The sequence below is a fragment of the Wolffia australiana genome, chromosome 13, assembly GCF_029677425.1.
Source record: "Wolffia australiana isolate 7733 chromosome 13, ASM2967742v1".
Taxonomy (NCBI): Eukaryota; Viridiplantae; Streptophyta; class Magnoliopsida; order Alismatales; family Araceae; genus Wolffia; species Wolffia australiana.
The window spans coordinates 14,592,563-14,664,230 of NC_135847.1; the positions used below are offsets into that span (position 1 = coordinate 14,592,563).

The 71,668-nt window shown below is 40.6% G+C and overlaps 5 protein-coding genes across 6 annotated transcripts; 1 reads left to right on the forward strand and 4 right to left on the reverse strand.

Annotated features, from left to right (window-relative positions):
* Window positions 1-23,651: 23,651 nt before the first annotated feature.
* LOC144711498 (V-type proton ATPase subunit c1-like) lies at window positions 23,652-25,732 on the reverse strand. Its single transcript, XM_078585513.1, has 3 exons — window positions 25,574-25,732; window positions 25,198-25,483; window positions 23,652-23,960 (listed from the first exon to the last, which is right to left on the reverse strand). The coding sequence occupies exons 1-3, from the start codon at window positions 25,647-25,649 to the stop codon at window positions 23,828-23,830; spliced, it is 495 nt and encodes a 164-aa protein (XP_078441639.1). The 5' UTR covers window positions 25,650-25,732; the 3' UTR covers window positions 23,652-23,827.
* Window positions 25,733-26,961: 1,229 nt separating this feature from the next.
* Window positions 26,962-35,100, reverse strand: LOC144711497 (chlorophyllide a oxygenase, chloroplastic-like). Of its 2 annotated transcripts, XM_078585512.1 has the most exons (11): window positions 34,885-35,100; window positions 34,508-34,759; window positions 34,243-34,347; window positions 33,925-34,161; window positions 33,010-33,157; window positions 32,738-32,922; window positions 32,546-32,658; window positions 31,902-32,196; window positions 30,201-31,224; window positions 29,432-30,123; window positions 26,962-29,359 (listed from the first exon to the last, which is right to left on the reverse strand). In XM_078585512.1, exons 1-9 carry the CDS (start codon window positions 34,957-34,959, stop codon window positions 31,060-31,062), a joined length of 1,575 nt encoding a protein of 524 aa, XP_078441638.1. In that variant the 5' UTR covers window positions 34,960-35,100; the 3' UTR covers window positions 26,962-29,359; window positions 29,432-30,123; window positions 30,201-31,059. The 2 variants fall into 2 exon arrangements, with proteins under 2 accessions (XP_078441638.1, XP_078441637.1); XM_078585511.1 differs by having other exon boundaries at window positions 26,962-30,123.
* On the forward strand, window positions 28,810-29,394 carry LOC144711499 (zinc-ribbon domain protein). Its single transcript, XM_078585515.1, has one exon. The coding sequence runs from the start codon at window positions 28,810-28,812 to the stop codon at window positions 29,155-29,157; it is 348 nt and encodes a 115-aa protein (XP_078441641.1). The 3' UTR covers window positions 29,158-29,394.
* A 132-nt stretch (window positions 35,101-35,232) lies between the features above and the next one.
* On the reverse strand, window positions 35,233-39,181 carry LOC144711495 (CBS domain-containing protein CBSCBSPB3-like). Its single transcript, XM_078585510.1, has 14 exons — window positions 38,999-39,181; window positions 38,749-38,917; window positions 38,504-38,636; window positions 37,722-37,892; window positions 37,478-37,556; window positions 37,288-37,401; window positions 37,120-37,186; window positions 36,735-36,840; window positions 36,333-36,391; window positions 36,132-36,238; window positions 35,913-36,043; window positions 35,735-35,817; window positions 35,547-35,636; window positions 35,233-35,471 (listed from the first exon to the last, which is right to left on the reverse strand). The coding sequence occupies exons 1-14, from the start codon at window positions 39,097-39,099 to the stop codon at window positions 35,301-35,303; spliced, it is 1,581 nt and encodes a 526-aa protein (XP_078441636.1). The 5' UTR covers window positions 39,100-39,181; the 3' UTR covers window positions 35,233-35,300.
* Window positions 39,182-68,872: 29,691 nt separating this feature from the next.
* On the reverse strand, window positions 68,873-70,276 carry LOC144710910 (auxin response factor 10-like). The gene is made up of 2 exons (XM_078584753.1): window positions 69,305-70,276; window positions 68,873-69,205 (listed from the first exon to the last, which is right to left on the reverse strand). The coding sequence occupies exons 1-2, from the start codon at window positions 70,274-70,276 to the stop codon at window positions 68,873-68,875; spliced, it is 1,305 nt and encodes a 434-aa protein (XP_078440879.1).
* Window positions 70,277-71,668: the final 1,392 nt, after the last annotated feature.

The following is a 71,668-nucleotide window of genomic DNA, read 5'->3' on the forward strand; positions in this document are numbered from 1 at the left end:
TTTTTAAGTCCTTTTCAAAGACAACAGACGCATTGTGAGTAGCATAATTATTTTTTGATGAGATCGTCTACCTGTACAAAGTATGGCCATTGATTGTGTCGGATCATGATGTACGCCTCACTAGTTATTTTTGGAAGACCTTATGGGTCTTAGCCAGAACGAAGCTCAAGTTCTCAACGGCTTACCATCCGTAGACGGATGGACAGACGGACGTAGTGAATCGTAGTTTGGGGGAGCTTGCTCCGTTCCATCATGGGGGATAACCTACCATCTCAGATCGCGTGATTTCATGTGGCGAGTTTGCATTTAACTCCTCAATTAATCGTACCACCCCTCATGCCGTTTGAGATCGTATATAGGCCTTTATACCTCATTCCAGTAGATCTGCATTCTAGGACTTTCAAGGATGGCCTTGCATTTGCACAACATATTAGGGACATGCATCATGACATTCATACAACGCAAAATAGGAAGTACAAAGTCGCCGCTGATGTGGGTCATAGGTCAGTTAGCTACACTAAAGGAGATTTAGTCCTGGTAAGGTTGAGGCCCGAGAGATACTCTCGTGGGATCACTGATAACATGCAAATAAGAGCTGATAAACTGTTAATTTCATCATATTTTTGGCTTTTAATGCATCAAACATTAAATTTTAACGCATGTTATCATGATTTTAGGTTAAAATAATAAATTCCTTAAATAATACTTGTAATCAATATTTAGGTCAATTTTTACAATTTCAATATTTTTAAAATGAATTTTAAATGAAATTAAATGATTAATTGACATATTTCTATAAATAAAAAGAAAATAAATAAATAAAAAGAACTCTAGAAAATAATAAAATCATTTTTAGGTATTAATATATATTTTTTAGGATTTATTTTAGGTGTTTTCCATTCAAAAACATTTTTTATATGAAACTGGGTGTTCAGTGTGCAGCGAGATGCATCGAAGAGAGCGCGGACGAATCACAAGCCGTATCCAGCCTTCAGTGTGTGACACGCACGCACGCGCGTCATGCATGTCGCGCATCACGTGCGGCACGGGGCACACGGCATGCGCTATGTGGACGAATCGGGTGTCACTTAACCCGATCCCGTGTGGCATTATGTGGATGAATCAGAGACCAGATCGGATTATAACCGTCTTCAATATTTCATGTGTTTCACACGCACGCCTGACCGTGCGCACAACGCACATCCGTCCACCGCACCAGGTGGACCAACCGCATCCCTCCGCACAACCTGTGTACAAAACAAATAAAAGGACTTAATGCAAATTGGAAGAACAAATTCTTCTGATTTCCGGCTATAAAAGGGAGATTGGATCAATTCTTACAGGGTTTTTTCTTGATTTTGAAGCTCTAGGAAGGATGGCCTACCTTCCTAGACGACTCAAGACCCTTCCCGGAGCGATTTGGAGCTAATTGTGAAGAGGAGATCGACGATCAGAGGCTTGTTCCCCCCAAAATTCAAAGCGTTGAATTCTTGTTGTTTTCTTGCTTTTTTGTTGCGCGAATTCCTCTCAAGAAGCGTTCTAAACATCACTTGGAAATCCTAGACACGGTTAGAATCTTTTTTACATTATTTTTTGATTTAATTTTCATTAAATTTCATTTTCTTTTGAATATTCAACAATTTTTATTTAAATATGATTTTAATTCATTTAATTTTGATTTTATTTTGTTACTTTTGTTGTCAATAATCTTAAATGAACTCTAAAACTATCTAAAATCAAATTGGAACTTTAATTCTCTGAAAATTAATCCCTAATTACCTTAATTAGCAAATCTAATTAAAGATTTGCTAATTTAGGTTTAAAATTCTAAAAAAATGGATTAAATTCGAAACTAAAAATAAAAAAATAGTTTTCTGATTCTTTAGAATTAGTAAAACATTTTCTGATAAATAAAACGAATTTTGATTTGCTAATTTTGATTTATTTAATTTTGATTTTCTTTTGTTACTTTTGTCGTCAATAATCTTAAATGAACTCTAAAACTATCTTAAATCAAATTGGAACTTTAGTTCTCTGAAAATTATTCCCTAATTACCTTAATTAGCAAATCTAATTAAAGATTTGATAATTTAGGTTTAAAATTCTAAACAAATTGATTAAATTCGAAACTAAAAATAAAAAAATAGTTTTCTGATTCTTTAAAAATAGTAAAACATTTTCTGATAAATAAAACGAATTAAAGAAATACAAAAAAACTTATAATTAAATCTATTTTAGAAATAGATTTCAAATTCATTAAAAATAATGTTAAAAAATATAAATCAAAATAATTAAGGATTTTAAATCAAATAAAAAGATAAATTCAAGTGATTTTAGATCTCTGTTATTAAATAACAGAGAATTATTAAAATCATTTAAGTTCAAAAAGATAGAATTTTAGTTGCAATTTACAAGTATTAACATTTAAATAAGTAGTTAAACATCATTTCATTTAGGTTTCGAATTCTGAACCCTATTTAGAGAGAAATTGAATATTACCACCGCCTCCCTAGGGTTTGACCCCTTACTTAAACACTAAGGGATAGAATAAATATTATTGCTTAAGTTCGGAAACCCCTAATAACGACATATAAATACATACATTTTGAGCTTATGAGTCGCTATGAGGCTTCACGGTCGTAGCACCAGGCCTTTCTCAATAGTCCATATGGTCGACAAAAATGCTTAAGTTGTGGGTATCCCATCAGATTGGGGGATCTGTCCAACCTTTAAAGTTAGTGATCTGGTCAGATACCATCCTATGCCACCCAATATTGAGCCTCATAACCCCTCGAGCCTTAGTAGTGATGTGAGTGAGGGATACCATCTATCTCCACCCGTTCTATTCCCATTAAGGCACGAGCATGTCGAGTTGGTACTAGAGGAGGTAATTAACGCTACAGGGGAGGGGATGGACCATAAGTTCCTTGTTCTTTTTCAAGGCTGACCATCATCCGACGGCAGGTGGATTTCAGAGGACAATCTCCTCCGACTGCGCCCAGAGCTCGTCCAACCCCTTGAATATATCATTGACTATAACTCATCAGAACTGAGTTCTTCCCACCCCAGGAGAATGATGGAGGACCATCTGGAAGATCAAGGCCAGACTTGTCAGCAGCCGCGTTGCGGAGCTCAAGTAGACGTGAAGAGCCTGAATTTCCTATGTCAGGTTTACGTCGACTTCCTATGGTCTTTATTCTTGCATCGTCGTTTATTTTCTGCCAATATCATTTTCCTTTGACTATTGTGAGGTCCCCCTATGTGTGTGCACGCCTCCCGCATGAACATCATTTTTGTTGGTTTTTTGTTGTTTGTTTGGTTTTGATCCTTAGGGGAGAGTCCCTTTGTGGACCCCTCCCCCTAAGGTGCCCCATTAGGGCACCCCACACCCCCCCTTACAGTATAAAGGGAGGGTGCTGATACGATGGTTTTGGAGATCCTGTTGAGAAATTTGATCTTGTTATTGAACTCCTTTGACCCCCCCTCCTCCTGTTACGAGGGGTCTTCGGCTCCTCCTTGGTCGACGGATGACCACTCGGACTGGTTGTTTCTCTCGACATCAGCATGATACCACGACCTGATTTGATTGCCAAATGCTGACACCCACACTCAGTTAGTTGGCGTTGAATAACGATGATCTCCATCAAGACCTTGTCCTCGTTTGCTCTTCCGCACTCGACCATCCCCAGCTTATCAATGGTCATCAACTCGTGCTAGACTCCACAACTCTCCGATAGACGGAGTGTGTGCATCACAAACACTAGGGCCCTAGCCCGTAGGTCATATCCACTTCCCCTTTTAGTTACAGCATTATTACGCCATTTAGTGTCGATTTCCGTCGGCTCCTCTACTGATAGTTTTGGTGTCATAGGTTTAGCCACCGAATCATGAGTTAGGGACTTTTATTTGACGGTGTCAGATCTGTGTCGTTCTCAGCTCCAAACGTGGACACTCAGGGATTGTGCTCGTCCCCCACTTAGTTGGCCTTCGAGCTGATCATTCGGGTCATTGGGAGCTTGCATGTTGCCAAGACCCCTCGTGTTACTAGCGGGTCTTCTGTCCCCGGTTAGTCGGTTATTCATCATTCTTCACGTTGTTTTTTCAAATGAACACATCACTTTCCCCCATTACATCACATATTCATGCTTGCTTCTGTGGTGTAACATGAGTCGCTCAATCCCGACACGTCGCGTAACATCACTGCATCTATTTTTGTATTCATTATCAAAACGGTAGCACCCTAATCTCCATCTCCTCCTTACAATGGGAGAAGACATCATCGAGACATTAGTATTCCCAGAAAATCCTTTGCTTCCATAGCCTAATAGGATCTTGCTTTCAATACCACTAGCTATCGAAGAATGAACACTCATGGGAGGTTATTCTTACGTTAGAAAATCCATAAGCTAATAAGGATATTTAATGAACCAACATCATTATCAGCCTCGTCATATCTTGTGTCATCACTATCAAGATGGCATCATTTGCACCACGAGAAAGAGAGAAATTTGACATAAAGGTGAGGATTTGACAAATTCCAACAAGTACCCCCACCAACAATGATTGAAAATGAGCAAAAGACACTTTACATTGGAGGAGAGGGAGATCATGCTCATGGCTAATAGCAGCAACAACAGAGAGACAAAAGAACATGTTGGTAGAGGGTACTAGCAGTGGCAGAAAAAGTTCTTCCCTAGGGTCAGTCCTTTCATCATGATGCTCATACTAGGGTGCAACCTTAGTGCCTACAAGTCTGCCTTTGGTGGGAGCTGCTTTGAGGGTCCACCGCATAGAAGAAGCATGGCCATTGCCATAGTGCAGCAAACATGAGCTATTCCTTGCCTCACAGCTTGTGATCTCGTGTGGCTTGACTTAAGGGCCCTTGTAGACTATGACATCTACATTTTGCCCACTAGAAATCCAGCTTTCCTTTGTGCCTTCTAGTACACAGAGTTCACGATCAAGATTCCTTCCACAAGAAGTTCCTTCTCTTCTTTCCACATCCAAGTTGGTGAGCTTGCACTTGTCTACATTGTTGGCATCACAGCTCTATGAACCCTCACCTGCTCCACATCCTTCTGTGAGTTGATGAACCTCGTGTTGTGCTCTAGAGGCCTTAATTTGGATGAACAACTCAAAATGATCCGTATCAAAAGACTTCAATAAATCGTAATGGTAGAGACAAAACTATGAAAGGATACAATTTGTGCATGGATTGCATCCGTGATTTCTCAGATCCATGAGCGAAGCGAGTCAAGCTACTCATGTGTTTAGCCTTTAACTCCATTCACCCTCTGTCGTCATTGTTACGCCATCCCAATCGCATTGGAGTGGACAAGATGTGTGGGGAGAAGGGAGAAGAAGGGGGAGGCCACAAAACAATTCTGGTTTGGGTAAATTTAGTTGGTATTTTTTATAAAATCTCCCAAAACTTGAGTATATCTTTTGACGTCCAAAAGACCATTTGTGTGTGACCCTCTAGGCCCATGTTCAGTCTAGTTAATGACTCGAGCGGCCCAATAACCCTTATTTTCCCTCCAGATTAAATAAAATATCATCATAAAGATTAATTAATGTTGGATCGATTTAACCCAATCAATAGGTTGAGTCTCCAACATGTGGGGTGCCAATATACACCTCGCACTCTATAAGATACAAAAGCATGTATCGACTCACTCATCAAACCTGTTCATCATTGTTTACCGTGTATGTATAGTCCCTCATCCACTTGACACTCCTAATATGACGTATGGTATGTTCAACTGTCAAACCCTAATTGGTCATCCAATGGTAGTACGTATGCGTTTGAAAATAATTAGAGGATTCTTTTATAATATTTCATTGCCTTGGCCAAAGATAAAATAACTCCATCTTCCTTGAGTTGTCACCTCTTTTATCAATGGTGGACGTTCCCATCTTAACCACTCAATCATCTTCATGAACTTCTTTATGCACCCGAACTAAGACTATTTATAATTTCATGATTAGAAACTCATTCGTCATAGTCAAAGTACAATTATTTTTCCACAAGATGTCTTTGGTGTCTCAGGTCTAATTACCACTTACACAACTATGAGGTGAATCACTCTGATTGATAATTTATTATAATACCATTCAGGGATTCATATAGTGCAATTCAGTGAACTCTTTTCATTGAAGAGCACCCACTATCGATTCTTTAATGTCTATGGATCATATGAGTGAGGTAAGATAGTGCTATTCTGTATAGATACTTTGATGTTCTTCTCAAATATGTTCGAATTAGAATGCTTAAGACACATGCTTAAAGAATAGTGATATATGTATTACGACCTCATCATAATTCATTAAGTCAAATCATGTATTCATGGACTTCATTATATGCATCACACGTGCATTATAATCAATATGTTCTATTAATTAACATAGAATGAGATATGAAATGTGTGATTGGCTTGTCGGCCGCATATATTGCCATCACCTCACATAGGGCTACAACCTCCTCAACACCATTGCACTTGAAGCACTCATCATTTGATCTGCCAGCGCCACCATTGGGCTTAACAAAATCCACATCTGACATCAATCTTATCTAGGAATGACAAGGTCAAACCAAAATTTAGTTAGACCGGGACCAAACCGAATCATCCTTCAACCTCTTTAGGGTTGACAAAAACTTCCAATTGGGGTCTGGTTCACACATCGAACAGGACCGAAGACTGGCTCTCTCTCTCACCCTCATTCCCGCTCTCAGTCTCTTTGTCTCACCCATGCTCACTCTCTTCTTCTTTACTTCTCATTCTCTCTCTCGTCGTCTCTCCTTCACTCCCGCTCAAGCTCTCTCCCCCTCTTTTGCTCATTCTCTGTCCCTCTCTCTCCCCCCCTCTCCCCCTCTCTCTCTTTCTCGTTTTCTCTCTCTCACCCCCTCCCTCGATTCTTCACTCTTGCCCTCTCCTCTGTTCTCACTCTCTCCCTCCCATTTTATTTTCCTCTATCTCTCGCTCCCTCTCTCTCTTTCATCCTCTCTCCCTCTCTCCCTCTAGTTCTCTTGCTCTCACTCTCTTCCTCTTGTTTTCTTTCTCTCTATATCTCACTCCTTTGTCCTTCTCACACTCTCTCACTAGTTCTCTCACCCTCTCTTCCTCTCTCTCTCTCCCACTCTATCCATGTCTCTCTCCCTCTTGTTTTCTCTCCCTATCTCCTCCTCTATTCCCTCCTCTCCCAATCTCACTCTCCCTCTTGTTTTCTTGTGGCGACAACGTCAACGCATCGACACTGGACGCGTAACCACCGTCATCTGAAGTCAACACGACCGCTGAAGACATGCTGCCATCGTCACCGGATCACGTCAACACGCCAGCATCAGGCACGTCTCCACCCACGCACGCCCTCTCACACATCCTGACACGTCGCCAAAGGCAGATCCAGAACTGCCCCCTGACGTGACGCAAAACCACGTCGCTCGTCTTTATTTTATTTCTTTTAACTGTATTTTCTCTCTCCTCCAAGGCTATATGTATAGGCCAATGTTTCAAGAAACAGTTCAGCAAGTTTATTTCAAGAATTGAGTTATCTTTTTCTTCTTTGAGTACTTGCCCCAACCCTAGCCTCCCTATCTCTACCTCCGTTCGCCGTCAGCGCCACTGGGCTCCTTCTCGCCGTCACAGCCCATGTAAATAGCCTAGGGCCGCCTGCCCCAGGCCACCCAAGGCCACCCCTGGACAGTCTAGGGCTGCCCACCCCAGGCCTCCCAAGGCCACCCCAGGCCTCCCAAGGCCACCCCAGGCCTCCCAAGGCCACCCCAGGCCGTCCAAGGCCGCCCCTGGACAGCCCAAGGCTGCCCGCACTAGGCCGCCCAAGGCCGCCCCACGCTGCCCAAGGCCACCCGCCGCAGGCCGCCCTAGGGCAGCCTAGGGTCGCTCGCCCTAGGCCGCCCGCCCAGGGCCACCCAGGACAGCCCAAGGCTGCCCGCCCCAGGCCACCCAAGGCCGCCCCAGGGCAGCCCAAGGCCTGCCCGCACGCGCCAATTGCGCCGGCACTCACGCGCACCAGTCCCCACCCGCGTGTGCTTCGCTCCTTTGTCATGCTCCACACTAGGGTCATTCAACGCCCGAAACACCCAGATCCATAATCTTGTGGGCCATACAACACGCAAAATGCCAAGTCTCATCACGATCAGAATTACACGCAATCTCTTCACGCTCCCCGAAGCAGAGGTATTCTTGAACTCTTTGGCGTCGATGTGTTCTTCGTCCAGTGTTCCACGAAGATTCCTCCACCGGCCATCAGATTTGATTTGAATTTTCTCCGTCCTTCCACTAAAATTCTTCCTCTCGTGAGATCTCCCGCGACGTGAATTCGAGTATTGGATTTGGTGCTTTGGCATTGTCGCGGTGGTTGAAGACAGTACTCCCACCCTCGACGAGGAACGGGGCTGCACCACCAGTATTTCATCGGTTTTAAATTTCGAATTCGAACGTGTGGATTCTGTGGTCTGTTTTATCCACCCATCCAAACCCGTCCTGTATCCTCCACCCTTCGTTGTCCTATCCATCCCCACAGTCATCTTTTTCCCTAGTTGTCCTGCATCATTTTATTTCCCTCTATCTCTCTCTCTCTGTCTCATCCTTCCCCATCTCTCCCTACTGAGCTCTCTCCCTTTCGCCTGCTCTCTATCCCTCTAGCCTACTCCCTCGCCCTCTCGCACCCTCCCTACTGAACTCTCTCCTTCTCCCCTGCTCTCTCTCCCTCTCTCCCTCACTTCCGCTCTCCGACTCTCCCTCTCTCCCTCTCACTTCCCCTCTCCGTCTCTCCCACTCTCGCTCTCTCCCACTTGTACTCTCCTTCTTAACAACTCTCTCTCTCCCTCCATAACTCTCGCTTTCTCTATCTCTCAAGCTCACCCTCTCACTCTCTCACAGTCTCTCTTTTTGGTATTCTCTCTGTCCTGCACTATCTTAGTCTCACTCTCTCACTCTCTCCTCTCGCATTTTCAAACTCATTCATTCTGTAATTATATTCATCTCTTTCTATTTCTCTCTCTATCTCTCTCTCAGTACCAACACTGCTTTGGATCTGAAGGCAACATTAGATGCAGCGAGATGGCCAAGTCAACTTAACATGGACTTGTACATTGACTAGTCAACTTGACCAACCAAAGGCCGGACCGGACTGAGAACAGATCAAACTTCAGGTCTAAGTTTAGGTTATTAGTAAAACCAGACCAAGACCGAACCATGTCCTTCCCTAATCTTATTTACTATGTTATGACATGTGCTTGATACGACGCAACATTATGATAAAATTGATGCCAAAAATACCTTTTGCCACTACCTTCATCGTTGTGGACATGTACTAGACTTTCCACCTCACCACCCTATGTGTTCTCAAGGGAATGACCATTGGAAATAAATGTGGTCAGCAAGCTAATCACACATTCCATATTTCGTTCTATGTTCATTGATAGAACATATTCATTATAGTGCACATGTGATGATTATAATAAAGTCCATGAATATATGATCGGACTTATTGAATTATGATGAGATTATAATACAGAGATCGCTAGTCTTTAAGCATGTGTTCTAAATTTTCCTATTCAAAGGATACGTGAGAAGGACATCAAAGTATACGGATAGAATATCACTATCTAACCTCCTCATATGATGAGTCTGGCCGGACCTATAGCCATTAGTGTGATGACAGTAAGGATAGATAGTTGGTGCTCTTTAGTGGAAAGAGTTCACTGAATTGATCCATAGGAATCCCTGAATGGTATTATTATAAATTGTGAATCAGGTTGATTCACGTCATGGTTATGTAGATGGTCCTTAGACCTGAGACACCAACGAAGTCTTGTGGACGGACAATTATTCTTTGACTATGACAAATGAGTCTATAATCATGGGATTCTAAATAGTCTTAGTTCGGGCGCATCAAAAAGTTCATGAAGACGATTGAGTGGGTAAGAATTATCATTAGTACTAACTCGGCCAAGGAAATGAAATATCGGAGAAGAGTTCTCTAATGATTTCCAAAAGCATTAGTACTAACTCAGATGACTGCTTAGGGTTTGACTATTCACCATACCCTAAGCTGTCCTACGAGCATCAAGTGGATGAGGGATTATGCATACACGGTAACTGATGACAAACAATTTCCATGAGTGAGTTGATACATACTCCTATATATCTTCTAGAGCACGAGGTGTAGCTTGGTACCCCACATGTTGGAGACTCAACATATCAATTGGGTTAAATCGATCCAACGTTAGTTACTTTATATGATGATATAGTTAATAATTTGGAAGTCCAATAAAGGTTATTGGGCCACTCAAGTGTTAACTAGACTAATACATGCGCCTATAGGGTCACACACAAATGATCGTTTAATCATCAGAAAGTGAACTTAATTATGGAACGCGATGTCTGACATCACTTACGTTCTGGGGTTTTTTATGAAAAATACCCACTTAGTATAAATAAGGGGAGGCCCCAAACAAAATTCACCCAATCTAGAACTGTTCAAGGGCCTTCCCCTTCTCCTTTCTTCCCACACTTCCTCTCCACTCCTGATGCGATCATGACTTGTAATGACGACAATAGAGATTGAATGGGGCTCATCAATGAGAAAGAAGAGATCTGACATGTTGAGGACCACGTGGATACTTCTAGAGGCTGCACACATGAGCAGCTCACGCGACTCATTCGAGGATCAAAGGAATCATGGATGTTATCCATGCAGAGGTAATGCATTTCAAAATTTTAATGATGTCATTTGATTTCATTGAAGTCTTCCGCTGCGTAATGTTTTTATTTTTTCATCCATGTCAAGGCCTCTAGAATCCAACAATGACCATGTGCCTCCTCATCAAGGCACTAGATGAAGCTCGCATCATTCTCCAAATCTCATGAGTGTACATGATCTACACTTGCCCTCATGAGCAGCTCCACGCGTCTCGTTCGAGGATCAAAGGAATCACAGATGTGATTCGTGCAGAGGTACTTCATTTCAAAATTTTAATGATGTTGTTTGATGAGTCTTCAACTGCGTAATGTTTTGATTTGTTCATCCATGTCAAGACCTCTAGAACCCAACAATGACCATGTGCGTCCTCATCAAGGCACTAGACCAAGCCTGCAACATTCTCAAAATCTCATGGATGTACATGATCTACACTTACCCACATGTACAATAGCACATCAGTCCTTGACAACATCCTCATCACCACTAGTGTCCTTGTAATCATGATATTTTCTAACCTCAAAATCCTATACTTGATGTTCACTACCACCATGTAGTTCATCTTTATGCTCATCTCCATGGCCCTATTAGTGCACTGCTACCTTGACTCTAGGGGGGACAACGTAACTAACCTGTTGAAGCTCACCATCTTGTTGAGGTTTTTCTTGGACGACCCCCCTAGGGTCACTCCATGGTCAGGCTTAAAATTTGAATCTATACACTGATTGTGCATATCATGTGCTTGATGAATGGAATACATTAGTTAATTTATCCAATCCCTCTCACTCTCTTTCTCTCCCTTTTTCTTTGGGAATCAACAATTAAGTTACCTTAAAAGGAGACATGTCTAGAAGAGGAGAAAAATTATTAGAGAAAAAAATATATTGGGAGGAGGAATCATATCTGATGAGGGATACCAAAGAGCCTGGACTCATTTCCTGTCATTCTCCATCCTATCCAAGACTAACTATACATTGTGGGTCAAACAAAATTTACTTGAAGTTCGTAGGCTATTGAAGGCTATTGAAGTTGAATCTGTATCAAAAATAAAGGATAAATGAGCCCTCTCTATCATCCTTGGGGTTGTTTCCTTGGAGATTCAAGGGGAACTAAAATTCAAACTTTTTACAAAGTATGTTAGGAAGTTGACCCTAATCAGGAACCTTGGCATCAATAATATAATGAAAACATGGGATCGGTCCTTAGGGTGGAGATATGAGAACCGCAATATGGGAAGGAATAAATAATGCAGACTTTGTAGGGAAAATCTCTGATATTGGCTCTCAATTATAAAGTATGGGAGAAATGTTGTCTGATGAACCACAATTTAGGGTTAAATATGTCATTTAAGGATTCTGGTTTATGCAACGATATTATTACCTTCCTTCCACAAATAGGGTGAGCAAGGGTCGAATCCTCACAGAGAAAGTATGGAATAAGAAAATATTCATTTTCATTTCTATTTTTTGGATTTTTTATATTCATTCTAGATTAAAAATAATTTAATATAATCACAATTGTGAAAATTATGAACAATAATTAAAAATGGATAAAAATTATCCCAAATTACATAACTTATTCAAATCTGATAGAATATTTTTGGAAATTTTTACAGAAATTCATAACTGAAAATACTAGTGAATTGTAATTAAAATACCTTTGTTGGTGCTTTTGCAGGTGATGATTTTCAAAGATGAACATGATTGGAGTGGAACGGATGAAATAGATAAATGTCAATGATAGTGAATATATGTCAATGATTGTCCAAGCGAGGGCGAATGATGATGTTTTTGCCATCATCAATGTGACGGAGATGGATACAGATACAAGAAGATGAGTGGCGGAGTTGGAGGTGGTGTACGTGATAAGCAAAACCCAGGCTATCACTGATGATGACCAAGGAAAAAGGATGAAGGAATCAGTTGGAAAAATAATGATATCACACTAACCTCATCATCACATGCCAATGGGCCGAGTGGTGTTTCTTCTTCACATGTCATGATCTGAATGTCACTCTGATAATTTGAGCTTGGAATGCAAGAATGAACTGAGACGAGATTTTGAATGATTAAATCATTCCAATAATCATAATTTGTAACAAAATTCAAGGGTACATTTTTAGAAGGACGGGCTATTTATAGATCCAACACGTGTGTCGATAAATACCATCGTTTTGTATCACTAGATATCTTCGTCACAATTTGTAGCAAACTAACCCATCAAATTTTCTCTCTCCAATTTGTGTGGGCCATTGCCAGTGCAACACATAATTCAAGGGGTGAAAAATTCAATTTTTATTTGAAATGTTTAAATAATATTAAATTATATTTTTCTGACTTATAGAATAATTTTCTTGTTAAATTTAAAATATCCATTAAAATACCAAAACATAATAAAAATTAGAATATCATTCTAAAAATACCATAAATGCATAAAACATTTTAACAAATCTAAATAACTATTTTATGACACGTAAACTTATTTTATTCATGAAACTAATGTCATAAAATCATCTTAAGATCATAAAAATGAGAAATTATTTTTAAAAGTGCATTAAATCATTTTAAGTCTTAATAACATACACTTATGATCATTTTAATAAAAATATGTACATAAAATACATAATATTTTTATGAAAAATAGAATGATATTTATGATTATCACCCAATAACCTTTATTGGCCATCAAAATTAATTAAATTAATCACCATACAGATTAATTAATGACCGATTGACTAAACCCAATTGATTTGATGAGTCTCCAACTCGTTGGTGTCGATCTACAACTCATGCTATAGAAGATAAATGGATGGACTGAATCATGAAACATTTCCGTCATTCGTTATCATGTACATATATACCCACATCCACTTGACTATCCTAGGATGACTCGGAATATGGTTAATTATCAAACCCTAATCAGTCATCTGAGATAGTACTGATGCATTTGGAAATCATCAGAGAACTATTCTCCACTACCTTGGTTAAAGACTTCATTGCATCTTCTTCCTTGACCTTTTTCCCCTTATACCAATGTAGGATGATGTCAACTTGACAACTCAATCATCTTCATGAACTTCTTGATGCTCTCAACCTAAGATTGTTTATAATTCCATGATTAGAAACTCATAGGCCATAATCAAAGTACAACCATTTGTCCACAAATCATTTTTTTGTGTCTCAGGTCTAAGGACATTTACACAACTGTGACATGAATCAACCTCATTGACAGTTTGATATAATACCATTCTGGGATTCACAAGGATCAATCCAGTGACCTATTTCCGCTACAGAGCACTCACAATCTATCCTTATTGTCTCGACACTAATGGCTATTTAACCAATCACACTCATCATATGAGTGAGACTAGATAGTGTTATTATATTCATATAATTAGATGTCCTTCTCAAGCATCCTTAATCAATCTATATGATAATATAATTAATTAATTCGCATGGTATTTTGGACGTCAAAAGGTATACTTTGTTTAAATAAGGAAAGGCCATTGACCGTGTGGATACATCTAGATGATGCGCACATGAGAAGCTCGACAAGACTTAGTTGAAGATCCAAGTAATCATGGATGTGATCCGTGCCCAAGTGATTCTATTCAATGCTTTGTCGATGCGGTTATGATTTTGTTTTAAGTCTTCCGTTGTGAGGGATCTATTTGTTTCATCCAAATCAAGGCCTTGAGGACCCAATAGATCCTTGTCATATTCATCCTTAAAATTCCTTCCTACATTTCTGGGCTGTTTCAGAGATAGTGAGTTTTTTAGATCCATCAAGCTTGATCTTGTTGTCTCGGGTATGTGATCAAAGAAGAGAGGGAACTTGCACGCACTGGGATATTATTGTGATCCTACCAGAATGTAAGGATCTATGGTAAGTATAATTAACTTGGATTTAGATTGGTTCTTCTCAACATCATCACTACCTTACATTGACTAGCTTAGATCAGTTTCACTATAACATTACACAAGTGCATTACATTCGTATATCCTTCCATCATGTCTTACCATTTTCACGACACTGGTGCATCATCATCTCACTCATCATTTCCCATAATGACTCTCCAATTTACGTTGATCATGTGCATTCTTCTCGTCATTATCGTTCCATCCTTGTTCTCGCTCAATCTTCCAAAATTCAAATTATCCATCTCGCCTTGCATCTTCCCATCACTCGACTCTATATTTTATATGCATATCATCCCATCTGACTAATCACTACTTAAAAAATAGTAAATTATTAATCACTACCTAAGTAAAAATAGTAAATTATTGTTCCGTGTTGAGACGATCTATACTCATTACTAGCTAAATTTACTAAGGTAAGTACAGGTTTATATAGTTATATATTTAACCTTGAAATTTCAAAAGAAAAATTAAAACCCTATTTTTATCTTATCGATGAGGCCAATGTCGAATCCAAGGGTACATAGACGGGATAATGAATGGATGGCTCAGAAAATATGTTTGGTGGACGTAAGAAGACACATGTTCGTATAATACTGCATTTGATAGACTACTCCCAAGATTTAGAATGAAAGGCAGTGGGAAAATGAAGAGATAAAAGAAACTCCTGAACACCATTCTCATAAGAAAAAAGTGGTAGCACAAGTTTAACCATTATGTGAAAATACATGTATTAAAATTTAAAATAAGGAAGAATGATAAAAAAAACAGAAGAGACTACACAAAACCCCAAAAGATTATTCTCATATTTATTCTTTATTTATTTGTTATTTTTCATTTGTCCTTAGAGGGGGCATAACAAAAGGACCTAATCATTACGAAAAGGAGCATTTATAACATCGCCGATCGCAAAGCCATAATGTGCCAATAATCGTCTAACACACTGACACATTTTTTTTGCAAGAGGTGACATGGACTAAGGGAAAAAAAGCCATTTGAATCCCAATAAAGGTGATCAAGAATTGAAAAAATATATAATAAAAAATAAGAAAAAAGTCAAAAGTTGCAACGCTACGTATGGTACGCACGTGTACCATCACAGATCATTACAAAAGAAGAAGCGCTGATGCAGCATGTAGAAACATTTGCCATGCCAGATAACGATAAGGGAATATTCCTTTTTCTCTAATGTGAATGACACGAACAGCGGTGCGACCCTATGTCATGGAATAATCAATTAATCAAAAAGTGGCTTTTTCCTTTTTCCCTTCACGAACACGTGGTGGCTTCGAGGTGTGCGAACACAGAAGACAAGGTGACGTTGAGTATTTGGCGATTTGATAGCTCAACCAAAATGGAGAAAGAGGAAACGTTTGTGCCAATGATGAGGAGAGAGAAAAATAAGGGCTTGAATTACTCCAAATTCAAATCATGATATCTGACGATCCACATGTCCGATTGAGCTAAAAAAAATTTAGGGTTGCTTCATCTTCCCCCTCCTATTTCTAACCATGCCCTTCGATCTATAAATAGAATCATGGATCATTATCAAAAGCATCCTTAAATTTGGTTCCTACTCATGAGGGCAGATTAAAAGATGGTGAGTTTTTGAGATCGATCAATCGTGTTATTGGTGCCTTCGGTATGTGGGAAGAAGCATTAGAGAATAGGGGCGGCTTACCAGGACTCGCAAAATGACATGATCATGGCGGAACATAAGGGTCCATGGTAAACATCTTTACCTTACGTTGCTCTTTCTCGGCATCATCGATACCATAATTCGATTCCACGATCATATTCCACTAACACACCTCCATACCCCGAATAATCTTGTTTTAATATCATTGTACTGTTCACTTACTCGTTCAATATCATATCTGACTTATTCTCCACCCTACTCTTGTCACGCCTCTTGTCATTCTGATTTCATTCCTGCATTCACTTGTTCATTGCAAATTCAAATTATCATTATCTTGCCTAGAATTTTCTCATCATTTGACTTCATACTAAGAATTATCCCCTCTCATCTCGATGATCACCAAAGTAAGAATAATTAGTCTTTAATTTTTTTCCTATGGAGACGATCCTTACTCACGAGTAACTAAAAATTTCAGAGTATAGGTTTATATATTATTGAATAATCTCAATTATCAATGAGAAAGTAAATGGAAAATTTTGTGATTATCAGTCACTCACTCCTTTAATACTTGACTCTTGTAGTACAAGAGCTGACCCAAACAAGATTTTGAATGAGCAAATCACTCTGCTAATTGTAATTCAGAACAAAATCCAAGGTTATGTTTTTTTACAATGATGAGGGGTTATATTTATAGATCTAAGATGATGGATGGGTAGAGGGAAATTTGAAAATACCCTCAAAATTTCAGCCCAAAACTCCCAGATCATTAGATATCATCGTATTAATTTAGAGTACTCTGGGCCATCCAATTTTCTCTCTCCTCTGAATCGTATGGTAGATTTCCAAGGTGTCACAAACTTCAAGGAGTACAAAAGGTCAATTTATTCAGTAAAAATATTTAAATCAATTTCAAATTATATTTTTTGACTTATGAAATTATTTTTTTATGAATTTAACTTCAAAAAGTTCCATAAAATAATAGAAAATCAAGAAAATCAGAATAACATTTAAAAATATAATAAATCACTTAAAATATTTAGTAATCAAATACGTATTTTCTGACTTTTAAAATTATTTTTATTAATGTCAGAAAATTATGGCAAAATACCATAAAATCAAGATAAATTGGAAATTCATTCAAAAAGTGCAATAAATGATTTTAACTATTAAGAACATGGATTACTGATCATTTAAATGAAAATAAGCACATACAATGTAAGAAAATATTACTAAAAAAAATGTCGTTCATGATTACGGAATACACACCAAGACTGCTTACACAACAAAATCAGATGTGTCACACATTAGTTCAAAAGGTAGATTCCAATATGGAGCCTATAGAATGGGTGCCTGAAATAGTGCTTCTTTGGTTAGCTGAAAAAGCAATCTTGGCATTTTTGACAATGAAAAATTCAACATCCTCTGAAAAACAATTAGTAACAGGTTTATATATTTTTGGCAAAATCTTTAATGAAACTCTTATAGAAGACAGTGTGGTCGAGGAACCCTCTAAGATGTTTAAATAGGTGGAAAGAGGTAGGTTCATGATCATTTTGATCTTTACCTTATCTATCTCGAATCCATGACTGGGGACTCAATGTCCCGGAATACTCCTTCCTACACCATGAAAGGAAACTTTGCCCAACTTAGTACCAAATTATTTTAAATACAGAAAAATCTTTTAGGAGAAAGACAGAAAACAGAAATCTGGAAGGAGACTTTGCCCAACTTAGTACTTTATTTAGCAAGGCATATCTCAAAATATGCTCCAAAAATATAAAAATCATCGATAAATATATCAAGATAATCACTTACTAAATCACAAAACATGGCATTTAATACATCTTTGAAATGTGGCAGGAGCAAGAAATAATCAAAAAGGCATTCTTTTAAAAATAGGTTCCACTTAGACAGATAAAATTAGGTTTCTCTTGATCATTAGGATGAACACTAATCTAATTATAATCCAAAAAACCATCATGGAAACAAAAATAATTCTGGCCAGAAAGTTTGTTTAAAATCTGATCAATAAAAGGTAAGGGATAATGATCTTTCTGTGGTCTATGAGTACTCTACAACTTATGATCAACCTAGTTTGAACTTCTTCTCCCTTGTCATTTTCCTCTACGTTTATTCCAAGTTTCTGTTGTATCATATGAAATAGACTAACCCAGGAGCTATCTGATATGGAATAAATCACATCAGCTTTCAACCATTTAAGAATTTCTGAATTCAATACTTCTAACATATGAGGATTCAATCTCCTCTGATACTCTCTTAATGTTCTAGTTCCGTCCTTAACAAAAATTCTATGTCTGCATATGTTAGAAGGAGTTACTTTTAATATCATCAAAAGTCCATCCTAAAATCTGATCAATAAAAGGTAAGAGATAATGATCTTTCTGTAGTCTATGAGTACTCTCCAACTTATGATCAACCTAGTTTGAACTTCTTCTCCCTTGTCATTTTCCTCTATGTTTATTCCAAGTTTCTTTTGTATCATATGAAATAGGCTAACCCAGGAGCTATCTGATATGACATAAATCATATCAGCTTTCAACCATTTAAGAATTTCTGAATTTACTACATCTAACATATGAGGATTCAATCTCCTCTGACTCTCTCTTGATGATCTAGTTCCCTCAGATTCTATGTCTGCATATGTTAGAAGAAAATCATTTAATATCATCAAAAGTCCATCCTATAGCTTATTTATGAATTTTCAAAGATTTATTAGGTCATGTTCTTGTTTAGGAGTTAAATCAACATAAATAATAACAGGCAAAGTTTCTTTTGGATCAAGGAACACATATGCCATCTGATTAGGAAAAGATTCAGGGGGATCCTTTTACTACTCAGATTCTTGTGGAAACAATTTTCATAATTTTCTTCCACAAGAGTGCAGAAATGAAGGTATTCATGATCTACATGAGAATACTTCATGCATTTGGCTATATTTACCTCAACCTTTTCATCCCCTACTTTTAATTCCACTATTCCTCTATCTGTAGTGGCTTTAGCTGTGAAAAGAAATAATTTATCTTTAAAAAGAAAAGGTCGACCCAAAATTATTGGCAAATGGCTCAAACTTTTGATCTCCTTTGTATCTGCCAAAATAAAGTCTATTGGAAATTGGCAATTTTCTACTTTAACAATTATATCTTCTAATTTTCCATATGATTGTCTGATAGAGATGTTAGTTTGTCATGATTCTAATAGAGGAAGGTAAATATCCACCAAGATACAGTCTTCATTCAGAAAGTATTTTTTACCTATAAAATAGTTCTAGTTACCTTCAGTTAGGATCTAACGGTCCCAATTGGATCTCAGCTTTTAGCAAAGACCTAAGCCTTACCCAAAGTTTGGTCCAGTTCTGGTATGTTCTTATTTGTCCCTGTCTAGTCAAGTTTATTAGTTAATGTCAAAGTCAAAGTAGAAAATTTATGTTGGCGGTTTTGTGGACTATGAACAAATGCCTCTTTGCCTCCCTTCCCTTCTTCTCCCCTCTCTCTCTATCTCCCTCTCTGAGTCTTTCTACCTCCACACCTCCTTTTCTTCAAGGAGAACTGTTGGGATGAATAGAGAAGGAATAAACTTTCGATAGATCAAGAGGTTTTGATGGGTTCTCCCAGCTCGCCTTTGAAAAAAATCTCCTTTTCATCAAGTGGGTGCCCGCAAACAGTCAAACAGAAACCTCTCTAGTGAGTAGGATTTTTTTAGAATTTTACAAAAAAATATTAAATTAATACCTAATAATTTAATACCGGTTCTAGTCTAGTGTGACCATTGGACCTAAACATACCTGGCCAATCAGTCCTCCCTCAAATGGAAGACCTACAATCTCAGTTTGGCCCAGTTTGACTAGTCCTCTAGTCCTAAATGTTTAATTGATGGAGGGCACCAGCCGCTCCACCAGAGACATCTTCGGAGCCACCATCGTCGTCATCAACAGTCTTGCCGATTCGCGTCCAGCCCAACTAGCACGCCAAGGCGCAAGTAAAGGCACCCGGGTTCAAATACCTTGGGTGAAAGCATGGGCGTATCTTTCTCGCATTTTGATTTTGTATTGCCTTCATCGTTTTATCGTGTTCGCATTTTTGTGTTCATCATTGTGTCGTGTTCGTGTCCATCATGTGTCACATTGTGTTTTTGTGTTGTCGCATTTGTGTCGTCGAACACATGTCAAAATATTTTAATTTTGTATTAAGGGGGATCCTATGTATAAGAACCCCCCTCCTAGTACGGGCACTAGAGCCCTTACTAATGGCCCCCCTGCCCTTACTAAGGACCATCATGCCCCTATATAAGGGGGCACGATGGAGCCCTAGAATCTCAGACCAGATTATCGATTGAAGTTGATTTATTTAGTTTCTGGTCTCACGAGAGGAAGGAGAACAGAGAGGAGAAAGAAGAGGGAACGACAGGGGGGGGGGGGGGTACTGACATCTCCGTCGCCACCAGGCCCCGACGCCGCCATAGCACGTTGCCGCTGCCCTTCGAACGTACAACCAGGTGACTGCATTGCGCCCTGCGAGTGCCGCCCCCTAAGTCATGCGTTGCGCCATGCACGGTATCTCATGACTCTACGTAGGCACCAACGCGACACCCGCTATCGCCTTTGCGACGCGTTGATTGAGCGGTGCACCCCGCAGCGCCTTCACAGCCTCCGCATGGTGCAAGCCCTTGACCCCTCGACAATCATCCCCTGTGGCTCTACCTCGGCTCAATGGCTGCCCTGCGGTGTTGATCGTCGCGGCACTGTAAATGCCAAACAAAGTTCACGCGCGGGACCGTACCGGCCGCCCAGATTGCATGACCCTCTCGGTGCACCCTCCACTCAAGGTGCCTGAGCCCGTTGAGCCGCCTATACTCCACACTCCCATAGGGATCCGTCGAGCCACAAGTTGGTTCGCCAACTGTGTTCGCTGTTGGCGCCCGGAAGTGTCCAAAATCACCATTGACTGCACGTGCGCCTTGAGCATCACGTGGTTCGACACTAGTAATCCTCAACTTGACGTGTCGCCACATGTGCCGTTGCCTGAAGCTGCCACTGTCATATTGAGCCCACGCTCGCGCCGCGCCACGAGTTGTTGGTGCAATCCGCCCATTGAGTCGCCGTTGCTGATCCCCGTTGGATTGTGCTTGCCGGGCTCGACCGATCTCTTGAGCTGACTCGCCACCGCACGCCTCGCATAATTGTCGTCCTCACCTCAGCTCTGGCTACCGCTCCAGCGCTGCGCCACAGCCGTCTGTCGAGCTACCCCATGCTACCTCTCGACACGCCTCCAGTACGCATGCCCGTATCGGTCCTTGCATCGATGAAGACACCGACGATGAATGCCACCGTCGACGAGGTATGTCGTTCCCCTTGCTCGTTAGTGATATTTCATCTTTCAGTATATGTTGGTCACCGCGCTCGAGTTAGTTTAGGTGAGAGCTTGTATATCGAAAACAACAACTTGACCGAATTCCCAGGTACGGGTTGAGCCCGTCCGTTACGTGCGTGCGCTAACAGAGTTATTCCATTCGACGCAGTAGTCGCTGTCGTTGCTCCGACGAGGGTCAGAAGGTCACCGTCACCGTCAATAGTCACCACCCCAGAGCTCGAAGCTCCCACAAGTCGGGACCTACACATACATCCGCCTAGGGTTCATCACATCATATAGTTTCACATTCCCCGTAGGAAATTTACCCGTCGGGCGACATCATCGGCGACGTCCGACATCATCTTGGTATCAGAGCATCATCTCGGTATGGTTCGGACGATGTCTCCGACAACGTTCGACATCATTAACCCTGCCATTAATGTCAATAATAATAATATTTTCTTTATTCCCACCAAGCATTATAGGAATCTGTTATCCTTATCAATCCTGCATTTTTTTATTGCATGATGGGATTTAGATGATACCAATAAACGATACCCTTAGTCAATCCCAACTAATGACAAACTCACGTGGTTCTAACATATTATTTCCTTGCGCAAATGATCTGAAATCCGAAACTAATATGAAACCCAATTTATTGGAATTTTTGTAAGCTGACAATTAAAATACTTTGGCTGTGATGGAACCCAACGCACTGATTACTAAGAAACTGATTTTATTCTTATAATTATCTGATATGATACCAGGCTGGATGTACGAGCAACGCTGGCGCAATAAGGCGGCAAAAGGGTGTCGTGAGCTGTCTATTCCTTCTCGCCATTCTCTTCCTCACTGACCTGATCGTTATGGCTATTTCTCAAGACCTGCATGGACGTTCTTTTGAAGAACTTGAGGATCTTTCTTGGGGAGTACATAGTCATTGATAGAATTTGACAGGATTCTGTCATTACCTATCATGTTCCTCTAGAAGCGAATATATTAAAGGATAAATTCCTAGGGCTCGTCACTAGTGTCGATTCAAAACCGACAGTTCCCAATTTTGGTTTCCACAGTCAAAACCTTTATCCAATGATTTAATCCATAAACCCCTTCTTTCTTATTTCAGGGTGTGCTAAAAAAGGAGCACAAATGAAGGGAAAGATAAAACCTCACATCAAACAAAACCAAACAAAATCGTAAAATTTGGCATAGAAACAAAACCATGTTTGCATCAGTGTGCGTTGGGCTGTTTTTTTCTTCTACTTTGCATTGGGCAGACACGTGAAAGTGTACAAGCCAATAAGGATAAGAATTAATTTTGATACTAGCGAATTTGAGATCACAATATTTCCTTCTTATTTTCCGAGTGGACAACTTGAGAGATACGATCAATATAGAACATTCATGAGTTTTTTCTTCCATTGCTGAAGGATACAAGTCAAACATCCTTAGTATTGGTTTGCCAGAAGCATTCATGGTGATCTGCAATCAGTTTCGTTTCACACAATTAAGAATATTGACAGTTGCCGATGCCTTTTATCCTAATACTTTCTGTGGTTAAATCACAGATCATGTTTATTACTTCATTTTACACGCGTTAAAATGGGGTATTTGTCCCAGTCCTTTCGGGTATATCTTCATAAAAAATACCTCAAACTTAATTCAGTTTCGAAAGGTTTTATAACGAAATAAGAGCGAACCAAATTTACTAGATGGGTATTAGCCATGGTGGGATTATACCTCAAGAGATGCTAACGACCTTCTTCATGAGGTTCAAAGAATTTTGCACGAGATGAACATCTAAATACCAGAGTTAATGAAAAATGACGGCTAGAACGATACACATCCAAAAAGAGGGCAGATCACTAAAGCCCTCAAGAACTTACCCTGACGTTCCGTTTAATACTTAATGAGTTGGCTAAAGAAAGTGTCAATGATCTCCCTCCTAAATCTCTGTCTTTGCTTTTTCTTTTTTTTTTGAAGAAAGCTAGAGATAAGCAAAGGGAGTTCACAAAAAAATGTTCCCAATAACTTATTGCAGCGTTAATTTCGCAAGCAGTTTTGTAACACAATACATCATCAAGAAATATCATAGTTCTCGAAGATGGCAGATAAACAAATGATAACCCAGTAGCAAGGACAATGCATAGGACGAATAAAATACGCAGAGAACGAGATGTACTCTACTCAGCACGAGACTGCCCAGCGCGAGACGAGAGGATGATACCGACAATGAGTCCGTAAAGGGCAAGGGCTTCAGCGAAGATAAGAATGAGAATCATACCCACAAAGAGCTTTGGCTGCTGTGCATTCGCCCTGGAAAACCCCAAAAAAAGGCCAGTTCAGCGGGCATTGCATCACTTTAATGAAGTAAGTGCAGTATGTTGTGACATCAATAAAATATGAAATAAAAATGTATATTTTAGAAAGAAGTAAAAAGCACATTTTGCCACACACCAGCCGCAACAGTTTGACACAAATATGACAATGATGATGACGAGTTTTTCATCATCAAGCTAGTGGCACGAGTGGCGATGACAATGGCGACTTTGTCATTGTCATCAAGGAAGGTGAACCGTACTTTGAACCAGGAACATGGAACAAGGATAAGAGCAGCCAGACACAATGAGATTATGCTCGACTATGGGAGATAATATAGTGTTGGGGTGGGGTCATGAATGAATTAATAAAATATTAGAAAAAAATCACGGAGAACGTAAAATATGAGGCCTGATCAACCAAAATCGCCTAAACTCAGAAAGGTGGAATCAGCCGAATGAAAAGAAAAATTTCAAAGAAAACCAACATTGCGATCACTAAAATGTGTAGACAATCCGAAGAAAGGACAATCATTTAAGCGATCATCCTAGATTACGGGGCCACAGTAGACCATTCACATTTTCAGTAGTAACCGCACAAAATTTGTGCATTTACATTTTCTTGTAAGCTAACGGCGAAATCCGCTGAAGAAGCTCTTAACAAAATTTGTGCATTTACATTTTCTTATATCATTAGGTTTCTCGGCAATCTGATCGCTTTTCTCAGTTACGCACATTATTTTTCGAAAAATCTATCAATATTTCCTCAAAGATCCGGAACTGGTCCCGAAGAACCAAATTTCTATGAATCATGGACCAGAAAGAAAGATCGAGCAATAAACCAGGAAAAAGGCGTATAATTCAAGACTGTTATGCGGGAATCATCCCATAACTCGTGTTCAATATAAAATCATAACATAACAGAAAATATCTGAGAAAGACAACTATCGACAAAACGATTTCGAAATTTAAGCGAAGTTAGAACAGATTTACGGAAAAGAACAGTGGGCAGATGGAATTACTAAACAGGGCGCCCCTTACGAGGGGTCAACAGGTCAGCTGAAACACAAATAAGTATGACTGTAGATTAATTAAGTTCATTTACTTAGAAAGACAGTAACATATAATACAAATTCAAACGGACGATAAAATAGCAATGGTCGATCCATCGCGTCCATCTAAGCAAGATCTGAACGAGTAAACAAAAAATATGAAAAACCCAGAAAATTAATTACCTCACTCCAGCGTCTCCGACGATTCCAATTGCCATCCCGGCAGAGAGGCCGGCCAAACCGCAAGCCAGGCCGGACGAGAGATGAGCATACCCGTCGAACAAGAAGTAAGGCTTCGCCTTGGGGTTAATCCCCGTGCTAATGATCACGGCAATGATCAAGCCGTAGATCCCGAGAACTCCAGCCATAACGACCGGCACAATCGATTTCATCACGAGCTCGGGCCGCATCACACCCATCGATGCCACGCCGACTCCGCTCTTCGCCGTGCCGTAAGCTGCCCCCATGCCTGCAGAAAAACGCAAACCCTAGCTCAAAATTCCCATCGAAAAACGCCACCATCGATCAATTCAAGAACACAAGGAGAAAGGAATCTTACAGGAGAACACTAGAGCGGCCGCGGCACCGAGGAATCCGAAGAACGGAGCCGTCTCATCGCCACTGAAAGTCGACATCTTCTTCTTCCCGATCCCTCTCCGAGCTCGCCCTCTACTCTCCTGCCCGCGAGGAAGATTCAGCCCAAATTGGGTACGTGTCGGTCTTCATATATAGAGATTTAGACTTCGAGTTAGAGAGAGATAGAGAGATTGAGCAAAAACGCTCAACTTTAGAGAAATTAAGGATATATCCTTCAAACCGAGTGGAAAAATCAGCGGTCTTTGGCGGGGACACGTGGTCTTCGCTGTCAACCCTTGAAGATATTTTATTGCCAAATTATTCTTATTTAGGAAATTACTCTGGCGTCCTTTGTTCCGTGGGGGGATGACGTTATTTTATTCGTTCCGTCCGTCCTTCCTTCGGGACGGAAACGGGACGAAAGCCGTGGTGTTTCCGTTTTGTTCCTTACCGTTCTCTTAAAGCGTTGTCCGTCCACGTCGTCAGCCATGACGTCACCGATGACGATGACGGTCAACGCCATGTATGACAATGACGGTCAATGCCCTGTGTGACGTTGACACTTGACGATGGACTTCTTTGGTATGTTCCTCGATAACGGTCAATGCCCATGTATGATGTCGACAAACAATGTAGATGGCTTCCCCGATGACGGCAATGACAACATAGTGGTGCTGTTATCTTCATTGGATGACGGGTTCATAATGTGGATTATGTTTAAATAGGTCAATTATGTTTAAAACTCGACGCTTGTAATCACAAATTCACAATATTATATAAATTTGGAGAAAAATATGTTGTGGCGGGTGGAGACCGACCTCAAGTGGGGGGCAATGACCTCACTGGCGAGGAAGAGAGAAATAGAGACGACCAATACTGGTGTCAAGAGGCAGGCAACGGTCACTCAGTGAGTGCTCGTCTCTGGAGAGAGACTGCAGAGCTTGGACAAGATCAAAGTTCATCTACAGGATGAAGGACAGGACGATTTTTTGTCTCCGGATGGGAAAATCATCTTGCCCTCAAGCACTGGATGGGACGTGGGATGATTCTACCAAATTCTCATTTTATGACTCTTTCATGGAACTTTAAATCTTCTATGCATTGGAATGTCTATCATTTTACATTCCGGATGTCATATGGAGTCGAGACACCACCAGTGCTCGTTTCCCAACAGGACAGTTCCTAGACGATTTTGGACGGGACAATTTGGGACAAATCAAATAATGGGACGTGGACGTGGATGGGACACGACATATCGTACTCCTGCAGTTAGGGTTCCACAGTCCTAGTTTGGTCCGGGTTTCTTCCAAAGACCTGACTAAACCTCACCTAAAGTTTGGTCCGATTCTGGTCCGTGTATGTTCCATCCCAGTCAAACACAAAATAGAAAATTTATAAATGTACGTCAACAAGTAGAGAGGATGACAACGACTATAGTTCCGGATCGTCCGGGACGTGGATGATAGATGGGATGGGATGAAGATCGTCCACGGAATCAGTGTAGGGACAAGGACGGGATGGCTTTTTGTCCCAGTACGAAAAAGTCATCCCGTCTGCGTCCCGATTTTGCCAATTTCCTTCAGTTCGGAGAAAAGCCGTTTCGTCTCTCATCCTGGACAAAATATCCAATAAAAATAGTTCAAGGTCTGATTTAAGTAAATCATTTTTTCGAAATGTTTTTTAGGGAAATATGGAGCAGAGAGAAAGCAGATTGAAATATGTACAATTATTTTTGGTTTGCGTCAGTTTGGGCGCCTGAAAAAAGCAAGGACTTTGATGAAAAAATGTCAAGAAATTGATAGAGTGATGCCACGTGGCAATATCTCAACTGTCGAAAGTGAATCCGATGGATTTTTGCCCATCCCATGCCGCCCATTGTCCGAGACTAGTGTTCGCCCAACTGATATCCATCCGATATCGGACAACCGATATCTGATATCGGCAAAAAAACCGGGACGGTATCTGATATCGGATATTTGATATTGGTTTGTATCCATCTTTTAGATATGGACGGATATCGCTAACAGATATCGGAGGGGTACGGACAATGCGGACATTGGATCCTGAATATCGAATTTTGATATCTGGATATCGGAACCGGGATCCGGATATCAATATCCGGTATCGACAGTAAGAAAACAAGATCAATCATCATTTCCAATGATTTAAATACATCCAAGGCCATATGATTTTATTTTATTTTCAACCCTAGTTAAATTATACAGTGCAAGTTTTTTTATTTTATTCTATATGGGATAAGGGGATTTGGAGTTTTAGACTTCGAATCCCGTTATCCCTTATGGAAGAAAGCAAAAAGCGTGCTCTATATATTTAAAAAGGTATAATATTTGTTAAATGATATAGTAATATATTTATAAATATATAGTATATTTAAGCAGGTCATATAAATACTATATTTAATATGTTAATAATTCGTACAATAAATACAGCCCGAATTTTATGTTTTCTTTCATATGGGATAAAGGATTCAGAGTTTGATATTAATCTCGGAATCCTGCTGTTATCCCATATGGAAGAAAAAAAAAGTTTGAGCTGTAGATATTAAACGTGCCCCGTATTATAATAAAAAGCTCCCATCGAACCTCTTCCGCACAATGACTCGCCTAACGAATGCTCGATAACGAATAATTTAAATTTTATACAACTCGTCTAAGTTGGATGTCGGAATACCGTTGTCCAACACCAATATCGGATATCGTCATCCCCCCCCTGAGATGGAGGCGGATGATGACATCGAGACGGTTATAGGCACCGTAGCAACCGATATTCTATATCGTTATCCAATATCAGGATATCGGAAAAAACGGATACCGAAAATTTGATTTTCGGTATTCATTACAGCATCCATCCCGATACCGTAATCCAATACCGGTATCGGGATGAACGAACACTATCTGAGACCTTCGACCTTCGAACGGGACGGTTTTTTCGTCCGACTGGACGAAAACTGTCCCATCTGTTCGTTCTGGGACGAATTCCCGTCCCAGTTTTCGCCCAACATTCTCGGACGGGACGTTTTTTCGTTCGATTAGCCGAAAACCGTCCCGCCCATTCGTCCCCATGACGAATCTCCGTCCCGGTTGTTGTCCAACGTCGCAAACGGGACGAAAAAACCGTCCCGTCCGCGTCACAGCAATATAAATACACGACTATAGATACATCACCGCAGTCTACAAGCTTTTCCAGAAAGAGATCGCGATGTTCTTCTTCTTCGCGGGGGGCGTTGAGCAGCAGGCGGGGAGAGTGCTGAAGCAGGGCGCAGGGAGATGCTTCGCTTGCGGATCTCCGGCTGATCTGGTGAAGGTGGAGAAGGTTCTGAAGCTCTTCTTCGTCCCGGTTTGGCGATGGCAGGGGAAAGATCCAGCGATGAGGTGCGAGAGCTGCCGCTTGATCTTCCCTTCGTCCTTCTCCCTGCCCCCTCCCGGAACGGAAAATCCGCCCATCTCTTCCCCTCATCCCTTGGTGCCGCCTCTCAAGTGCTTCTCCTGCCATGCCCCGGTCGATCGCGGCTTCCGATTCTGCCCCTTCTGCGGTGCCGCGCTGTAGATTCTTCGCCGAGTTCTTAATCCTTCCGTGTTTCCTCTTCCAGAGGATCATCTGTGTTAATACTGAGTGAGAATTGTCCCTTTTGAATCTGTAGTTTCCCCCTTCGCGAGGAATCAAACCTTTCTGCTGAACTGCGCTGTAGATTCTTCGTCGAGTTCTTAATCCTCTTGTAGATTCCGTGTTTCCTCTTCCTGAGGATCATCTGTTTAAATAATGAGTGAGAATTTCCCTTTTGAACCTGTGGATTCTTTTCCCTTTTCGCAAGGAATCAAACCTTTCTGCGGAGCTGCGCTGTAGATTCTTCGTCGAGTTCTTAATCCTCTCGTAGATTCCGTGTTTCCTCTTCCTGAGGATCATCTGTGTAAATACTGAGTGAGAATTTTCCCTTTTGAACCTGTGGTTTCTCTTCCCCTTTCGCAAGGAATCAAACCTTTCTGCTGACCTGCGCTGTAGATTCTTCGTCGAGTTCTTAATCCTCTTGTAGATTCCGTGTTTCCTCTTCCTGATGATCATCTGTGTAAATACTGAGTGAGAATTTTCCCTTTTGAATCTGTAGTTTCCCCTTTCGCAAGGAATCAAACCTTTCTGCTGACCTGCGCTGTAGATTCTTCGTCGAGTTCTTAATCCTCTTGTAGATTCCGTGTTTCCTCTTCCTGATGATCATCTGTGTAAATACTGAGTGAGAATTTTCCCTTTTGAATCTGTAGTTTCCCCTTTCGCAAGGAATCAAACCTTTCTGCTGACCTGCGCTGTAGATTCTTCGTCGAGTTCTTAATCCTCTTGTAGATTCCGTGTTTCCTCTTCCTGATGATCATCTGTGTAAATACTGAGTGAGAATTTTCCCTTTTGAATCTGTAGTTTCCCCTTTCGCAAGGAATCAAACCTTTCTGCTGACCTGCGCTGTAGATTCTTCGTCGAGTTCTTAATCCTCTTGTAGATTCCGTGTTTCCTCTTCCTGATGATCATCTGTGTAAATACTGAGTGAGAATTTTCCCTTTGAATCTGTAGTTTCCTTTCGCAAGGAATCAAACCTTTCTGCTGACCTGCGCTGTAGATTCTTCGTCGAGTTCTTAATCCTCTTGTAGATTCCGTGTTTCCTCTTCCTGATGATCATCTGTGTAAATACTGAGTGAGAATTTTCCCTTTTGAATCTGTAGTTTCCCCTTTCGCAAGGAATCAAACCTTTCTGCTGACCTGCGCTGTAGATTCTTCGTCGAGTTCTTAATCCTCTTGTAGATTCCGTGTTTCCTCTTCCTGATGATCATCTGTGTAAATACTGAGTGAGAATTTTCCCTTTTGAATCTGTAGTTTCCCCTTTCGCAAGGAATCAAACCTTTCTGCTGACCTGCGCTGTAGATTCTTCGTCGAGTTCTTAATCCTCTTGTAGATTCCGTGTTTCCTCATCCTGATGATCATCTGTGTAAATACTGAGTGAGAATTTTCCCTTTTGAATCTGTAGTTTCCCCTTTCGCAAGGAATCAAACCTTTCTGCTGACCTGCGCTGTAGATTCTTCGTCGAGTTCTTAATCCTCTTGTAGATTCCGTGTTTCCTCTTCCTGAGGATCATCTGTGTAAATGCTGAGTGAGAATTTCCTTTTGAACCTGTGGATTCTTTTCCCCTTTCGCAAGGAATCAAACCCTAGGGTTTCCTCAATCTGCTGTCTAGGGTTTCCTTTATGATCCAGCGCGAGATCAGAGAGAGGATTAAGCCGAAATTTACAGATTCATTTTCATGAATGGGGAGTGGAGGAGGAAAATTGGGGAAGCAAGGATGAGGATGGACAATCAATCATCTCTGTACAGAGGGGAAAGAGCAAGCCATGGATTGAAGCTGAGAGTGGGCTTCCCTTTCGCATTTCCTGGGGATTACTTCCTTTTTTCCGTGCAAATTTTTCATCGTTTTCATTTGATGAAAGGCAATTTCTCTGCTCCCCGTTCTATTGCATCTCTCCAACGGCGGTACCTTATCCCCAATTTATCATAAGACACCGGCCAATTCCAGACGTTGGCTCCGTTGATCATCCGGTCCTGCTGCCCAAGAACCAGCCGCAGATCCTCATTCAGCACCTGACCCACAAAAAATTGAAACCGAAGATTTTAGCAATTTTTTCCTGTTTTGGGAAAAATGGGTTTGCTAATTCGAGAGCAAGAGATTATTTGGCCGACGCAGGAGCAGCAACTCAGGATCCAAAGTAATAAAACATTTTGCTAACCCCAAAAGATTGGTTTTTCTTTGTTTGAGCAGATGGGCCGACTGGAAAAACATTTAGTTCTCTTGATTCAAACAACTAAAACACTTTACATGCCCAAAATTTTTCTTTTTTGTTTGGTGAGCAAATGGTTCGGCTGATTAGACATGGTTGTTTGGAAAAAAAGAGAGTATCTCGGGGTTAGACATGGTTGTTCTGTTCTCTTCGTTTTATACGAACAAAAAATTCGCACAAAAGAACCGCACAGGGCTCTGTTCTGTTCTTTTCTTTTTCAAAAACGAACAAAATTTGCACAAAACTAGAACAAAATTCGCATAAAGAGAACAAAAGAACTGCACACGGGTCTGTGCAATGTTCTGTTCGAATTGTTTTTTGTTCTGTTCGGAAAATTGAACAGAATGAACAATTCGCATTAATTCCCACAAAACAAACAGAACGACCACGTCTACTCTACTCGGGGTTCAAACAAGTAAAGCATTTGATTCATCCGGAAAGATTTGTGAAATTCAAGAGTGGGACAGAATTTTGACTGACCTTCTCTGCAAAGTGTTGCCACAGGAGATGCATGAAAGGGAAGTTCTTGAACAGAGGAGCAAAATCGAGGGACATTCTGTACAAGAGCCTGGTTTTGCCCGTGGAAGAAGGCAGGCAGACGTGGAGCTGATGAAGATGAGTAGAACACTCTCTGGTGCTCTGCCCTTCCAATTTCCCTGGTTTTGAGATCCCAATTGTGGAAAGCACCATGCAAGGTGGCCTAAACTCCATGTCTATAGGATACGGGTCCCAGTACCCTTGCAGCCCGGCTGCAGGCGTTAGAAATTTCACCAAGCTGCATGTTTTAGTTAGAAGATGAATTAAAAGACCCAAGATTTCAACGTTATAGAATTTATGAGGTGGGTTTAGACATAGTTGTTCTGTTCTGTTCATTTGATCGAACAAATAATTTGCACAAAAGAACCACACAGGCTTTGTTCTGTTCTTTTTTTTTTTTCAAATACAAACAAAATTCGCACAAAACTAGAACAAAATTCGCACAAAGCGAACAAAAGAACCGCACACGGGTCTGTGCAATGTTCTGTTCGAATTTGTTTTTGTTCTGTTCGAAAAATTGAACAAAACGAACAATTCACACAAATTCGCACAAAAAGAACAGAACGACCATGTCTAGGTGGGTTCACCTGGGTACACTCCAGCCCTTGGCAAAAGTTGAAGTATGAGTGAAAGGAGCGTGGGCAAGGTCTAGAAGATTGTCCAAGAGGAGACCATGCTCTACTGGCAACTCCATCACTATCTGTTTACACAAACCCATTTGTCAGGAAAGTTGTGGAAAAAGGGTTTAAGTCAGTTTTTTTGTAAGGGTTTTAACTTGCCTCGGCGTGGATCTTGAAGCCAGGAGGGGGGAGAAGAGAAGGGAGGGCTGCCTCTGGAGGGGAGTCGCCAGGCCATATCCAGACCATCCCTTCGTGCTCAAAGCATGGAAGTGACCGGATTCTCACGTGTACCATCTTGGTGGAGGGCATCTTCTCGCACGTGCCGTCTGTGGAGTACTCCCACCCTGGGATTTAAAGGATTTTTCTGTTAAAATCTTTTGGATCCAAAGAAAATGCGAGGGGTTGAAGTTGTAAAGTTTTATTTTTCTTACCATGGTATGGACATTGGATTCTGCCTTCATTTACTGAGCCGAGATGGAGAGGGCATGCCCTGTGAGCGCAGGTGTTCTGGACACATCCTGCCTTCCCATTTTTCCCCCGGAATATGACCCAGGGCTCCTCGAAACAGTCCACGGGAATCTGCAAAAATAAATATGACACCCATAAACAAACACATTTATTTCAACTCTCTCTCTCTCTCACTCTCTTTATTCTCCCTCTTTCCCTCCCATTCTCTCTCTCTCTCTCTCTCTCTCTCTCTCTTTCTCCCTCTTTCCCTCTCTCTTTATCTCACTCCTTTCTCCTCCTCTCTCTCACATTCTTCTTCTCCCTCTCTTTCTCTCATTCTTTTCTCCCCCTCTCTATCTCACTCCTCTCTCACACTCTCTTTCTCCGTTTCTCTCTCACTCTTTTCTCCCTTTCTCCTCTCTCACACTCTCTTTCTCCCTCTCTATCTCTCTCTCAAACACTTTTTCTTTCTCCCCTCCCTCTCTCACTCTATATTTCTCCCTCTCTATCTCTCTCTCAAACACTCTTTCTTTCTCCCCTCCCTCTCACTCTATTTTTCTTCCTCTCTAACTCTCTTTCACACACACACTCTTTCTTTCCCCCCTCCCTCTCTCTCTCTCTCACACACAAACACACTTTCTTTCTCCCCTTCGTCTCTCTCTCTTTCTTCCTCTCTATCTCTCTCTCTCACACACACACTTTCTTTCTTCCCCTCCCTCTCTCTCGCTCTCTCTCTCACACACTCTCTCTTTCTTTCCCCCTCCCTCTCTCTCTCTCTCACACACACACACTTCCTTTCTCCCCCTCCCTCTCTCTCTCTCTCTTGTACACTTTTTTTTAAAGAAAACTCTCTCTCATAATTAAATATCAAGCGCAAAGTGCTCAAGATTGGTACTCACCATAGTATCTTCCTTCAGAGAGTTGGAGAAGGCCACGGGGAGCCAGAAATTCTTCAACTTTGGGTGATATGGCTGGACGGGCCCAGACACGTCCAGGCTTCTTCTAGAGAGCTTAGTCGACTTACTAGAGCTCGCATTACCAGAATTCCTCTCTGGAACGAGCTTCTCATTGACTAAGGTCTCCACAGACGCCAGCTTATCAAGGGCAGATGATATTCTTTCTTCGGATATATGAACCTTCATACCAAACCCAACATCCAGTTCAAATCTCCTCCATTTTCAATCAAGAACAGTATGGTAAAGAGATGGTTCCCCTACCTGTTGATGAGCTTGGTTTAATGCATCCTGCAACTCCGCCAACTCTACCTTCATCGTCTCGATCGACTTGAATTCCCTCGCCAGAGGATTCAGAACCTCCACCACCTGCAACGAAGAATCAAGTCTTCCGATCCAATCAATATTTCAATTTCACAGAGAAAACTCAGTCATGACCGGTTTTAAAACCCTAATTCGATCAGATCAGATCGAACGCCGCATCAAGAACAAGAACAATGCGTCAAACGAAGTGCAGCAATCGTTTCACCTTGTCGTGGAGAAGCATAATGGCGAGAATATCGTGCCGCGCTCTCCAATCACAGTACTGAATATCGAATCTGGCCACCTCCAGAGCCTGGTTCGCGTCCAGGAACTTTCCTTCCGGCAGAGCCAGTTTCGGCCCCTTCTCGTCCACGCGGAGGATCTCCTGCCACGCGCTTCTTCCCGATGATTCCTCTTCCCTTCTTCCTGGTTCTCCGAAGACAGACAACACGATGAATCCATCTCTCCCGCTCCAACTCTGCAATCAGCAGATTTCTCCTCATCAGGCGGATCAAAGGAGGGAAAAACGAAGATCTTACAACAGATTATCAACGAAAAAGATTGAAAAAGTCAGAGAAGAAAAGAGGAGGAGAGATGAATCACCTTCCTGGCGAAGAACTTGGATCTTTCTTGTGAGGGGGAGACGGAGAACAGCGAGAGAGCGGAGGCCGCAGTCATGGAGTCTCCCTCGAGGAAGCTCCCGCCGCGACGAGAGAAGAAGATCGCCGATAATCGACAACGACCGCTTTTTTCAATTTTTTATTTATTTATTTTTCTTGAGCCGATAACCCCTGCGATCTCAGCTGGCCGTCACCGCTTGACACGTGGAGAACCCTCTGGCCCTACCCGCCCTCGTGGTGCGCCCTCTCTCCACATACGTGTTCCACGTGGCACTGCACCTCGCCAGCTCAGACGAGAGGATACGCCAACTTATCCAAGACTTGGTCCACGTGTCATAACCTTATTTCTTTTTTTATTGCAAATAGCTAGATTAAATTCAAGAATCGGACGGTCAAGAATTAACGGTTGGATCGCCTGATGTAGAGGACTAGAAGGGCGGCGCCGGCCATGACGGTGGCGCTGGCGAGAACGCTTCGCCGGAGAGACGGCGGCCGCCGGCGAGAATCTACAGCGGCGGTTGCGGCGATGGGAGTATTAATTCTCGGGTAATCAACGTATAATCTCAGGGCCTGAAAACCGAATTAGAAAAAAAATTAAGTTAGATGTTAAAATTTAGAGCAAGAAAATGTTACTAAAAGGATCACCTTCTGTCCGGAGGCTCTGGCATGTTGCACGGCGGCGGCGAGGTCGGCGTCGTCGGATAGGAGGACCCGATCGCCCTCGTCATCGTCGTACTGAGACACATCAAGAGAGAAAAGTCAATTCCCCGGCGTTGACCGGGAGATGTAATCCGGGAGGGTACTACGAGAGAGGGAAAGTGCAGGGCGTTGACCAGGAGCAGCGGAGGGATCTGGGCAAAGTCAACTCCCGCTCTTCGAGCAACTGCTGAAACTAGCTCACCCAAGTCCTCGGCGCCTGAAAAAATGACACCCAGCGTGACTTTGACTTCGGGGTGTTGACTTCATGACTTTGACCAGACGTTGACTAATGGTGATATGGGTTGATTTTACCGCTGCTGAATCGGTGGACTTGGCCATGACGGTCTTTGAACTTGAAGGTGAAGGTGTTCCCCAGGGCGAGAGATGGGTACGCGGTCGTCTCGTCGGACGGCCCTTCGAGTGCCACATACCCAGATCCCTGACTGCAATAAAAATTTCACAAGAACTTAGGCATATGTAAACAATTAAGTTTTTTAATTGGATTTGATAAAAAGGATTGAGAGCTGCTGCCTGTTAGTTTCATGATCATTATCTGCGGGATCGAGAGAAAGGACAGATTCCCAGAAGTTCTGCATCATGGAGTCTGCAACGCCGTTCATGGCCCCGTCGCCACCAACCTACATCGTCAAAGATAGAAATAAGGCCCAAAATTTAAGATAAATACGCTGATTATAATTTCCTGAATTGGGTTCAAGGGATAGTTTTACTTACGGAAGAAAGTGCTGCATGGGTTAGCTGTAAAACGTCTAGGCAAGCAACAACTACTCCCTCTGCACAATTAATTATGACATTTATCATGCTTGGGTTTAGGATCTATAGATGAAACCCTTGCCTCAATTATAACAAAAAATAAAGATATATTCTCTTTCGTTTTATCTCTTTCGAAAAACTCATCTCTTTATATCATCTCTTCATGACCTATCCCAAATTTCTATTACTTTACAAAATATAGTAATCTTCGAAAGTAAAATTGCGATCATTCTAAGTTTTATGAATTAAATCTCTTGAATCCAAACTAGAATTCTTTTTCTTCATATCAAAGAAACTTAAGTTGGATCACGATACTTGTAGAAGGGCATCGAATTTCTGAAGGCAGAAGAAGATGTTGCTTACCCCCGTCAAGAACAGGAATATGAAGAAACTGTCCATCGTGGAGTATGCGAAGAGCATCGAGTATAGTTGTGTCCAAGGACGCATATGTCGGATTTGCGGTCATGACCTTACAGGATTAGCATAGTAAGATTCAATAATATGTTCATATTAATTAAAGTAAAAGAAAATAAAATTCTTGGCGTTTCAACGTTGATTATAACTAAACATTGTTATGCAAGTATGCACTGTACTCGACAACAAGGCATTGAAATTATGGACAAATCAATGAAGTAATAGCCGAACATTTAATTATATTTCCATGCAAGTTCATTACCCATTGGTGGTAATATTACTACTTTCATAAATTGGAACAGATAAAGAATTGAAAAATTATTCAGATAAGAACCTTTTCCACAAGAGTGACCTCCGGTGAGAGGCGCTGGGCGACCACCCGCACTACGATGTCTCTAGGACTGAAAATTTCCAACAAAAAGAAAAATCATTATACCAGGAGGATTTTTTAGCTGTTTAATTACATAAGAAACATAATAAGCAGTAGGGGGAAACCACATACGTAAGGATACCCTGGAGCTTTCCACCTGAAACTATAACTGTAGAACTCGCTCGAAGATCGCGCATCCTTTTGGCAGCAACATATACAGGATCTGAAGGGGATACGGTGACAAATCTATCAAACGACAATAAATTGAATTAGGCCATAACTTTAACGTCGCAAAAAGGATTTATTTTAATGGGCTGATTACATAGTATTGTCGGAGATAATTGTCGACAAAGAAGGTTTGAACATCCTCTCTCTGAGTGTCTCAATCAACGCATATTGTGCTGCAAACATAGACATCAATGGAGGAATGAGTGCTACTTAAACTACATTTTGATAATTTCCCAAGTTTTTGACATCAATTTTCAAACGGTTTCTGCAATTTAAATGACAATGTAAGTTCAGAAAATGATAGATATCATAAGGAGATAAACAAGCGAGAGGCTGACCAGAGGCATTGCTACCCCATTGACGTTCAACTCCTTCTATCGCTGCTGCAATGGCACTTCCTCGCTCCGCTGCCTTTTCCATCCGTGATATAGCATCATAAAGACATTTTGTAATGTCTAACAAGGCCATGACCTCTCCGTTTTCAACAACTGGAAGGTGTCTAAATTTTCCTGCAACCAAACAGTGAAAGAATAAAAGAGTGAAGAAGAACAATGTCACACAAAAGAAATGTTGTCTGTGATTGAGAACTGGATTTTGGGGAGCTACTTCTGCCAGTATTGTTTCATGCAGTATATTGAATAATATATATTTTTTGAAGAAAAGTCTATTAAATATTACACTCATAAGTATAAAAATATAAGTGTTAAGAAGATTTGTTTTCTCATCACAAAATTAATGCAGTAAGAATAGATAGATTAAACGTAGGAAATGAGAAACTTAAGGGAGGCCAAAAATCTCAGAATATAGTAGGCATTAGATGATCAAACTCCCACTCAAATCCCGTGATCAAATTATCTCAGCTGTCTCCGAAGAAGAGAAATCCATATATAATATTGTCGACGAATGGATATTTTAACTCACTAGAGCAAGTGATTCATCCCCTAGCTAAATATGAAGACGAGTGAACTTTTTTCCTGGAAGAGGGTATCATAATCAGCTCAACGAAAATCTACGAGCATGTTGCCTTCTACATGTGAAATTTACTCCACCAGTAAATAATAGATGAAAAATAAAAACGAGAAAACAAGACAAGATATCTGGATATTAAGAAAAAAAAAACCTTCAACCATCTTATGCAACGCCTCAATCGCTAGAGTCCCCGATGAGACAAATACCGGATTCTTCGTCATAATTTTTGAAACTATCGTCTGCTCCGGCTTCAATCCCTCACTTACCACTCTAATAGCAATATCCTGACACAGAAAAAATCCCAAATAGTGTAATAATATGTGAGAAACTCGCCCAAATTTCTGATCGTGGTGGAAAACCAGCGCGAATTGCCAGCAGGAAAGAGGAAAATCGAACCTTATCGGTAACAATCCCAGAGAGCAAACCGGCAGCATTCGTGACGATCAAAGCATCGACATGGCGGGCAGCCATCCTTCTACACGCATCAGAAACGCTAGTTCCTTCCGAGATGGTTATAGCCTTGGACAGCCTCAGCTTTCTCACCGTCCTCTCTCCGCCGTTCGCCCTGCAGTTTTCATCAAACAAAGGAAACCCACAACGTGAAAATCGATCATTTACCACCATAACATCTCCATTGATTCCTCACGCTGGATAATCCGAAGAAGAAGAAGCCTTCGTCGCCGTCGAAGGCCGTTTTAGCGAGAAAATTCCGCTCTTCCGAGCTCGAGGAACGATCTGAGAGCTCATCCCAGGCAATCTTGGATGGCGCCGACGACGACGAAGAGGTGGAGCTGTTCTTCACGCTGTGAATTCTGCAGTTGTTCTTGGTCAACTCAACGATGAAATCAGCGTTTAAAGTATAACAAGTTTCTAAAATCCTTGCTGTGGCCCCACCACCCCTTCAAAAATCTGCTGGCTGCTAATGTCATCAAAAAAAAAAATTTTTTTTTTGAAGAAAAAAATATATATTTAATGTCACCAAAATAAAATATATATTATATTGCGTGGAAAAGATTCAGAGCATGGCATAGTGCAGAAACTAGACCATAGAATAGATTCATTATTAATAAATTAGAACCAGGGAAATACATAATATTTTGGGATTGATCTACCAACTATCTTTATGAATAAAAAATTAGAGCAAGTTAGAAAATTTGAAATATTATTTTATGATGAGGCTGGAAAATTTGATGCCCCCATTAATTCCTCTCCTTTCCGGTTTCTAAGCTTGATTTTCTCCCTCCGTAGACCGTCATTTCATGATCTCTTGCACTAGCTGGATTTGCAAGAGTCTCAGTTTTAATACAAGTACAATGCCACAATCTAGTGTGGCGTAAATTTTTCATGATCATTGATCAATTCGGAGTCTATTCTAATTCCATTGCAAAAAAATTTCATATAACAGAAGCATAGCTAAATTTGAATAAAGAGGAGGGAAAATAAGTTACAAATAAATTCATCACAAGATGAGAAATGGAAGCTAACAATGAAGATTTGAATTCAGATTTAAGATGGACAATTAAGATGCAGACGGATATATTTTGAAATTGGAATATCTTTCAATAAAATTGAAACTATAACTTTCATAGATTTATAATAGCTTTATATGAGGGGAGAGTAATCAGTCTATAAATTGGGGTAATTTATTGTGAAGTAAATGTGTCATTAGTGCTTAGACTCAATAAATAATATTTTTCAATTTCACTATACAATTTATGACAAGTACATGATAAGAAAGGGATTAGTCTGCAAGAAGGTAATTATCCAAGAAAATATGAGTTAAATTTTTATAAAACGTATTAGAAATAGCATAAAATAAAAAAAAAATTATGATACTTTTAAATTTCATATACTTATCTTGTAAAATATGTAGGAGTATTGTTATGCAAAATAACGATTACATTTTCGGATAAAACTGAAATTTTTAACATTTTTTTGTGCATACTTTAGTCTAAAATAATTTGTAGCCCATGGTTTGCATTGGAGTGTGTGAAGTGGGCTTGGAACAGTTGTGGCTATGCATGGAGTTGGGTAGTCGATCAGCTGTCACAGAGAGGAATCTTAGAATTGGTTAAAATTTTCCTTTATATAGGAAAAATGGGTGAACAGGAATTGAATAATTATTTAAGGGAGATAGAATACAATTTAAACAAAGCCAGGATGTGAAATTGGAAGGGAAAAAAGGAAACGTTTTATGAGGTTTAAGGGAGAGATAGTAGATATCGTGATTGAAAGCAAATATTTCATTAACATAGAGAAATTTGAGTAAAAATTTGAGACTTTTGATTTTTAAGAGGATTTTGAGACAGATATGATAATGCAATGGGGGAGGGATATTTACAAAGAACATGCTAGATTAAGTTTTATGGTTTTTAGCTGGGTTCTTAAATTGAATTGTAATGGTCTTGACTAAAAGGTAATTGCTAGTTTCAGATCCAAGTTTGTATCTAGAAGCAGAATGTTCGTTAGCTGGAATGTAAGTTGGGGTGAGCTTCCCAAGTACTATTTTTTTATCTTTTTGACCTCTCCAAATAGTTCCAACAGAATGAATAGATAGAGAGCAAATAAAAATCAGCTCCTAACTTTTTGAACCCAATCAGAAAATGGGTCTTAATATATCACACTTTTACTCCTCACAATTATAGGCCAATGATATTTGCTTATCTCCTCATCGCCACCACCAATATATCATTAAGGTGTCACATCCTGATTTTATCTGAAAATCACACCTAATGGTTTGTCCACGTCATTCACCTCAACTCCTTCCATGTACAATGAATTTATGTGATGAGTCTTTTGAAATGAGAGTCCGATGTGTGGTGGGAAAAGATGTGATAACATTAAACGCTGAGAAACAATGAAACCCTTTAATAATTATATAACTATTTTTTTTTGAATTTTAAAACCCCTTCCTCAATGAATCTAAATTCATAAAAATCTGTAAACATATTAAAAATAGATAGATCCCTTACTATATGTCACCTTTCACTACAACTGCTGTCATCTGCAACATCTGTTGGGTTCTTTGCCTTGGTTTGTCCATGGAAAACACGTTCCATGGATGCGGAATCGTGTCGATCAATTCACAAACGATCTTTAAAATAAAATATTGAGTGTACCTTTTTGGAGAACTTATTCCACCCTTGACATGGTCAATTTGAGATCGTTACTAAGCCATTAACGCATCCGGCCTCTAGAAGTATCCACATGATCACTCGGTGCTTGGATCTCCACTTTTTTCTCTTCAAATCTTCTTGGAGACTCTCTCATTGGTTGATGTCGATATTGAAGGAGGGGGCTTTCAAATCAGGCTTTCATGGATGCTTAAAATGATACCCCTTTCCCTCTTTATATTTCACTTAAGGTTTTTCTCAAAAAACCTCCGAAGTAAAATATATCACCAATGCCCTTGTGATCTTGTGCGTGTGACCCTCTAGGCCCATGTATCCTTCTAGTTAATAACTTTAACGACCCAATAAAATTTATTTACCAATATTATTAATTAAATATATGAACATATAGATTAATTAAATAACGATCGATTTAACCCAATCAATAAGTTAAGTTTCCAGCCCGTGGGATGCCAAGCTACACCTCATGCTCTAGAAGATACAGAGTAGTCTTGAACTCTCTCATGGAATCTTTATCATCATCAGTTATCGTATATGTATAATCCACCATCCACGCAAGACTCTCGAACGACTTAGAATAAGGTTTATCGTAATCGAGTCCGTCATTCGATTAGTACTGATGCGTAACAGGGATCATTGGAGAACACCTTCTCCAATATCCTCACTACCCTGGTTAGGGATTTTTCTGCATCGTCTTCCTTGAGTTAATCTCCTCTTATACCGAGGGTGGATGATCCCGTCTTGACCACACAATCATCTTCGTAAGCTTCTTACTACATCCGATCTATAACTTATTTGAATCACATAATTAGAGGCTCATAAGTCATAGTCAAAATGCAGTCATCCACTCACGAGATGTCCTTGGTGTCTCAGGTCAATGGATTACTTATACAACCGTGATGTAATAAACCTGATTGACGTTTAGGTTTAATACTATTTGTCCTTAGTGTCGCCACACTAAGGACACACTATTAGCCAATTCAGTGAAAGCTTTCTCCAAAGAGCACCCACTATTTGTCCTTAGTGTAGCCACACTAATAGCCATAGGATCAGCTATACTTATCGTATAAGTAGGATCAGCTAGTGCTTCTCTATTTGGATAATTCTATGTCTGTGCCGACTATCCATCAAATAGGAATATTTAGAATACATGTATAAAGACTAGTGATCACTGCATTATGATCTCATCATAAATCACTAAGTCATTGCATGTATTCATGGACTTCATTATAAACATCACACAGAATAATAATTAATGAAAATATTTTATTCAATGAACTTAAATAAACATAGTAGGGTGATTGACTTGACGGCCACATAATATCCATCAACATCTACCTTTGCCTATTGGTGATTACTGAATGCACCGCTCAGAGATATAGAGAGAATAAAGTGAGAAATGGAAACCATAGATACTGCGCTACCTATTAGCCATCAGCTCACCACCTTCCATCAAATCCATCACACCCATCACATCTAGCCATTACCGAAGCCTGCTGCCCCCACTCCTGGTAAGTTCTCAACTCAAAAATCCTTTTCAAGACTTGAGAGTCCAATATATGAATATTGATAACACACATTTTTTTGTAGGCTGATCTGGCCATATTTACATGTTTATTTGCATTAAATTGATTATATTTGTCCAACCAAACTTTAAATGATTAAATTTATTTTCAGAAAAATATTTTAAATTTTATACATTTTTATGTATTTGAAGGATTTTTCTGACAACATATTTTGAAATAAAATAATTTTCTAGACAAACTATGATATTCCCAATGTTTTACATAAAAATAGACAAAGATATTATTATTTTGTGAGTCAAAAAACATATTTATTTATATTTTTATGAGTTATAATTTATTTAATATTATTTACTTAAATTTTTGGGTTTTAATTTTTCACCATGCCATGTGTCACCTTTGATTTGATTGAATGATGGCCAATACTCGTTTTCCACGATGCGGAATAAACTAATCATTTTGAAAAGTGTCATTATGGCACAACAAATCATGATGCCCTGATGACCAATGAGTACTGAAGACATTTATGTTTTTGTGTAGGTGATGAGGTGGCCCAATCAAAAAGGAAACGACTAGAATTGTTTTGCAATAAATTAGAATTCAAAAGTCTAAAAGTTTCAATAAAATATTCTTTTCTTTAACATAATACTGACCGACAATGACAGTACTGACCACGTGTCAATGCACAATGGGAACACCCTGTACACGTGGTGCCTTGTAGACACCTTCTATAGGTGGGAAGATAAATCGGGTGATGTGGCGCGCGCTGACACAATGACACATCATATACATTTTCATTTAATTATTTTTTATCCCTTTTCACTTGTCGTTTCTTTCGGGGACATGTGGCGCAACAACAGCCACAGATTGAGAACGACGTATAACAATCTGGGTCGTTCATCGCCTTCAATCAAGAACATTGAATGAAAACATTCTTAGATGTGGCATGGTGGCTCATGAAGTCAAATTGCGTTAGTAATTTTTTAATGTTGTTGCAATTTTAAATTTTCCTAAAATCACATAAATTTGATAAAAATATAGAAACTCACTCAGACATATAGCTAGAGTAAGGCCATCTCCACAGGGACTGCTTTTAGAGATGTATTTAATAGTTGAGTATTTAAGGGATAATACTATTACTACTACTAATAATAATGAAGATGGTGAATATAAGAAGATAAGTAGTTAATAATTGAGTATATATTACATATATGGGAGAACTAGATGTGAGAGAATATCAGATATTACTTATATATATTATAGAAAATATGATTAATAAAGAAGTGAAGGATGGAGCAAGAGTTATGAGTAATGTTAGTATAAGTAATGGAATAAGTAGAGAAGATTAATAAGATACATAAAATACTAAAGTTCTATGTATATCTTAGATATGAGAAATAAGGGATTATATCTCTATTAAGACGCAGATTAATGAGATAGAGAAATACTTATATATCCTAAGACTTAAATCTTAAGAGAGTTTGGTAAGTTTATGATATAATTATCTAGCTTGCTAGATAGGGAGAGAGACATTAAGAGAGGATAAAGGGCCAGTAAGAATAATTAAGAAGTATATATATTAGTATTGGGTTGTCTATATTAATAGAATACAATCTATATAGGTATATTATGTATTATAGAGTTAATATATATTATATCTTTTTATATATTTTTTATAGTAGGAAATGGGGGGGGTGAAGGGTTAGTTCGGTCAAACACACTTAAGGTATTTGGCAGAATGCCTGAAAGAGGTCGGAGTAAGGATGGATATAATTTTTATATTTTGATTTATAGTTTTTGTAAGAAAAAATCTGGAAAAAACTTACATAAATTGATTTTATCTTTGATTGCACCCCGCTTGCTTGGTGAAATACCCAAATGAAAAGGATTCCTAAAAATCTAATGATTGATATTCTCATCTATTCAGGAAGCAAGCCTGATTCGCCCTGAGTCAATGAGCAAGGGTGGCGATGCTGGTGGCCTCTGCCTAACCTCGATTTTCAGCCCCCTTAGCTCTTCTCCCCCATCCTAGCACAAATCCTATCTCTACTGAAGATAGGGAAATGGTCGAAAGATCCAAAATTAGGGGCCTTCGGGCCCTTTAATGGTTTGGGAGGAACATCTCAGGTCGTCCGATGCATTAGGTTGTCCGACGATAGCCTTGATGGCCAGGGACAGAGGTGGATGAAATCGCCCTTGGCCGTTCAATCCTTTTCATTAGGGATCTGACAATGGCAATAAAATCACTACTGTGGACCCTCTTTAAAATTGATGTACCCCCAGCTACATAACATGCCCCGTTAGCCGTCCCCTCTTGTGATTCGCCTATTCGTGTGGCTCCCTGTCTGCGTCAGTCGCGACATCCAATCCTAAGGCCTGAAAAATGAAATAAAAGATTTAAATAAGATGAGTTAAATCTCACCATCTGATTTTCTTTAACAAGATCAGACATGTGAGATCTAACTCGTCTTATATAAAATTTTTATTTATTTTTTCAGTCATTAGGATTGGATGTCGCAGTTGATGCAGACGGGGAGCCACACAAATGGGTGAATAACAAGATGGGGCTGCTGATGGGGCATGCTGATGTGGCTGGGGGTACACCAATTTTAAAGAGGGACCACTTAAAATAGTCCACAGTGATTTTACCGTCGAATTGTCTATCACAGGCTCGAAGATCGGGCAGGTGAGATCATGTTTGTCTACTTAAAATAGCCCAAAATGACACAGGCTCGAAGCCCATTCACACCTTCAAATGTTTTCTATGTATTGCGGCTCGGTATAATGCGAGATGAAGAAACATTCAAAGCTAATCCCATAGCATAACTATTTAAAAGATGAAAGACAATAAAATCTCAACAAATATAATAGATTGAAAACGAATGCCTTTCCTCCATTACGTGCGTGGACTTCTCCTTCGTGTTTGTGGGCCTGTTGTTGAGTCTCTTGGGTCCTATTTGTGGTGTGGTGTGGTGTGGTGGTGCTCGCCGGCTGCTGGCTGGCTTGAGCGCTCTGTGCTTCCTAGCTGGCAGCTGGCTTGCGTGCTGTTGGCTCTACCCCTTTCAGCTGGCAACTAGCATGATTTTTCATTATTATTATACTTTTATAAATAAATACTCCTTCTTTTATCTCTCCCTCCTATTTCCTTCTTCAACTTTGGCTTCTACCCTGCAAAAATATAGACTGACATAATAGATGGAGTATTAATCTCATAATAATTAGCAACGTTTAAAACATATTTTTACTCAGAAATTCTTGGCCTCATAAAATATATAAAATTTGCTTTCAAAATGCATTGTTTTATTGCTTGCTCTATATAGTGCGTGAGATGCAAATTCTTGTAAAGTTCAAGATAATGCACATGAAATGATCTCAAAATAACCTTAACGTGTGTATGATTGCATGCCACATTTTGGGTATAACAGTGGTGGCAAAGGTGATGACGAGAGAAAATATTTTGATTAAGTCAACGACAAAGAATCATCCAACTTCTAGGCTTCATATCCGTTGATCGACTACTCTGATTGAGATGAAAAATTGAAAGGTAGCTTTGTACTTATCTCCTATATCTATCCATATGGTTGGCTCTATAAATTGAGCTCTCATTATTTTAAAAATATCTTTGAGCTCATTTCCTCCAAGAGAGACAGATTGAAAGGAAGTGAAGTTTCGAATGTCCATCAAGGGTGTTTGTTGTGTCTTTAGTGTTGGATATTATGTGGTCATCAAGCCAAATCACACAACCATATTTTTATTTAAGTTCATTGAATAAAATATTAGTTCACTGTTATTTTAGTGTGATGTTTACAATAAAGTCTATGAATATGTGCAATGACCTAGTGAATTATGATGAGATCATAATGCAGTGATTGCTTGTATTTAAACATGCATTCTGAAATTTCATATTAAATGGATAGTCGAGAGGGACACCAAATAATTCGGATTTAATAACAATATTGGATCCTACTTACATGATAAGTATAGTGGATCATGTTGCTATTAGTGTGATGACATTATAGTGGATGCTCTTTGGAGAAAGAGTTTACTAAATTGACCCAAAGAACCCTTGAATGGTATTATAAATGAACGCTAATCAGGTTGATTAATGTCACCTTTGTATAAGGGATCCATTGACTTGAGTGATGGGGGACCATTACACCAACCATGACATGGGACGCCAACAACCACAGCATGCAGCTTAAATATTCTATAATTAATATAGGGAAAGTAAGCGGTCGATCCACAGAGAGGCAAAAATTTAATTTCAGAGTTTTTCTCAAGTTTGGAAAGAAGGAAATGAGATATATAATTTCTGAGATTTTATGGATATTTAGTCAATTTTTATAAATTCCTATGATCTAAATTAAATCATAATTATACAGAAAAACACTTAAAATGTTTTATACTAATTTTTTTAAAATTTTAATTAACACTAAGAATAGGAAATCAATATATAAAACGAGGTTTAAATATTTTTCGAATTTTTGTAGATGTTACAAAATAATGAATATTTATTATAGGAATTTTAGGGGTTTTATGATTTTTGGAATTTTTAAATATATAAAATAATAAAAACTTTTTACTGGCTATCGCCAGCGACGGTGGCAGTAGAGCGATGGCAGAGCGACGATAGCGGCGACGGCGGCGGTGGACCGGATGAGCCGGTGGTCCTTGTGTAACCCTTATAGGGCTGGCCTTAGTGGACCCACTAAGGTTCATCCCGATTCGGCTAAGTTAAGCCTTAGACAAATGGGCTAAGCTATAATGGGCTTGACCCAATATTGTTAGGACTTAGTCGATTTGAGTAAGTCCTCCACTGCCCACTTTTTTTGCCTTAAATGATGGAATTCAAACATGATTGTTTTTTTGCAATTTGAAAGGAGGAGTGAAGGATGATCTAGAGAGATTGTAATGGATTTTAGAGAGAGAAATAAAAGGTTTTAGGGAGAGAAAATGACCGAAATGAAGAGATAGAGAGAAAATGAAGAGAGAGTGTAGAAGAAGTTTGAGATAGAATTTGCGGGTGAAAATCAAGGATACTTTTGATGAAATTTCAAGAGGATGAACTAGGAGTATGAAGAAAGATCTAGAGAGAGAATGAAGTGATTTTATGGAGAGAAAGTTGGGAAAACATGTATTTAGAGTAAGGAAATGATGGATTTTGATGGATGATGATGTGAAAATGGAAATCTAGGTTCCTAAAACCTCAATGCAAGCCTTGTGAGCCCTCAATTCTTCATCTCAAATCTGGATCCTTATGTTTTTCCAGGATAAGGCATTTTCTAATGCAAACAAGAGACGAGATTGAATGAAAACTTCAACAAACTTACATTAAGCACGTTGAACAACCTGGATTCCAAAATATGCCTTGTCTTGCTGGCCAGCCACTTGCTAGAGCACTTCCAGAATGAGGGGAAAAGAGGGAGAAAAGATTATTTATGGATTGAAAGAATTACTAAAATACCCCTTTGGGTATTTTCTATTTCCTCTCGTGCAATTTTGCCTCTTTTTCTCCATGGGTTGAGAGCCCAATGGACAGGTCAGGTAGTGGCCCATCTTCCTCTGATTTCTCATTTGAGGACCCCAAACATGCGTTTTCTCCTTTCGAGCCCCCTTTTAAGAATCACTAAATTCTAAAAAATTCTCCAACTTTTGAAGAATTGTATCTTCGTATTCATGTGAATTTCTGAAGATGTGAAACTATAGAATACTTATCAGTACTGAAACTGCTTGACTCCAAAGAATTCCAGGAGTATAGTCGAAAAACCATAATATGCAGAAATTAAAATTTATAGCTTATGCATAAATATTTAGTTGATTCAAATAAAAACATGATAAATTCATATTTAATAATACCATAATCATTTAAAATGTATCTAAATATGCATTAAGTTATCATGTTATCACTCCTTTGCTTGGATGTTACTGACGATTCATAGGATTAGCCATCTTGTGTCGCGAGGTAGGGTTTTCTTGGGATTACGATTTAAGAACCTTAGTAGTAGAGGTGGGTGACCCTTCTGGACACATCGTGTTCCTTGCCGCCTAGATCATTCAGTTAGTCAAATGGTTCATTGGGAGTCTAGCCTTGACAGTCCACTCTCAAATCTGTAGTTGATCGTCAAACTACTCCGTAGTTGCCACACCTTTCTCATTGGTTTACTAAAAAATCTGCATACTTCATAATCATTGCATACATTTATTATTAACATATGTTGTAGGAAAAACTGACGATGTCCGCATTCTCTGTTTTACAACACTGAGACACCAAAGAAATATTGTGAATGGACGACTACATTTGGACTACATCTTATGAGCATCTAATCATGGGATTCAAACAAGTCATAGCTCGGATGTCGTAAGATACTTACGGAGATGATTGAGTGGTTAAGACGAGATCATTCGCTCTTGGTGTAAGAGGCGATTGACTCAAGGAAGACGATGCAGCAAATCCCTGGCCAAGGTAGTGAGGATATTAGAGAAGATATTTTCCAATGATCTCCATTACACATCACTCCTAGTCAAATGATGGATTTGGGTTTGTTGATCAACCATACCCTAAGTTGTTTGATAGTTTTGCACGGAGGAACGATTATACATATATTGTAACCGATGATAATAAAGGTTCCATCAGAGAGTTCAAACACTACTCGATATTTTCTCGAATTCGAGTTGTAGGTTGACACCACATACTAGAAACTTTACCTATCGATTGGGTTAAATCTATCCTAAGTTAATTAACACACACACATATATATATATATATATTGATATAGTTAGTAAATAAGGTTGGGTAATAATTTTTATTGAGCCACTAAAGTTATTAACTATAATGATACATGGGCTAGAGGGTCACATGTATAATATCATAGGGGTATATGGGAATGTATTTTATTTAAGAGCTTTTGCGGAAAAACTTATGTGAAATATAAATAGGGGAAGGGGCACCCATTTTAGGCACTCAGGCCAGTCAGATCTATGGCGCCTTCTTTCTCCATTTGTGCACTTCTTCACTCCACTAAAGGAGAAAGTCTTCATGGTGAGAAGATGTTCAAGATTTTCAAGAAGAGTCAGAGAATAAAAAGTGCAGATCCAAGAGCAACGTGATCACCTGGATACTTCTAGAGGCTGGGCAAGTAAACGGCTTTGGAACAATCTCGGAATAAGCAATGCAAGGGTTCTCCAAAAGGTACAATCATGTGTTGATTTTAAAGTTCGATTTGGAATCAAAATCACTTCTTCTTCATGGAAAAAACATGTTTTCCATGATTGAATCAGGGCGTCAAAACCTCACATTTAGTGTTTGGAGAGGACGAACAGAGAAGTGGGGAGGCTGATATGCATCAAGAAGATGCCTTGATCCTGGCATAACATAGGGATCTAATGTTGGTCTCTTGCCTTTTATTGATTATTCTTTAACAAATTTAGGTAGATCATTGATCACTCTCATCGATAATCAACATCCATTCCCATACATCATCATCCTTATCTCTCATCATCAAACATTCACCTCAAGGGTCACCTATGCCATCACGAATCTATCAAGAATCCCCCATTCCATTCGTCTAATAAAATATAAAGTCCTCACTCTAGTTCATTTCACTATCTCCACCACCACACTCTGCACCATCATCCTCATCCCGTTTTACCTCCCCATCCTCCTACACCCTAAACTAGAAATAAAAAATGAGATATTTATCATCACTAATTATCATCTCGCAATCATCACGTCCAATCTTCCTTCATACGCTCTAGTTTCCACTCACTTCATCACAATCTATTACTTGTATGATATTCATCCTGTTTTATTAAATTATTGCTATCCCTATCTTGACCGCTACTGCCATCGTATCAGTATCTACTATGCTTTTGGATAATCCTTCTAACCTACTCAAATTCACCTTGTAAAGGGAGCTCTTTCACCAAGATTCGTTCCATGTAGTGACAACCCTTGCTCATCGCTAACTAATAAAAAATATTACGAGTACAGGTTAAAGATTAGTGCCTTCAACCTTTACTCCTAAAATAATTTGATGATGTAATATTACCTTAAACGTGAGTTTATCAAATATATATATTTTATTAGGACATTAGATAATGTTAAGTTATGTGAATATATTATAGAAGCAAAGTTATCCTTTCTATGATATATATTTCAAGAACTCAGATATTAAAATAATAAACAACATAAATTAAATGTGCTCAAGGATAACAAACAACACCATACACAATATTGTTACTTTAATGTCATACAATACGTAATATCTGATTACAAATAACATACGACGATATAAAATGGATGATGTTGCAAGAATTTTGTATGGTACCCATATTGTACTCAAACCAAGAAGTCATCTTAAATGCAACTTGTTTCCGAAACAAGAAGTTCGATGCGATTGTGCCCTATCATTTCCTAACATAACCTTAAAGACAAGAGATCTCTGTATTGTGATCTCATTATAATACACTAAGTATGATCAGTACTCATGGACTTCATTCTAAGCCTCACAAGTGCATTATTATGAATACATCATATTAATGAATATGGACAGATATATTGATATGGATGAAAACACATATATTTTTTGGGCTCTAGAACCTCGATATGGATGAAAACATAGAGTGAAAGACTCAAAACAGAATCTAAATGGCATATAATCAAAAACATCTTGAATCATCTGGGCACGGATTGAATTCATGATTTATTAGATTCTCAAGTGAGATGTGTTGTGCTGCTCAAGTGCGCAGCCTCTAGACATATCTACACAATCTTAAGCACATAAAACATGCTCTTTGGCCTTAATAAACTCTGTTCATCTTTTTTTGTCGTGACATTCATTGTTTTCATCAGGAATGTAGCGGAGTGATAACATGATAAATAACTTCATTGACTGGAAATTCCAATTTTTTCACAATATGATTATTTTTCACTAACTTCATTGACTTCTATGAAGTCAATCGTTTGATTAGTGATGAGTATTTTATAGTTCCAAATGTGCAGAAATTCACAGGAATTAGAAGATACAATTCTTAGGAAATTGGATGATTTTTGGGAGCTTAGTGATTATCAAAATGGGCTGAAACTGATGAAACAATGCTGTGGGCTTTTAAAGGAGAGATTAGAGGGCCTTGGGCCATGACCTGACCCACTTATTGGGCCTTCAAAGACCCTTTAAAAGAAACAAACTGGAAATTACAAGGCAAAGCTCTCAACTAATGGAGCAAAAGAGGCAAAATGGCAAGAGGAGAGAATAAATAATGCCCAAAAGGGGATTTTTGTAATTCACCCCATCTATAAATAGAATTTTCTCCCTCATTTTCCCTCATTCTTGACATGCTCTACCAAGTGGCTGGCCAACAGGACAAGGCATTTTTCAGAATCCAGGATGTTCAATCTGCTTCATGCAAGTGTATTGAAGTTTTCTCTTAATCCCGTCTCTTGCTTGCATTGAAAAATGCCTGATCCTGGTGAAATATAAGGAGCCATACTTGAGAGGAAGCATTAAGGGCTCAGTAAACTTGCATTGAAGCTTTAGGATATTAGATTTCTACTTTCTCCATCATTTCCCATCCATTTACCCTTAAAATCCATCACTTTCCCATTATAAACACTCATTTTCTCTACTTCCTCTTTCAAAAATAGGTTTTTTCTCTTACTAGACCTTAATATATATCCCTAGTTACTTCCCTAAAAATTTCATGAAAAAATCTTCTTCATTTGCACATTCAAATTCTAACTCAAACTACTTCTACACTCTCTTTTCATTTTCTCTTTCTATCACCTCATTGTGGTCCTTTCTCTCACTAGAATCTGTTCTTTCTCTTTCTTGACCTTTATCCATATCAAATTTCATCCCCTCTAATTTTCATAAAAAATATCTTTCATTTACACCTTCAAATTCCTTCTCAAACTCTCTCTATCTCTTCATTTTCTCTCTCTATCTCTTCATTTTCTCTCTCTGTCATCGCATTTTGATAAGTTATCTCGCTAAAAATGTTTATTTCTCACTCTAAAATATCTCCCTATCTCTCTCTTCTTTGAATTCATAAAATATCACTTTTATCCTTTTAAAAAATCAAAATTTCTGTCCTCTAGCCGTGCGATGTTGTGCAGTGCCCGTGCGCAGGGACAACCCTCTACTCGTCGGTCTGTGCGCGGGCAGCGCACACGACTGCAGGGCACAAGGTACCCCTGTGCAGGATTTGGCTAAATCAGCTAAGTCCTGACCATTGGGCTAACCATAGTGGGCTGACCCACTAAGGTCAGCCCTATAGGGGCCACACCTAGCTCGGCTTCCCTCTAGCGTGCCGCTTCGCTGCTGCCGCTCCGCCACCACTGCTCCACCCCTGTTGCCAATCCGCCGACACCGCAGCTCCGCCACCACCGCTCTGCCAGCGCCATTCCGCCGCCGGCGCCGCTCCACCACCGCTTTGCCATTGCCGACGCTCCGTCGTCGTTGCTCCGCCACCACCGCTCTATTGCTGCCGCCGCCGCTTCGCAGCTGTCACCGCCATCGCTCCTCCGCTGCCACCACCGCTGCTGCCCTGTCAATTTCCGGAGTAGGCAAATACCATATTTTTAGTATTAAAAATATAAAAAATAGAACAAGTCAGAAAAAAAATCAGAAAAATTATTTTCTCCTTTTAAAAATTTGAAAAAATTAGGAAAAATCTATTAAACTAACACAATCAAGTTAGTCATTAACATCTAAAAAAAATCTTTAAAAATCCCTAACTTTCATTTTTAGTGTTTCTAGCTGCTTGTGATGTAACTTAAATTCCAGAAAATTCTAAAAATATTTATTTTGATTTCTTTTGTTGAGAAGAAATCAGTGTTTTGTGTTTTTCTTTGTATTCTTGATTTAATTTAAATGTTAGGAAGTTATATAAAATACCTATAAATCCAGAAAAATCCCAGTAATTATATTTTTCAAATTTAAAACCATTTTCTTCATCCGAAGCTTAAGAAAAGTTCTGAAATTAAATTTCTGCTTCTCTGCGGCTCGACTCCTTACTTGACCTATATTAGTTATAGAGTATTTAAGTGAAAATTTTTCATAAATATTTTTGGCTAAGTCTGAATCAAAATAATGACATAAAATCCCTAAATTTGGAATTATCAAAGAGTTAAGGGGAGAAGGGAGAAGAAGGGGAAGAGCCCCGAAAAATTTCTCTCATGGGTAAACTTTAGTTAGGTACTTTGCCTATTTATACTAAGTGAGTATTTTCATAAAAATCCCAAACCTTCTAACATCTAATTCATCATTTGCATGTGACAATCTTGGCCTATGTATCATTCTGTTTAATAATTCTAGTGTCCCAATAACATTTATTGCCTTCCAAATTATTTAAGTATATATTCATGTAGATTAATTAATATCACCGATTTAACCCATTTAATAAATCAAGTCTCAAACTGGAGCAATATCACACTACACCTTATACTCTAGAAGCCAAAACACAAGGTTATATTGACTCATTAATAGAACCCATCTGTCATCGACTATCGTGAACGTATAGTCCCCATCTACTTAATGCTCTTATGGTGACTTAGGGTATGGTTAATTGTCAAACCCTAGTAAATCAACTGAGTTAGTACTGATGCATTTTTAAATCATATGCGAACTCTTGTTTAATATTACACTACCTTAGCCAAGGATTTCAACATATCGTCTTCCTTGAGTTGTCTCCTCTTATACAAAGGCCAGATGAGTCCATCGTGACCACTCAATTGAGTACGTAAACTTCTTGATGCACCTAAACTAGTACTGATTAGAATCTCATGATTAGGAAGTCGTAAGTACAATTGTCTCTGTCCATAAGATGTATTTGGTGTTTCAGGAATAATGACCACTTACACAATCGTGATTCATATCAACCTGACTGATTGCTTAATATTATATCCATTCACGGAATCATACAGATCAATTAAGTGAACTATTTCGACTAAAGAGCACCCACTATCTATCTTTAGTGTCTCCACACTAATGGCTTTGGGGCTGGTCTTATTCATCATATGAGGGAGCCTGATAGTGTTATTTAATACAGATGCTTTGATGTCCTTCTCAAGTAACATTTGGATATTAATATTTAGAACACATGTTTAAATACTAGTGATCTCCAGATTATGATCTCATCATAACTAACTAACTCTGATCATGTATTAATAAACACCATTTTAAGCATCACACATGCAATTCTTGGAATGTAAGGTGGAATGTGTGATTATCTTGTTGACCATTGGTATTTCATCAATATTTCCACCAACCACTTTATTTTCACGGTAAGTATGGATACCCTTCATTTGGGGAAACAAAAAATAGTCTCTCATGGTAAATCCCAAATCCATTTCAATATAGGGTTGAAAATTCAAGTAATCAATTGGGTTGAAGCAATTTGTCATTAATTAAGTTGTATGGTTTTATAGTGAATTAATTTGGAAGGGTGATAATTGATATAACGTTTACTTATCCATGGGCATAAATAGTCCCATATAAATTATCTTTTGGATGATGAAAGATAAACTTAAAGATCAGGGTGTTTTACACAAAATACTGGGTATAAATAAGGGAAGGCTTCGACGAAATTCACCCAGGCTAGAATTATTTATGGTCCTTCCTCTTCTTCTCCCTTCTTTATGTGATGGAGATGGCGTAGGAATGAAAAAAAAGAGTGAATGGGCCATATCATGATAAATGAGGAGGTTCTGTGTGCCTGAAACTAGGTTTGATAGTCCCAGTTGAATGGAAGAAGCCTACCTTATCAACTGAGCTTGAACTTGAAGCCTAGAAGGAGCTACACCGTATGAAGCTTGGAGGGGTTCAAAGCCTAATGTTTCACACCTTAAGGTTTTTGTCTGCCTAGCTTATGTGAAAATGTTAGGAGTGCACTTGAGCAAGTTGGATGAATAAAGAAAGCCTATGATCTCCATTGGTTATGAAATTGAGTCTAAAGCTTATCACTGCTATGACCCTAATGTGTGAGCAAAGACAACATATTTGAATAAGATGCAAAGTTGGACTGGAATGTCCCTAAAGTGAAGAGTATCAAGTTACCCTGCTCCTTCATGATTTTCAATTGTTAACTAACAATTGTGATGGTCAAGTGGATGGGATACAGGTGGAGGAAGCTGGTGTTGCATCACCTCTGCATGAAGTGAGCCCTAAACTATGGGAAGGAGATCCTCTTCTCAATATTGAAGAGAGCTCACCCAGGAAGTTCAAAGGTTTATGACATATTTATGAAGACATCGAGCAAATACACCTTGACCAAGAAGAGCGATTGGTCATAGACAAAAAGCCAAAAAATCTCCTAGAAGCTTCCAAGGAGGAGGTTTAGAGACATGCTATGAAGGTGGAGATGGACTCAATTGAGAAGAACCAGACAGGAGCTGGTGAATCCACCTAAAGGCTGCAAGACAATTGGCCTTAAGTGGGTTTTCAAGCTCCATAATAACTCACAAGGAGAAGGGGTGAGACATAAGGTTAGACTTGTCGTGAGGGACTACGTTCAAAATCTTGTAGTCAACTTCGAGGAGGCATTTGCACAAGTGGCAAGGATTGACACTATCCATGTCTTGGTGGCTCTAGGAGCACAAGGAGAATGGGACTTGCATCATCTTGATGTCGAGTAAGCTTTTTTCAATGGAGAGATAAATGAAGAAGTGTACGTGAAGAAACCTAAGGCGTTCATAAAGAGGGGCAAAGAGCATATGGTTCTGAAGCTGAAGAAGGCCTTATATGGCCTAAGACAAGCATTGCGAGCAAGGTATACTAAGCTGGATAACTTTCTTATTTCCATTGGCTTTACCAAGAATGTCCAAGAGCACTTAGTTTACATGAATATTGTAGCTGACGTGTACTTGCTCGTGGGAGTATACGTTGATGACCTATTGTGACCGAGACAGAGAGCTGTCACATTGTGGCGTTGAAGGGCGAGATGGTGTACATGTTTGAGATGAACAACTTGGGATTTCTCATCTCTTACTTGGGCATAGAAGTTATTCAATTAGATGGTCAGATCAAACTGAGTCAGAAAGATTATGCAATAAATATTCTACAACAGAATGGGATGATGAATTGCAACCCAGTCCATACACCGCTTGAAGCAAGACATAAATTTACCGTTGAAGGCTCGTCTCCTCCCGTTGAGTCTAGGGAGTTATTCAATTAGATAGCCTAAGGTATTTGAATCATGCTAGGCCTGAATTAAATTATTTCAAGTAGATTACTACTGCAGACTTGATGAAAAAACCTAAATACTTTACAGTAGCACAGGCTGCCAAGGAAGCAATTTTGTTGAAGAAATTCATCATAGAACTTGGCATTTTTTCATCCATCTTAGAACCTATTCCATTGTTGTGCGACAATAATGGTGTAATAGCACATGCAAAAGAGCCATGGTCTCATTAGAAGACATTTCACTTGATAGGGAGATGATTTCATGAGAAGATACTGTGATGGAAAGGATTCCATAAACCGACAACATAGCAGACCCATTAACTAAGCCGTTTGCTCATGAAGTTTTTGAGCATCACTGTCAAACAATCAGATTGGTGAATAAGGGTGATTTGCTTTAGTTCAGTTGGGAGATAGATGGATATTATGTGGCCGTCATGCCAATCAGATCACTATGTTTATTTAAGTTCATTGAATAAAGTATTTGCATTCATGAATACGTGCAATGGCATAGTGAATTATGATAAGTTCATAATGCAGTGATCACTAGCCTTTAAATATGTATTATTAATATTCCTATTCGATAGTTAGTAAAGATGGACATCAAATTATCCAGATAGAGAAGCACTAGTTGATCCTACTTTTAGATAATCATAGCTGATCTTGTGGATATCATTGTGGCGACACTAAAAATGGATAGTGGGTGCTCTTTGGAGAAAATGTTGACTGAATTGATCCATGAATCCCTGAATGGTAATACACCTAATTGTCAATCAAGTCGATTCATGTAACAGTTGTACAAGTGATCCACTAACCTGAGACACCAAGGACATCTTATAGACAACTACATTTTGACTACAACTTACGAGCCTCTTATCATGGGATTCAAACAAGCCATAGTTTGGATGTAGTAAGAAGCTCACGGAGATGATTGAAAAGTCAAGACGTGATCATCCGCCCTTGGTATAAGAGGACATTGACTCAAGGAAGACAATGCAGCAAATCCCTCGCTAGGGTAGTGAGGGTATTTGAAAAGTTCTCAAATAGTCCCTATTATGAATCAGTACTAATAAAATGACAGGTTAGGGTTTTATGATAAACCATACCTTAAGTCATTTGAGAGTCTTGCGCGGATGATGAATTATACATCGGTGGTAATCGATGAAGGTAAAGGTTCCATTAGAGAGTTTGAACCCTATTCGGTATCTTCTAGAGCAAAAGGTGTAGCTTGGTGCCCCACGCGCTAAAAACTTAAGCTATCGATTGGGTTAAATTGATCCTTAGTGAATTAATCTATTTGTTGATATAGTCAATTACTAAGGTTGTCCAATAATTGTTATTGGACCACTAAAGTTATTAACTAGAAAGATACATATTCCTAGAGGGTCACACACATAAGGTCATAAGGGCATTGGTGGATATATTTTTCTTTGTATGGTTTTTGAGCAAAACTCAAACACGTAGGCCAGCCAGATTTGAGAGCCCTCCCTTTCACCACTCTGCTCTCCGCTCAACTAAGGAGATTGTCTTCATGGTGAAAATATCTTCAATATCTTTAAAGGAGAGTTGAAGAAGACGACGTGGAGATCTAGCACCAAGTAATTGCGTGGATACTTCTAGATGCTGGACACGTGAAAAACTTCAGAATGATCTCAGAGTGGCAAAGTGAAGGGTGAAACAAGTTCCAACAATGTACATTTCATGTTTGAATTTAAAGATTGATTAAGAATCGATTAATACACTTTTGCATCCATGGAATCATGTTCTTCATGTATGATTCAAAGGCATAAAACCAAAAAAATCACAGGGGAGATTGTGGTGTTTGACTTTCAATGGGTCCCACTCAGTTGCATTTTCCGCCTAGCAATTTTTCTCTCCCGCTCAATATTCCTCCTTAAAAGGAACACATTGGACATTTTTTTTTTCAGAATGAAGGTTTCTTTTTATGGTTTTATTCTTCCTTCTTCTTCTCCCCGGTTCTCTCCCACTAGGATGTGTGCTGCCAAGGAGTGGCAGCAGGGTTTCTATCCCAATATAGATGACTGTTGGAGTCACAACCCCCATAACTATACACCCTCTCTATTCCCACTTTCTTTCTTGCATTCTCTGTATCTATAAGATCCCAAACTCATTCCAAGTTTAGGTGGTAAATTTGCTTTGAAGAAAGGTTTCCATCAAGAAATATTTTCCCATGGGTTTCTCCTTAGGCGCCACCACCAAATGTTGTCACTGCCACTGAGGGAAAACCCTCTTGGTGTTTTCTCCTATGAATGAGTCCGCCATCATCCACTTAGTCTCCCGCTCTCTATTGCACACCCTCTCTTTGGTGTTTGACGTCTCTCTTGCATTCTCTACCTCTTTCAATTGCACTCCCCATCTCTTGCATTCTCTCCGTTGTCCCTCTCCCTATATTGGGCTCTCTCTTTATGTTCTCCCACTCTCTATTTCTCTGTCTTCGGCTCCCTCTATCTCTATCAGACTCTCTCTTTCTCTCTCAATCTCTCTCTCTCTCTGTTGGGGTTTGTCAGCCCCCCCACCGCGAGAAGGCGGGAGAGGGGGGGCCTGACTTGTCAAGGCCCCATTAAGGGAGGGGGCATGGGAATCGAGGTGCGCCCCTCCCCTCTTGTCCTTTTGTGAGAAATGGCCCATTGTGGGGCCCATTTCTCTGTTATTTAAAGGGGTTTTCATCCCCCTTGAACCCTAATCTGAATTTGCTGCCGTCAAGTGTTTTTTGTTTATTCTTCTTGTCTCTTCCTCTCTTCTCCTCTCTCCATCTCCCTTGTTTGGCTTCATCACTCCTTGGTGGCTACTCCCTTGGCTTTGGAGTTGAAGGAGTTGCTCTATTGCACAACAGGAGGAGCCATTACCCTGCACCAAGAGCCTTGGACGTTGACGTCACGCCGGTGACGTAAAGACGTTATTGTTATCTGTCTCTATATACCGACATACTTATCTAGTCCGAGTTGATTCTGCATTTCTACGGTAGCGTCTTGGGTCGTTGTTTTCTTCAACGAGTTTCAACACACACACACACACACACACTCTCTCTCTCTCTCATGATCTCTATCGTGCACGCTCTCTCTCAATTGCACTCTCTCGCTCTGTTGCCTGCTCCCCCTCTTTGAGTTACCTGCTCCTTGTCTCCATCAGATGACCCTTCTTGCAATCAATCTCTCTATCTTTTGCTCTCTACTGCACTCCCCCTCTATTGAGCTCTCTCCTACGCACACTTTCTCGCTCTGTTGTGCTTTCTCCATCTCCCTCTCTTCTCCCCATCTCTCACCTGCTAGAGTCTCACTGGTCACACACATCTCCATTCTCCAAACCAACCACAGAAAATTCAGAGACCAGTCGACAGTCAGCTCAAAGACTAGTCAACGGTCATTCAAATTGCCAGCATCAGCCGCTTACAAACATGTCGTCATTAGTCACCTTGTCTGCAGAGCTATCCTGCATGATTTATACCCAGACTTCGCAACCTCACCAACACCCGGGACTTCACTCGCCCTATTACTGCCGCATTGGACTGATTTTTATTTCACTTCTACCTCCTCTTTAATTATATTTTTCATTGTATTAGGGAAATAAGTTGCCGGCTGAGACACGTTCTCTTCCCTAAAAACAAGTATTTCCGTCATTCTGATTGAAGTTTAGATTCCTTTCACATTCCCTGAACATTCCCTGAACATGTAATTGGCTCTCTATATATAGAGGGAAAACCTGTTCTCAAAGGTAATGCATATGAGTTTTCTGTTCATTCTTCTTGTCTCTTCCTCTCTTCTCCTCTCTCTCCCTTGGTTTGTCTTCATCACTCCTTGGTGGCTACTCCCTTGGCTTGGGAGTTGAAGGAATTGCTCTATTGCACTACAGGAAGATCCATTGCCCTGCCCCGAGAGCCTTGCATGTTGACGTCACGCCGGTGACATACTTATCTAGTCCAAGTTGATTCGGCATTTCTACTGTAGAGTCTTGGGTCATTGTTTTCTTCAACGAGCTTCAACAAGTGGTATCAGAGCTATTTGTTTATTTTACTCGAATTTGATATGGCATCGTCTTTGTCTCGTTTTGATGTTGAGAAGCTAGACAGTTCGTCGAACTTTAACATGTGGTAGCAGCGGGTGTACGATCTGTTGATCCAGTAGGATTTGACGTTGACCTTAGACAGGCTGAAGGCTGATAATGTTACGGCAGCTGATTGGTACAAGTATCTGCAGGCCGCGAGCACCATTTGGTTGTGTTTATCCGACAGTGCTCTTTATCATGTTCTTGACGACGAGGATCCCGCGGCAATTTGGGATAAGTTGGCCAAGCGCTTTGTATCAAAGTCGATGATGAGCAAGTTGGCATTGAAGAGACGGTTGTTCGAGCTGCGTATGGCTGAAGGTTGATGAGTCCAGAGTTGGGGGTTTTATGTTGTTGTTTTGATTCAGACTTAGCCAACAATATTTATGAAAATTTTCCACTTAAATACTCTATAATTAATATAGGGCAAGTAAGGGTCGATCCACAAAGAGGCACAAATTTAATTTTAGAATTTTTTCTCAAGCTCGCGATGAAGAAAATGATTTTAAATGTGAAAAATACAATCTCAAGGGTTTTTCTAGATTTGTAGGTATTTTTCATAATTCCCTATGATTTAAGTTAAGCCAAAATACGGCTGCGGCGGAGGCAGCGGTGACAGAGGGGCGGCAGTGGCGGTGGCGGTGGTGGTGGCGGCGGCGACAAGCCAAATGGGCCGGTGGGCCTGGGTTGGCCCGTAGATGGCAGGTCTTAGTGGGTCAGCCCACTAAGGGTTAGCCCAATTTGACTTAGTGAAGCCTTTGCCAAATTGGGCTTAAGCCTTATTGGGCTTAACCCAATGTCCAGAACTTAGCCGATTTGGCTAAGTCCTACATAGGGCTACCCTGTGCCCTGCGGTCGTGTGTGCCGGCTTCGTGCGGACCCGTGGGCAGTGGGCTGTCTCTGCCGCATGGGCACCGCAAGGTACCGCACGGCACCGCAAAGTGGCGGCTAGAAGACAGAAATTTGTGTTTTGATCAGAGAAAAATGATACTTTAATGCGATTTTTTGGGATTCGAAATAGGGAATGCTTGAGGATCTAGAGATATATAGAGAGATAATTTAGAGTGAGAAACAAATGTTTCTAGAGAGATAAAATGTCAAAATGAGAGGGTAGAGAGAGAAAATGAAGAGATAGAGAGATAAAATGAAGAGATAGTGTAGAGAGAGTTTTAGAGGGAATTTGTAGGTGTAGACGAAGGAGATTTTTATGAAATTTTGAGATGATGAACTGTGGATATGGATGAAGGTCTAGAGAGAGAAATAAAATATTCTAGAGAGAGAAAGGGCCGAAATGAGGAGATAGAGTGAGAAAATGAAGAGAGTGTAGAAGGCGTTTGAGGGAGAATTTGTATGTGCAAATGAAGAAGATTTTTATGAAATTTTTAGGGGAGTAACTATGATATATATGAAGGTCTAGTGAGAGGAAAAACCTATTTTAGAGAGAGAAAGTGGAGAAAATGAGTGTTTATAGTGGGAAAGTGATGGATGTAAGGGTAAATGGATAGGAAGTGATGGAGAAGGTAGAAATATAAGATCCTAAAGCCTCAATGCAAGTTTACTGAGCCCTCAATGATTCCTCTCAAGTATGGATCCTTATATTTTTCCAGGATTAGGCATTGTTTTGATGCAAACAAGAGAAGGGATTAAGAGAAAACTTCAATAAACTTACATTATGCAGGTAGAAGAACCTGGATTATGAAAAAATGCCTTGTCTTGCTGGCCATCCACTTGCTAGAGCATGTCCAGAATTAGGAAAAATGAGGAAGAAAAAGTCTATTTATACATTGGGAGAATTACTAAAATACCCCTTTGGGCATTATCTATTCTCTTTTCTTGCCATTTTGCCTCTTTTTCTCCATTGGTTGAGAGCTTTGCCTTCTAATTTCCAGTTTGTTTCTTTTGTAAGGTGTTTGAAGGCCCAATGGATAGGTCAAGTCGTGGCCCAAGCCCCTCTGATCTCTCCTTTAAAAGCCCACAACAACGTTTCATCATTTGCAGCCCATTTTGGTAATCACTAAGCTCCCAAAAATCCTCCAATTTCCTAAGAATTGCATCTTCTAATTCCTGCACATTTGGAACTATAAAAGACCCATCAGTAGTCAAACTGATTGACTTCATAGAAGTCAATGAAGTTAGTGAAAAATAATCATAATGTGCAAAAGTTGGAATTTCTAGCTAATGCATAAATATGTGGTTAATTCAAAAAATAACATGATAAATTATAAATTAATAATACTAAAAACATCTAGAATATATGAAAATATATGTTAATTTATCATGCCATCAAAGGTGCTGATTTATCTGTTCACATTGATTGTTTTAATCAGTTAATTACAAATCTGATGACGATTGAGGAGGTTTTCTCCGACGAGAGCAAAGTTGTATTTCTACTTGTTTCTCTTCCCGAGTCGTATGATCACCTCGTGATGACCTTGTTGCATGAAGCAAAGTGCCAGGTCTTGAGGAGGTTATTACAACCTTGATGGAGTATTATCAATGAAAGAAAGGAGCTGAAGATACCCATGGCGAGGCACTCTACGTGAAGAACAGGAAGGAACGTGGACAACAGAAGGAGAAGGGGAAGTCGGTAGCAAAGAACCATCGGTGCAAGTCTCGGACCAATTGGTTGAAGAGCATGACATACCACAAGTGTCCTGAGAAAGGACATATGAGGAGAGATTGTCTAAAGTTGAAGAATGAGAAGACGGAGGCTTGTGAGACGAACAGTGCTAATGTCGCGAGGGTTGAAGAGAGTAGTGATGGAGATGTCTACTCTACTCTGGTCGCGGTTGATGAATTAGTAGGCTCGTGGATTCTAGATTTTGCTTGCTCTTATCATTTATGTCCTCATGCTGACTGGATTCACTCTTATGCGAGTGCTTCAAGAGTCGTTTCTATGGGGAACAATGCTCCTTGCAGGATTGTCGACGTTGGAACAATGAAGATCCAGATGTTTGATGGAGCAATCAGAGTGTTGGGAAATGTGCGGCACGTGCCAGAGCTATGACAGAGTTTGATTTTTCTTGGGTATTTGGAGGCGAATGGCTGCACATTCAAGGCTGCAGACGGAGTATTGAAAGTTTGTAAGGGAGTGATCGTTGTGATGAAGGGGGTACGTCTACGAGCCAATATTTACAAGCTTGAAGGGAGAAATATGATAGGTGGAGCTGTAGTTGCTACACCACATGAGCCGATGACGGACGACACACTCTTGTGGCACTTGCGTTTGGGCCATATGAGTGAGACTGGTATGTAGAAGCTACATGCACGAGGTCTGCTACCCGGTCTTGCAAATTAGATTTTTGTAAGTACTATGTCATGGGCAAACCGTGCAGGGTGACGTTCCAAGTGGAAAAGTGTGACACTAACGGTATCATGGACTATATTCATATTGATGTGTGGGGCCGTTGACGTGATGAGCCGTGGAGGTGCTCGTTATTTTCTGACCTTTGTCGATGATTTTTCTAGGAAAGTTTAGGTTTATTTCTTGAAGCACAAGTCGGATATCTTCTCGCGGTTCAAGACTTGGTGCGCAAGAGTTGAGTACCAAACGGGGAGAAAGATCAAGGTCTTGCGGAGTGACAATGGTACAGAATTTAACAATTCTGAATTTGATCAGTTCTGCGTGGAACATGGTATTCGGCGTCATTTTACGGTGAAGAAGTTCCCTCAGTAGAATGGCATTGCAGAACGCATGAACCACACCATTGCAAAGAGAGCAAGGTATTCGCGGTTGAATCCAGAATTGCCCAAGGAGTTCTGGGTAGAGGCAGTTCAAATGGCGGCGTATTTGGTGAATAGATCGCCGAATTCTACTCTTGATGGGGTGGTGGCTGAAGTGGTATGGCCTGGAAAACCTGCGGACTATTCCATTGTGCGTGTATTTGGATGTCCAAGTTATGTCCTTACACCTGCTGAGGAGATATTGAAGCTTGATCCAAAGTCCAAAAAGTGCATTTTCTTGGGGTAAAGATTGTGTTCAAGCTTCAATATCAGTTTTGGGATCTGGAAGAGTAGAAGATTGTGTTCAGTAGGGATGTGATTTTAATGAAAATCACATGGTGAAGCCTCCCAATGAGCAGGGAGATCAGAGTTCAGGTGGCGGCAATGTCTAAGAGAGGACTTGGGTGGAGGTGGAGAATGTAAAGATTCCACCCAATTCAGTTGACAGTGGAGGATCGACTGATGAGGCTGCAAAGAATTCTTAGAGAATTGCTGTTAGGCGGGCGAGGCGGGAGATGAGGCCACCTGCACGTCTTGATGATTATGTGACTGTTTCTTTGTTTGCAGGAGATGGAGAACCAACATCTTTCAAGGAGGCACGAATTACCTCGAGAAAGAGAGATGGCTGCAGACGATGTCTGAGGAACGCACATCATTAGACAAGATATAAGTTGGTGGAGTTTAAGAAGTTGGTGGAGTTGGTGGAGTAGGTGGAGCTTGGTGGAGCTTGGTGGAGTTGGTCTACCTTGTGGGAGTTGGTGGAGCTTCCGGCAGGGAAGCATGCTATCGGATGCAAGTGGGTATTTAAGAAGAAGGCACCACTTTCCGATGTAGAGTAGCCATCATACAAAGCATGGCTAGCCGCAAAGGGCTTTAATAAAAAACAGGGGGTCGACTATAATGAGATCTTCTCACCTGTTGTGAAATGCACATCTGTTTGCATGGTATTAGCCATTGTTGCGCATGAGAACATGGAGTTGGAACAGCTGGACGTGAAGACGACATTCCTTCATGGTGATTTGGAGGAATTGATCTACATGCAGAAACCTGAAGGCTTCATTGTACTGGGGGCATAGAACCTTGTTTGCAGGTTGAGTAAGTCCTTTTATGGGCTGAAGCAGTCTCTGAGGTAGTGTTACAAGAAGTTCAACTCATACATGGTGCGTATTGGCTATTTGAGGTGCAAATTTGGTTGTTGCGTCTACATGAGGATGTCTGATAATAATTCTACTATATATTTGATGCTTTATGTTGATGATATGCTCATTGCTTAGAAGAATTTACATGAGATTGGACGGTTGAAAGCATTGTTGAGCAGGGAATTTGAAATGAAGGATCTTGGTGTTGCGAAGAAGATCCTTGGAATGGAGATTCATAGATACTATTTGAATGGTCATCTATGGTTGACTCAGAGGAGCTATCTTGAGAAGAATGTTGATCTGTTTGGCAGGAGGAATGCTAAAGCAGTGAACACTCCTTTGGCTAACCATTTCAGGTTGTCCGTTGCTCAGAGACCTGAAGCTGCTGAAGACATCACTGAAATGAAGTCCATTCCCTATGCTAGTGCAGTTGGTTCTCTCATGTATGCTATGGTCTGTACAAGGCCAGACATTGCTCACGCAGTTGGACTGGTGAGCAGGTTTATGAGCAATCCGGGGAAGGAGCATTGGAGCACGGTGAAATGGATTCTTCGATATTTGAAGGGGACAATTGATATGGGAATTCTATACGACAAAGGGAGTTCACTTTCAATATGTGGGTATGTTGATGCTGATTTTGCAGGTAACATTGATAATCGAAGATCCACGACTGGTTATGTGTTTACGGTGGCCAGTGGACCAATGAGCTGGAAGTCGACACTTCAGTCGACTATTGTATTGTCTACAATGGAGACGGAGTACATGGCGACAACGAAAGCAACTAAGGAGGCCTTGTGGTTGAAGGGTTTGTTCAAAGAACTCGACATTGCTTGAGGTGGAGTTCCTCTGTTCCGCGGTATCACAAGATCCAACAGTTGCTGAATTGTGAGGAAATTATTCTTCAGAAGGGGCACACGAAGGAGAATGCCGCGGATATGTTGACGAAGGTCATCACACCGAGGATGCTCAAACATTGTTTGGACTTGGTGCATGTTGCAGGCACCTTGATGGAGGTGGAGTACCTGCGGACTGGGAAAGTGACAAGAACACCTACCGCGACTGGGGTGTCTGCCAAGGTGGAGTTTGTTGGGGTTTGTCAGCCCCCCCACCGCGAGAAGGCGGGAGAGGGGGGGCCTGACTTGTCAAGGCCCCATTAAGGGAGGGGGCATGGGAATCGAGGTGCGCCCCTCCCCTCTTGTCCTTTTGTGAGAAATGGCCCATTGTGGGGCCCATTTCTCTGTTATTTAAAGGGGTTTTCATCCCCCTTGAACCCTAATCTGAATTTGCTGCCGTCAAGTGTTTTTTGTTTATTCTTCTTGTCTCTTCCTCTCTTCTCCTCTCTCCATCTCCCTTGTTTGGCTTCATCACTCCTTGGTGGCTACTCCCTTGGCTTTGGAGTTGAAGGAGTTGCTCTATTGCACCACAGGAGGAGCCATTACCCTGCACCAAGAGCCTTGGACGTTGACGTCACGCCGGTGACGTAAAGACGTTATTGTTATCTGTCTCTATATACCGACATACTTATCTAGTCCGAGTTGATTCTGCATTTCTACGGTAGCGTCTTGTGTCGTTGTTTTCTTCAACGAGTTTCAATACACACACACACACACACTCTCTCTCTCATGATCTCTATAGTGCACGCTCTCTCTCAATTGCACTCTCTCGCTCTGTTGCCTGCTCCCCCTCTTTGAGTCACCTGCTCCTTGTCTCCATCAGATGACCCTTCTTGCAATCAATCTCTCTATCTTTTGCTCTCTACTGCACTCCCCCTCTATTGAGCTCTCTCCTACGCACACTTTCTCGCTCTGTTGTGCTTTCTCCATCTCCCTCTCTTCTCCCCATCTCTCACCTGCTAGAGTCTCACTGGTCACACACATCTCCATTCTCCAAACCAACCACAGAAAATTCAGAGACCAGTCGACAGTCAGCTCAAAGACTAGTCAACGGCCATTCAAATTGCCAGCATCAGCCGCTTACAAACATGTCGTCATTAGTCACCTTGTCCCTTGTCTGCAGAGCTATCCTGCATGATTTATACCCAGACTTCGCAACCTCACCAACACCCGGGACTTCACTCGCCCTATTACTGCCGCATTGGACTGATTTTTATTTCACTTCTACCTCCTCTTTAATTATATTTTTCATTGTATTAGGGAAATAAGCTGACGGCTGAGACACATTCTCTCCCCTAAAAACAAGTATTTCCGTCATTCTGATTGAAGTTTAGATTCCTTTGAAGAGTCTCCTATCTTATAACATATAATAAATGGCTTTATTAAATGAACATGCACAACTTATTTAAACAGGCCCATGGGTTAAGGAGAGTATATAAAAAAAATAAAACGTATCCTATTCCTTCCATTCCTAGAAATCCATGATTTCCAGGTTCTACGGATGCTCAGTCGGCTCGGTTGATAATTGCATGCGCGACTGATTTGATTAAGTGCTGTCCACCAATGAAATAGAACAAAAAAACAGAACATGCTCTCTTGTAAATAGAACAAGATCATGTTCCGCATTGGCCCACTTGACGGATACAATATCAGGGTATTATTATGAACAACACCGGACATAAAGGGTTTTCGGCAAAAGCCCGAGGGACAAAATAATGTACGAGACTTTATATTCTCCAAAAATGTATTCACTTGTACAGAGTGACAAGGTGTCCTCAGCTCATCGGCCTTTTCGAACGGATCGATAATCCTCTATTTTCATATGGCAGGCATCTACTAATCCGAGGATGACGAGCAGATCAGAAGATAAATTCATGGCACTGGACGTGACCTTATTTCACGCCCAGCTTCAGTGCCACCGTCGTCGGTGTTCGCGCTGAAGACGGTCTGCCCAAGGAGCTTGAAACATACAAGGCTTCTCTTCTTCCTTGGAATCGGGATAATAAGTTGCGCCGACGCCGGTTCAGGCTTCGGTCCCGCCATAACTCGCAGCCGAAGCTCTTCCCCGGCTTCTCCCGAGCTCCGCTTCCGTCTCGTTCCTCCTCCCTGCCTATTCCCTTGCTCTTGTGGGACGAGAACCACCTCCACGTTCCACGGGTTCACGTATTTTTTGTAGTTTTCCGCCTTCCGGCCCTCCCACACAACCTGATCGTCAAATAAAAAACGATGGATAATTCATGATTCAGATTTACGAAGAACAGGAGAGCTTCGGTTAAGAGGGAGAAGAAAAGATAGAGGAAGGACCTCGAGGGAGTTCCACGGCGAATCGGCGAAGGGAGAGGAATGCCGAACCACGCGAGACAGCGTGCCCGTCGCCCAGTCCTTGGCGACTTTGTCTGACTCGACGGGCATCCTCACCTTCGTGCCCGCCGTCCACGCCGGAGCCCTCCGCGCCTCGTCCACCAACCATTTCCGGACGACGAAGTTGGACGAGCACAGCCCCGGGTAGTAAACCACCGTAAAACTTCGTCCCCGCTCCGCCCGCGCGACGGCCTCCGCCACCTCGCCGCCAACATGGAAAGACTCGGAAGACGGACGAAGTCGCCTCAGCCCGACGAAGAGATGGCCGACGCTGTCCCTGACGAAGACGGCACAGTCGCCGGCCACGAGCTTCTTCTCCAAGACGAAGGGGCTCCACCCCGTGGTCAGGAGATGGCGCAGCGGGTTGCCCCGGTAGATGTGTTTGAACGACCAGGCCCTGCCGTGCAAATCCCGCACCATCAGAGTCTGCGACGGATGGGTTCTACTCTTGTCTAGCTGGGGGAAGACAGAGTCCCCGCACTCCACCGGAACGGAGAATCCCCCGCCGTTGCTGGCGTCGCTGGCGCTCAACTCCTTCGCGACGGAGACGGCGCAGCCGTCGTCGGCCGGCGGGACGGAGCTTTCCCGCGGAAAAGACTCCGACTCGGTGACGCAGGGATCGAGTTCCATCTCGCAGTAAATCTCGTCCGTCGGATGCCGGACGAGGTGGAGGACGCTCTTGACCTTGCAGAGGTAGAAGGCGGCCACGGAGGGAAGAGAGAGCCAGTCTGGCGGAGAGAGGGCTTGCTCGGCGTGGCCCTGCGGAAAATAGTAAACAAGAGATCCGACCGTCGGCGTGTTCCCGGAGATCCCGGCGCAAGCCTCCCACACCGACAGATCCAGACATCTCGTCCCTCTCGCCGTCCCCGCCGGGGTTACACTGCGATCAACTCTCCCAGACTCCGCCCGACCCATTTCCATTAGCGTGGAGGTCGAATTCTTGAACGACAGCGATCGTGGTGGATTGTCGTCGTTGCAGGGATTCTTCTCCGCAGAAGATGTAAGATTTGTAGACTCCCTCCGACTGTTTCATCCGACTGCGTGCCGAGGATTACTCGCCAGTTCGTTGCGGCAAAGAGTTCGGGAGTCATAAACTGCGACAGAATCGGGGCGAGTCCGGTTTGGATGGATCGTTGACATGGACGGTCAGGATGTCGCCAGATAGGTTGCATGGGGAGGAAAGCAGGTGACATTTGACGCCTTTTTTCTATCACTGTCCCGGAATAATCTCGAATGTCAGCGGGAACAATTAAATTTCAGTGCCAATTTCACGACTTTCTCTATCAGTGTCACGGCATAATCTCAAATGTCAGCGGGATGAATAAAATATTAGTGACAGTTAATCGACTTTTTTTATGTCTTGAGGAGTTCTTTCGAGTTCGTTTGTGATTTGGCTACAACTGCGGACAACGATAACAGGGCCGCCAATGTCGGAATTTGAGGATTTTATAATATGTATATTAATGCTAAGAAATCAAGCTCAGATTCTCGATCGTAAATGTGTTTCGACGTACTAATTTCCAGCTCAATTTTCAGATACCCATTAGATGATGCTGAAGAAACCCCGATAACGGCAGCTATTATTTCCAAGAATTAGCATATTTATAGGGGTCAAATACTCTGGTGTCTTGGGTTTCTCGGTCAAAAAGAAAAGACTATTGACCGCAAAAACTGTTCTTTTGCTAGCAGGCAGACACTCCCATTGGCGTCTCGGACTCAGTCGACCGGATGAAGGGCGACAAGATATCGGCCAAAATTTTTTAACTCTGTGATATATTTACACAGGACAATCTTTTTAATAATTTTACTGTTTACTTCGTAAGATGGAGGAGGAAGGTCATCATTTCGTAAAACGGAGGAATTTACAGCTCGTTGACACAAGGCTCTGAAAATCAAATTCATCAACGTGCAGCAACAGGTAAGCAAGAAGAATATAATACTTTTATATTATTTTCCGGAAACAAACAAACCGTCTTCTTTCTTGTGATTATCTTCTTGCGTTGGAGCTTGTAGTCTATATTAACAAACCCTTTTGTGGTATCCCAAGGGCAGCGAGAAGCAACTTCTAGCGGCAAAAAGCGGGCGAACTCGTGGCGTTTATTTTTCCTCGTTCTCTCTCCAACCACATTAATGAGCAGCAGGGATTTCCGGTTCATAACAATAAACTAAATGGTAAAATTTAAATCTACTGAAAATTTAAATGGTAAAGAATTAGACATCCGAAGTATGTCTCTGGTTTCTGAAATCCACTTCGTCATCAATTTGGATATCAGCATCCACTATCGGTATCCGGTCTCCGACAACACA

What these genes read in the sequence shown, in the direction of transcription:
- LOC144710910 (XM_078584753.1), bottom strand. Translation starts at nt 70,276, where the DNA reads ATGGGTCGGGCGGAGTCTGGGAGAGTTGATCGCAGTGTAACCCCGGCG. An exon ending in CGCCGTGGAACTCCCTCGAG is followed by an intron (nt 69,206 to 69,304) that starts GTCCTTCCTCTA and finishes TTTGACGATCAG; the next exon opens with GTTGTGTGGGAGGGCCGGAA.
- LOC144711495 (XM_078585510.1), bottom strand. Translation starts at nt 39,099, where the DNA reads ATGAGCTCTCAGATCGTTCCTCGAGCTCGGAAGAGCGGAATTTTCTCG. An exon ending in ATGGGGTAGCAATGCCTCTG is followed by an intron (nt 37,557 to 37,721) that starts GTCAGCCTCTCG and finishes CTATGTTTGCAG; the next exon opens with CACAATATGCGTTGATTGAG. An exon ending in AATGATCATGAAACTAACAG is followed by an intron (nt 36,044 to 36,131) that starts GCAGCAGCTCTC and finishes TTTTTATTGCAG; the next exon opens with TCAGGGATCTGGGTATGTGG.
- LOC144711497 (XM_078585512.1), bottom strand. Translation starts at nt 34,959, where the DNA reads ATGACTGCGGCCTCCGCTCTCTCGCTGTTCTCCGTCTCCCCCTCACAA. An exon ending in CTCTGAAGGAAGATACTATG is followed by an intron (nt 33,158 to 33,924) that starts GTGAGTACCAAT and finishes TTATTTTTGCAG; the next exon opens with ATTCCCGTGGACTGTTTCGA. An exon ending in AAGGGCTGGAGTGTACCCAG is followed by an intron (nt 32,197 to 32,545) that starts GTGAACCCACCT and finishes TAAAACATGCAG; the next exon opens with CTTGGTGAAATTTCTAACGC.
- LOC144711498 (XM_078585513.1), bottom strand. Translation starts at nt 25,649, where the DNA reads ATGTCGACTTTCAGTGGCGATGAGACGGCTCCGTTCTTCGGATTCCTC. An exon ending in GGCCGCTCTAGTGTTCTCCT is followed by an intron (nt 25,484 to 25,573) that starts GTAAGATTCCTT and finishes GTTTTTCTGCAG; the next exon opens with GCATGGGGGCAGCTTACGGC. An exon ending in GTCGGAGACGCTGGAGTGAG is followed by an intron (nt 23,961 to 25,197) that starts GTAATTAATTTT and finishes GGGGTTTTCCAG; the next exon opens with GGCGAATGCACAGCAGCCAA.
- LOC144711499 (XM_078585515.1), top strand. Translation starts at nt 28,810, where the DNA reads ATGTTCTTCTTCTTCGCGGGGGGCGTTGAGCAGCAGGCGGGGAGAGTG.